Source organism: Panthera tigris, chromosome C1, assembly GCF_018350195.1.
Source record: "Panthera tigris isolate Pti1 chromosome C1, P.tigris_Pti1_mat1.1, whole genome shotgun sequence".
Classification (NCBI taxonomy): Eukaryota; Metazoa; Chordata; class Mammalia; order Carnivora; family Felidae; genus Panthera; species Panthera tigris.
The window spans coordinates 51,495,216-51,567,304 of NC_056667.1; the positions used below are offsets into that span (position 1 = coordinate 51,495,216).

Consider the following 72,089-nt stretch of genomic DNA (forward strand, 5'->3'; position numbering starts at 1 on the left):
CCGACTTCAGCCAGGTCCCGATCTCGCGGTCCGTGAGTTCGAGCCCCGCGTCAGGCTCTGGGCTGATGCCTCGGAGCCTGGGGCCTGTTTCCGATTCTGTGTCTCCCTCTCTCTCTGCCCCTCCCCCGTTCATGCTCTGTCTCTCTCTGTCCTAAAAATAAATGAAAAACGTTGGAAAAAAAAAATTTAAAAAAAAAAAAAACAAAAAAACATTTTTGTACTTAATTCTAAGACACCATACTCCTTTGATTTTCCTCCTCTGCACTGATGCTCCTTCTAGTCTCCTTTGATAGATGTGTCTCATCTCCCTAATCTCTAATATTATAGTCTCACAAAGTTCAGACCTGAGACCTCTTCTCTGTCTAGACTCCTCCTCCAGATAATGCCACACAATCTCTGGTGTTTAAATACCATCTATATATACTACTTGGACTTCTACCCTGAATTCTTATGTTCTTATACCAAGGTGCCTATTTGACAACTCAGCTTGAATGTCTAATAGGCATTCCATACTTAACACCTAACATTCATACTTAATTAAACTCCTAATAGATCCCTGCCCCAATCACCATGAACATGTTTCTCTCACAAGTCTTCCTTATCTCAGTAAATGGCAACTCTACTCTTCCAGTTGCTCAAGCCAAAACCTTGGACTAACCATTCGACTCATCTCTTTTTCTCCCATTACCAATTCTTCAACAAATCTTGTCAGCTCTATCCTAAAAATAGACCTTGGATTTTACATTACTCACTATCACCACTACTATGACCATAATCTAAGCCTCCACTTATCTGGCTGATCATAGTAGCCTTCTAAATGGTCTGCTTTTGCCTCGTATGTTTTATCCTAGAAAAGGCAGCCAAAGTCAGTCTTTTAAAATATAAGTCAGATCATATTATCCCTCTGCTCAAAACCCTCCAATGGCTTCCTATGTCATTCATGGAAAAATCCACTGTTCCTATTGAAAGAAATTAAATAAAAACTAAATAAATAGAAAGATATTCTGTGTTCATAGCCTTACTATTGTGAGGATGTCAATTCTCCCCAAACTGATCTATAGACTTAACTCAATCCCTATCAAAATTCCAGTTGGTCTTTTTATAGAAATTGGCAAGCTAATCTAAAATCCAAAAGGAAATGAAGGTTCAAGGAATTCAGAATAGTCAAAACAATCTTGAGAAGAAAAGAACAAAGTTGGAGGAATCAAATTTCCTGATTTTAAAACTTACTATAAAGCTACAGTAATCAAGCGAGGGTTGTACTGGCATAAGGATAAATATCTAAACTGATGGAATAGAATTGAGAGTCTAGAAATAAATATATGGTCAATTGACTTTTGGCGAGGATGGCAAAATAATTTAACACAGAAAGAATACTGAGGGTTGATGGGGGGTGGGAGGGAGGAGAGGGTGGGTGATGGGTATTGAGGAGGGCACCTTTTGGGATGAGCACTGGGTGTTGTATGAAAACCAATTTGACAATAAATTTCATATACTGAAGAAAAAAACCACAGAAAGAATAGTGTTTTCGATGGTGCTGGGATAACTGGATATCCACATACACAAGAATGAAGTTGGACCCTTAATCTTACACCATGTGCAGAAATGAACTCAAAATGAACCACAGACCTAATTATAAGAACAAAAACTTTTTGAATTTTTTTTAATGTTTTATTTATTTTTGAGACAGAGAGAGACAGAGCATGAACGGGGGAGGGTCAGAGAGAGAGGGAGACACAGAATCTGAAGCAGGCTCCAGGCTCTGAGCTGTCAGCACAGAGCCCGACACAGGGCTCGAACTCACGGACCGTGAGATCATGACCTGAGCCGAAGTCGGACGCTTAACCGACTGAGCCACCCAGGCGCCCCGAACAAAAACTTTTTGAAGAAAAATGAATTTTCATGACTTTGGATTAGGTACTGGTTTCTTAAATATAATGCCAAAAGTGCCAAGTGACAAAAGAAAAAATACATAATTTTAGACTTCATCAGAATTAGTTTTTTAAATTTTTAATTTTTACATTTTAATTCCAGTGTAGTCAACATGCAGTGTTACATTAGCTTCAGGTATACAATACAGTGATTCAACAATTCTACTTTTGTTTCCCTTGCTTCAGGAGACAGATCTCTTGAATGTTGCTACAGCTGATGTCAGAGAAATAATTGCCTTTGTTCTCTTCAAGAATTTTTATACTTTTAGGTCTCACATTTAGATCCTGAATCTATTTTGAGTTTATTTTTGTGTATGGTGTGAGAAAGTGGCCCAGTTTCATCATTCTTTTGCATGTAGCTATCCGGTTTTCCCAACACCATTTGTTGAAGAGACTGTCTTTTTCCCACTGCATATTCTTGCCTCCTTTTTGAAGATTAATTGACCATATAATCATGAGTTTATTTCTGGTCTCTATTCTGTACCATTGATCTATGTGTCTATTTTTGTGCCAGTACCATACTGTTTTGATTACTATAGCTTCGTAGGATATCTTGAAGTCTGAGATGGTGATACCTTTAGTTTTATTCTTCTTTTTCAAGATTGCTCTGGCTATTTGTGGTCTTTTGTGGTTCCATACAAATTTAAGAGTATTTGTTCTAGTTCTGTGAAAAATGCTGTTGGTATTTTGACAGGGATTGCATTAAGTCTGTGGATTTGGGGTAATACATACCTTAAAAAATATATTTATTTATTTTGAGAAAGAGAGAGCAAGTAAGTACAGAGGGGTAGAGAGAGAGAGCGAGAGAGAGAAAATCCCTAGCAGGCTCCAAGCTGTCAGTGCAGAGCCCAATGCAGGGCTTGAACTCACAAATTGTGAGATCATGACCTGAGCTGAAATTAGGAGTCAGATGCTTAACTAACTGAACCACCCAGGCGCCCCATGTCTTTAATTTTTTTTAAAGTTTATTTATTTATTTTGAGACAGTGCGTGCGCATGCATGCACACATACAAGTGGGAGGGAGGGCACAGAAAGAGAGAGACAGAATCTGAAGCAGGCCCCCCACTCTCAGTGCATAGCCCAATGTGAGTCTCAAAACCACAAATCATGGGGCGCCTGGGTGGCTCAGTCGGTTAAGCGTCCGACTTCGGCTCAGGTCATGATCTCACGGTCAGTGAGTTCGAGCCCCGCGTCAGGCTCTGTGCTGATGGCTCAGAGCCTGGAGCCTGTTTCAGATTCTGTGTCTCCCTCTCTCTCTGACCCTCCCCTGTTCATGCTCTGTCTCTCTCTGTCTCAAAAATAAATAAACATTAAAAAAAAATTTAAAAAAAACAAAAAAACCACAAATCATGAGATCATAACCTGAGACGAAGTCAAGAGCTGGATGCTCAACTGACTGAGGCACCCAGGCGCCCCTTGTCTTTAACTGTTTTCATTGAAACATAATTGACATACAACATATTAGTTTCAGGTGTACATGATTTGCTATTTACATATATTGCAAAAGGATCAGCACAATAAATCTCGTGGACATGTTACCATATACAGTTACAAAAAAAAATTTCTTGTGATGAGAACTTTTAAGATCTACTCCCTTACCAGCTTGCAAATATACAAAACATAATTATTAACTATAGTCACTGTTTTTATTTCTATCTTCATCACTAAGAAAGACATTGTGTCTCTTGATTTTCCCAGAGTTTAGCATAGTACCTGATACATAGTAGTAATTCAATAAATGTTAAATGAATGAAAGCACATTCATTGGTGATTATCAATAGTTTTAATATATTTTATGATGTTTTAACACTTTTAATAATGAAACATTTAGCTTTAATAAAGTATTTGGAGAATTTCCTAAAATAAGCACATAAATATCCTGTGTATACACTGAAAATCTTTTTTACAAAACTGGTAAAATAAAATGATTTTGTGCTTTATTTATGACTTACCCCACAAGCCAGTTATCAGATGGTCAAAAATTTGCCAAAGAAATTCTGAAGATCACCTCATAAGAAGAGCTGAAAAGAGAGATGTGGTTAATTCATCCTTGAGACTATTCTCATTTTGACATTCAGCGATTTATATATGCAACTCCCATTAATGCTAATGGGAATTGTGCACATAAATTCTCACAAACTGAGATGAGAACACATCCCTAAACGTGCAAACCAGGGATACATGCAGATGCTATAATTCCAAAGACTAAAAAACTAAGCCCATAATTAAAACGTGTGGATCTCTTGGTGGCAGCAGATTGAGTTGCTAGCACACTTACAGGCCAAATTCATCACAATATATCTACAGCCTTCCAACATCTACCAGTCCCGGAAAGCAGCAGATGCTGGTGAACAGCAGACTACCTTGACCAGGAGAAAGGTCAGTCTGCTCTACAAACATCATCTGGAGAAGGGGAAAAGGCAATGGCAAGGTAGAGAACTGTCTGGGGAAGTTGAAAACTTGCCAAAGATCTTTTTGTCTCCTGTTCCCACTGCCTCAAGTCCTTTCACTTGACAGTTATATCTGCTTATAAGAGGATTTCTGAGTCTAAAACCTTTGAACAAGAGCCAAATAATCTGTTCTGCAAGAGGCTATTTGAAAAGCTGGTTTACTCACAACATAACCTTTAAATATGCTCTACTGGGGAGTATTTACTCGTAGTTCTGAAAATCCAAACCAACTCTAAGGTGAATACAAATACATGATTTCACGTAATATATGATCATGATCACTAGGTCTTATAGACTCGTTAAAATTTCAACAATTTATTCTTAATACTCCTGTAATAAATTTACTTCCAATTCAACCCCACCAAAAGCATAAGAGTCTATACACACTGAGTATAGCCTAGTGAAAAGCATATTGAACTTGAAATTCAAAGATGATTCAAGTTCCACTTACTGGCACTAAACATGAAATCTCTCCAAGCCACAATTTCTTCTGTTGGAAATGGGAGGCAACAATCCTTGTCCTATCCATTTCTTAAAATATTTATGACACTCAAATTAGAAGTTTAAATGAAAGCATTTGAGAATACAAACACTGGGGTGCCTGGGTGGCTCAGTTGGCTAAGCATCTGTCTCTTGATTTCATTCAGGTCATGATCTCACGGTTCATGAGTTTAAGCCTCACATCGGGCTCTGTGCTGACAGCTCAGAGCATGGAGCCTGCTTCAGATTCTGTGTCTCCCTCTCTCTCTGCCCCTCCCCCCCCCCATACTCTGTCTCTCTCTCTCAAAAATAAATATTAAAAAATTTTTTAATAATTTTTTAAATTAAATGTTATCCCCTAAAAACTGCAGAAATGGCTTCTTTTACTGAAAAACAATGTAATGTCCGACAGAAAATATCTTTCATAATTCCACTTCCTCTCTCTTCTCCCTGAAGTCCCCAACTCTGGTCCTTACCTCTGGCCATCCACCTACCCAATGACCTAAAACCACGAAGCGTGAAACTCCAACAGTAGGGGAAGAACAATAAATCATATCGGGAGTCATGTGACTTCATTCTAGTCCCAGTTCTGCTAGCAGTACCTACTATGTGCCAAACACTGTGCTAGGAGCTAGAGATACTTCACTGAACAACATTCAGCTTCAACTTCAAGGAAGTCATCCTTGACACATCCTGTCTATCACTGCCCACATTCAAACCAACATTGAATCCTATCATTTTTACAGTGAATCCATCCACTGCCTCCATCTTCCCTGGTCCAAAATGGCATCATTTCATTTTCTCTTGCATAGACTACTACCATAACCTGCTCATTAGACTACCCACATTCTATTCTTGGCACTTGCTGTATGTAAGTTTTCAAACCCAAATCTGGTCCTGACACTCCTCATGCTTAAAACACTCCAATGACTTTTAAATTAAAAAAAAAAAAAAAAAGAATTTTTTTAAAATGGCCTACAAGAGCCCACATAATCTGGCCCTACCTACTTCTCAGATCTTATCAATCCCTTTCCTCTCTGTGCTTTAGCCACATCACTTTCTTTTAGCTTCTTTGTAAGTGCCACTGTCCTCCCTACAACCACACCCTTAACATGCTGTTCCCTCAGGCTTTTCATGTAGTTAATTCCTACTCGTCTTTACTCAGTCATCACTTCTGAAAGAAAGCCTTCCCTGTCCGCCCTTTCTTGGTTAGTTGGTCAAATCCCCCTTTGTATTTCTCATAGCACCATGAACATCTCCTCTGCACTTAGCACTCATTATTTAGCTCTTTCCTCCAATTAACCATAAGCTCCATAAGAGCAAAGCTTGTGCCTGTTTTTGCCCATCACTATTTTTTCTCAGCACCTATCACAGTACCTTGCACATAGTAGCCGCACATATTTTGGACTAAATTACTACATTAATTATCTCATTTTAGTAACAAAGCAAGTCAGCAGGAAATTATATCTCAGTATATAATGCTTTATTTCAGTATCATCTCAGTATATCTATATATATACTATATATATATATATGTACTCAGTATATAACTATATCTCTTAGTATATATAACCATATATCTCAGTATATAACTATATCTCAGCATATAATGCATTTGCAATAATGCAAATTCTGAGAGGGCAGGGATTTTTGTCTGTTTTATTCACTGATATATACTCAGGGCCCAGAATAGTGGCTGGCACATAACAGGTACTCCCTAAATTTTTCTTAAATTAATGAATTAAGAGATATACTATGGATAAGCTCAAAGAATGTTGACAGCATATAGCAATTGGCTATATTAGCTTACTACATGTTCTTTAATTTATTTCATTCATTTGATGTCTACCTTATTAGGAAAATTCAGTGAAATCCTAAACACAACCACTTCCTTGCTTAATGACCCAGAGAAGTTACATAATCTCTTTGAGATTCTGTTTCCTCATCCAAAAAATGAAGAAAATACCATGTGTTCTGCCCTCCTCACAGGATTAGTTAAGAATTAAAGGAGATCATGTAAACTATAAAGGGCTACATAAATAAGTAGACCCAAACTAGTATTTTTTGAACACCAACTATATATGATAGACACTAGGCTAGGCATTGTCCTTAAGAAATGATAGGACAGTAAGTCCCTCTGTGCTGGTCGTCATATAAACCCCCCTCATATTTTCTCCTCTCCATTTCTTTCCCATCTCTCTATTATAATCATCAATTATGATTATTCACATGATCTCTTACACTATAAAATACAGGAATGTTGAAACTATGAGGCACAGAAAGAAGTGGCTAAGGCTGGATAAAGCAGAACTTAGACCTTGAACAAAAGATTCAGCAAAATTCTAAATGTTGAGGAGGGACATGTAATGAGGCATTTCACATTATTCCCAGCTAAAGAACTGAGGACAAAACTGGTTGGGTAGGAATACCATTGAATGTTTGGTGTCAAAAATGAGTCAGTTGTCCCTTGTACAACACAGGTTTGAACAGTGTAGGTCCACTTATATGTGGATTTTTCCCTAGTAAATACAGCACAGTACAGTTAATCAACTGATTATATGATCAGTGAGGTATCCAGCAACAGTAGGCTTCCAGTAGTTAAAGTTTTGGAGAGTCAAAAGTTAAACGTGGATTTCCAACAGCATGGGGGGTGGTGCTCCTAAACACTGTGTTGCTCGAGAGTCAATTATATTGAAAGTTGATTGAACAGTATTTTTTTTTCCTGAATTAAATTACCTAGGAGACATTAATTGGTTGGGGAAAAAAAAAAAGAGCATGGATATGAGTTGTGGATAGTGGCACTACAGCTTCTGTTTCTTTATTTCACAAAACACTTTCAGGTTGTAATGATGGTGAGCCCAACAGGCTGAGAGCAATCATAACACTTCATGGTGCCCACCCCAAGGAAAGAGAAGTCCTATTCTCACCACTCCCATCACAATCCACAGGCAACTATCCATCATCTTTTCTCCCTCTCTACTAATAATTACTGTCCTCATTGGTATCCAAAGCACAGTCCCCCAGATAGCCTGTTGATACATAGCATTGTATTCAGTGTTTTCCATCCAGCAGTACATCATCTGCTGTGATGCACATATGGAATGTAGTAAGACAAGCCAAGGGGACCAGGCATGACTAAGGATGCTCTGGCTTTCATAATTTTATTCACTAGTTTAAGAGACATATATACCTTTAATTATACAAGCACAGTGAGAGGTTCTCATTCACCTAGTTTATTGACTAATGTCCTAAAAGGAAAGCATGAAAATTCTTCCCTTTGAAAATGTTTTTATTTTTTTTAACGTTTATTAATTTTTTGAGAGACAGAGTGTGAGTGGGGGAGGGGCAGAGAGAGCGGGAGACACAGAATCTTAAGCAGGCTCCAGGCTTTGAGCTCTCAGCACAGAGCCTGAGGTGGGGCTCGAACTCACAAACTGCACGATCATGACCTGAGCTGAAGTGGGACACTTACCGACTGAGCCACCCAGGCGCCCCGGAAAATGTTTTCAAAATGTTATATTCCCTTGACTCTGATAAGAAGAACTCAAGATTTATTTTGAGAGAGACAGCATGGGCAGGGGAGGAACAGAGAGAAATGGGACAGAAGATCCGAAGCGGGCTCTGCCCTGACAGCAGGGAACCCAATGTGGAGCTTGAACACACTAACCATCAGATCACGACCTGAGCTGAAGTCAGATGTTTAACTAAATGAGCCACCCAGGTGCCCCTCAAGATTTAACTTTATGGAACCTCCAAAATCATGGCAATCTTTTTTACCAAAAAACTAGAACTAAGGTAAGTTTTTCACCATATCTCTGAACCTAGTGACTTTCAGAAAGATCTCTGAAAAGAACCTCCCATGGTTTTCACAAAAACGAAGCCTATCTCCTCCTGTATTTGATGTGTATTTTTCCTAAAATATAGCTTCTCAACTATAATTATATAATATTTGCATTCTGTGAAACTAATGTTATTTAAGAAATGATTGTGCCTTTTGACTCTTTTCCCCTATTTCAAAGAGAGTGAAAAAGTGTAAGTTTTCACTTAAAAAATGAATGTCATAAGAAAGTAATACAGAGCATGGTGACCATGGTTAATAATACCGTATTACATATTTGGAAGTAGCTAGGATAGTGAATCTTGAAAGTTCTCATCACAAGAAAAAAAATTGTAACTATATATGGTGGATGTTAACTGAACCTATTGTGGTGATCATTTTGCAATATATGCAAACATCAAATCATTACACTGAACACTTGAAACTAATACAATGTCAATTATAGCTCAACAAAAATTTTATTAAATTTCAAAAATAAAGCAGTTGATTGTAAAAGCAATGGGGAAAAAGATTTGCAGAATTTCAGGTTCCTGGAAACAAGGGGGGGGGGTGATAAAGGAATTTATAATGCAGAAGTGTATTTTACTTTGAATGTGAAAATCATCATGAAGCAAATCCTAAATAGTGTACAAGACTAGATAAAAATGACTAAGATTTTAGACCCATTGTTTTCAAATGATAAATAAGGCAGAAATTTTTAATAAGTTGGTATTTTTGAAGTACAGAATCAAAATAAACAGTAGCACAGTTCATAACCACCAAAAGAGAATCACAAGAATAAGTTGTCAAATGAACAGCCAGCAACTCAAAACAAACATGCATGTGTTCCCAATGCTGTGTGAATAACCATCTTTCTCTTGCAACTGATATATAGCCAACAGCTGCATGTAATACAAATCATGTTCTCTAATTACTCTACCTCCATATATCCTACTTGTATTGTGCAAACTCTCACTGTAAGAGAAATGCCTATTCATTATACCTGCCAGTCTCTATACAAAATTCAACCAAGAAACCCATCACGCTAAAACTATAGTAACCCTTTGCCCTTTAAGAAACTGGAAATATAACGAATAGATTTAGTGGTACATTAGAATTCTGGCTCTGTCACTTGCTATGTGACCTTTAAAAATTTATTGAGTCTCCTTGAGTCTTGGTTTTCTCATCTATTCAGTGGGGATAGTAATACCCTCTTTTAGGTATTTATGGAAATTAATTGAGATGCTACTAATCTCTAAGTATAAATGCAAAAAGTTCAATGAATGGTAGCTATTAGACAAGTGATTTCAATGTGAAATGTATCAGAATACCCCATTAATAATGACTTAAGCAATAAAGAGCTTAATTATTTTATATAATTAGAAGTATGGAGGTTGGATGCTCCCGAGTTGAAAGCTGAGAGAAGTATCTCAATACTGTCATCAATAACACAGGCTCTAAACCTGTTCTTCTCAAACTATTCCAAAAAATAAGAGAAAGGAAATGGTCCAAATTCATTCTATGAGGCAGAATAACCCTCATAAGCCATATAAAGCCATACCAAAATCACATAAAGACACTACAAAAAAAAAAAGAGAGAGAGAGAGAGAGAGAGAACTACAGACCAATATCTCTGATGAACATAGATGCAAAACCCTCAACAAAATGTTAGCAAACCAAATCCAAAAATATTTTTTAAAAAAATCATTCACCACAATCAAGTGGGATTTGTTCCTGGGATACAAGGGTGGTTCAATATTCGCAAATCAATCAATGCAATACATCACATCAACAAGAGAAAGGATAAAAACCATAAGATCATTTCATTAGGTGTGCAACAAGCAACTGACAAAGTACAACATCCATTCATGATAAAAACCCTCAACAGAGTAGGTTTAACAGGAACATATCTCAACATGATAAAAGCCCTATATGAAAACCCCACAGCTAACATCATACTCAATGGGGAAAAACTGGGAGCTTTTCCCCTTACAACAGGAACAAGACAAGGATGTCCACTCTCATCACTTTTATTCAATGTAGTACTGGAAGTCCTAGCCACAGCAATCAGACAAGAAGAAAGGGGCACCTGGGTGGCTTAGTCAGTTAAGCATCTGACTCTTGGTTTTGGCTCAGGTCATGATCTCACGGTTTGTGAGTTCAAGCCCTGCAATAAGCTCTGTGCTGACAGTGCAGACCTTGCTTGGGATTCTCTCTCTGCCCCTCCCACTCTCCCGTTCTCTCTCAAAATGAATAAACTTTTTTTTAAAAAGGCATCCAAAATGGTAAGGAAGAAGTAAAACTTCACTATTTGCAGATGACATGATACTATATACAGACAACCCTAAAGACTCTACAAAAAAAAAATGACTAGAACTGTCATCTGGAGGGAGGGGCTAATCTTGCCATTAGCAACAACACAGATGGATCTAGAGAGCATAATGCTAAGCAAAATAAGTCAGTCAGAGAAAGACCAATACCATATGATTTCACTCCTATGTGGAATTTAAAAAATAAAATAAAGGAACAAAGAAACAAAAGAGACAAACCAAAAAAAAAAAAAAAAAAAGATTCTTAACTATAGAGAATAAACTGATGGTTACCAGAGGAGAGGTGGGTGCAAGGATGGGTGAAATAGGTGAAGGCGATTAAGAGTACACTTATCGCAAGGAGCACTGAGTAATGAATAGAATAGTTTAATCACTATATTGCACATCTGAAACTAATATAACACTGTATGGTAACTACACTGGAATTTTTATTTAAAAAACCCTACAGGCTCTACTTATTTGCTCCTCACTCTCTTTGGTCCTCATGCTTAGTCATATGATAGAAATGTCATGGTTCCAAACATAATATCCTCACACCACTGTTCCAAGCAGAAAAGAAAGGAATGAAAGGCCTTGTCCTCACCAAGCTCTTTTATTTAATCTAAGAAGAAAAACTTTCCCCAAAGCCCTACATCAGGCATTCCCTTACAACTCATTGGTCAAAATGAGTCTCATGGCCATTCCAAGCTGCAAGGCGACCAGAAAGTGAGAATGTGGAAAGAGGGTACAAGATAGGCAATATGCATCCTCTACTACGGTGACACTTCACAATCTCAAACAAGTGGCTTCCTTGGTCAACACATAGGAAACAAGTAGTGGGATTTCTTATATATGGAATGAGATACTTTGAAACTAAAAGTGACCTCCTCTCAAAGCTGATTTTCCAGAACTGGTTCCATAATGCTGCTTGATTACAAGGGAACTGAGAAATATAGCTACCCATGTGCCCAGAAAACAATATTGGTCAATATGGTAATGGTTATTACACCATCCATGCAGCTTTTCGTTTCTCTAAGTTCTACAATATTCTTTCTCAGAATACCTGCCTTTAAAAAAATAGACTTTATTTTTTTTAATTTTTTTAATGTTTATTTATTTTTGAGAGAGAGACAGAGCATGAGTGGGGAAGGGACAGAGAGAGAGGGAGACACAGAAACCGAAGCAGGCTCCAGGCTCTGAGGTGTCAGCACAGAGCCCGACATGGGGCTCAAACCCATAAACCGTGAGATCATGACCTGAGCCTAAGTCAGATGTTCAACCAACTGAGCCATCCAGGCACCCCGAAAAAAAAAGACTTTATTTTTTAAAGCACTTTTAGGTTCATAGCAAAATTGAGAGGAAAATAGATGGAATTTCCATACCCACTGCCCTTCCACACTCACAGTCTCTCCAAAACTATCAACATCCCTGCACCAGAGTAATATGTTTGTTACAATCCATGAACCTATACTGATACATCATGACCACCCAGAATCCATAGTTTACGTTAGGGTCACTTTTGCTGTTGCACATTCTATGTGTCTGGACAAATGTATAAAGGCATACATCCACCATTATAGTATCATACAGAATAGTTTCACTGTCCTACAAGTCCTCTTTGCTCTGCCTATTTATCCCTTCCAATCCACTAACTTCTGGCAACCACTGATTCTTTAAATGTCCCCATAGTTTTGCTTTATCAGAATGTCATATAGTTGTATGGTTTTTCAGATTCGTTTCTTTCACTTATTAAAATTTTTTTAACGTTCATTCATTTTTTTAAATTTTTTTTAACGTTTATTTATTTTTGAGACAGAGAGAGACAGAGCATGAATGGGGGAGGGTCAGAGAGAGAGGGAGACACAGAATCTGAAACAGGCTCCAGGCTCTGAGCAGTCAGCACAGAGCCCGACGTGGGGCTCGAACTCACATACCGCAAGATCGTGACCTGAGCCGAAGTCGGACGCTTAACCGACTGAGCCACCCAGGCGCCCCATAAAGTTCATTCATTTTTGAGAGACAGAGGCAGACAGAGCATGAGCGGGGAAGGGGCAGAGAGAGGGAGACACAGAATCTGAAGCAGGCTCCAGGCTCTGAACTGTCAGCACAGAGCCCAATGTGAGGCTTAAACTCATGAACCGTGAGATCATGACCTGAGCAGAAGTCGGACACTCAACCAACTGAGCTACCCAGGCGCCCTTCTTTCACTTATTAATATACATGTAAGTTTCCTTCATTTTTTTTCTAGCTTGATATCTCATTTATTTTTTTAGCACTGAGTAATACTCCATTAACTGGATGTACCACAGTTTATTTATCTATTCACCTACTGAAAGACATCCTGGTTGCTTCCAGATTTTGGAATTATGAATAAAGCAACAAAAATCCATGTGGATTTTGTGTAAACATAAGTTTTCAACTCCTTTGGGTAAATACCAAGGAGTGAGATATCTGTATCATATGGTAAGAATATGTTTAATTTTGTAAGAAACTGGTAAAGTGACTCTGCCATTTTGCCTACCTATCAGCAATCAAAAATTCTCATTATCATGTCCTTATCAGCGTTTGGTATTGTTAGTGTTTGGGATTTTGGTCATTCTAATTTTTTTTAATGTTTATTTATTTTGAGAGACAGAGAGAGAGAGAGTAGGGGAGGAGCAGAGAGAGAGGGGGACAGAGGACCTGAAGCCTGATGTCAGGCTTGAACTCACGAACCATGAGATTATGACCTGAGCCAAAGTCAGATGCTTAACCAACTGAGCCACCCAGGTGCCCCTGGATTTTGGCCATTTTAGGTGTGTAATGATATCTCATTGTTTCAATTTGCATTTCTCTGATGACATATTACGAGGAGCATCTTTTCATATGCTTATTTGCCAGCTGTATCTCTTCTTTGGTGAGGTATTGTCCACTCATTTTTTTAACTTGGCTGGTCATTTTCTTATTAAGTTTTAAGAACTCTGTATATTTTAGCAGCTATCCTTTATCAGATATGTTGTTTGAAAATATTTTCTTCCCTTCTATGTCTTATCTTCTCATTCTCTTGACAGTCTCTTTTGCAGACCAGAAGTTTTTAAATTTTAATGAAGTCCAGCTCATCAATTATTTCTTTCATGGATCATGACTCTAGTGTTGTATCTGAACAGCCACCACCATACCCAAAGTCATCTACACTGCATCCTATGTTATCTTCTAGGAGCTTTATAGTTTTGCATTCCATTTAGGTATATGATCCATTTTCAGTTAATTTTTGTGAAAGATGTAAGGTCTGTACCTAGATTCATTTTTTTCTATGTAGATCTCCAATTTTTCCAGTATTATTTGTTGAAAATAAATTGCTCGATTGCATTGCCTTTTCTCTTTTGTCAAAGACCAATTGACATATTTATGTGAATCTATTTCTGGGCTCTCTATTCTGTTTCATTGGTCTATTTCTTTATTTTTCTACCAGTACCACATTGTCCAGATTACTGTAGCTCTAGAGCAAGTCTTGATGTTGGGTAGTATTATTTCTTTGACTTTGTTCACCTTCAATATTGTGTTGGCTATTCTGGGTCTTTTGTCTGTCCATACAAACTGTAAAATCAGTTTGTCAATATCCACAAAATAACTTGCTGGGATTTTTATTGGGATCGCATTGAATCTATAGATTAAATTAGGAAGAACTGACATCTTGACAATGTTGATCGAGTCTTCCTATCCATGAACATGGAATACTGCTCCATTTATTTAGTTCTTCTTTGATTTTTTTAATCAGAGATTTCTTTTAAGAACAATAAATTACATTTTTGTGAAATATTTCAAACATATGGAAAAGTGCACAAAATAATATAACAAGCCCATGTACACTGAATATTGTTACTTGGACATATTTATATGAATTATTTTTCTTTTTCTCCATTATTTTTTTTCCTGTTTTGTTTTTACCATCTTAACCATTTTTAAGTTTACAGTTTAGTAATATTAAGCATATCCATGTTATTGTGAAACAAATCTCGAGAGTTTTTTCATCTGGTAAATCTAAAATTCCATTTCATTAAACAGTAACTCCCTTTTTCTTCCTTCTCCCAGCCCCTGATAACACCATTCTATTTTCTGTTTCTATGAATTTGACAACTTCAGATACCTCATATAAGTAGAATCATACAATATTGGTCTTTTTGTGACTGTCTTATTTCTTTTTTTTCTTATTTCTTTTTTTTTTAATGTTTATTTATTTATACTGAGAGCAAGAAAGAGAACCTGTACATGCATGCACACGGGAAGGGCAGAGAGAAATAGAGAAGCCCAATCAGGCTCCAAGGTGTCAGTGAAAAGCTGGATGTGGGGCTTGATCTCATGAACCATGAGATCATGACCTAAGCAAAACCAAGAGTCAGACACTTGATTGAATGAGCCACCTAGGCGCTGCATGACTGGCTTATTTCATTTAACATAGTGTCTTTAAGGCTCATCTATGTTGTAGCATGTGACAGGATTTCCTTCCTCTTCCTCTTTAAAACAGAATAATATTCCATTCTATCTATAGGCCACATTTTGTTTATCCATTCATCCACTGATAGACATTTAGGTTGCATCCCACCTCTTGGCTATTATGAAGATGGGTATACAAATTTCTCTTTGAGACTCTGCTTTCCTACATACCCAGAAATTGCTGGATCACATGGTAGTTCCATTTTGAACTGTTTTTAGGAAATTCCATAGTGTTTTCCATAGTGGCTGCACCATTTTACAATCCCACTAAAAGTGCAAAAGGGTTCCAATTTCTTCTCCATATCCTTGTCAGCACTTACTATTTTCTGCTGTAGTGTGTGTGTGTGTGTGTGTGTGTGTGTGTGTGTGTGTGTGTGTTTATAGTAGCCATCCTAATGAGTGTGAAGCAATATCTCATTGTAGTTTTATTTAGTATACAATACTTTTTTCTCAGCTTTATTGAGAAACAATTAACATACATCACCATATAAGTTTAAGGTGTACAACATAATTTGATTTACATATATTATGATATAATTACCACAATAGATTTAGTTAACATCCATCATCTCATATAGATACAATAAAAAGAAAAGAAAAAAATTTCTCCTTATGATGAGAACTGTTAGGATCTACTCTCTTAACAACTTTCTTATATATCATACAGCAGTGTTAAATATAGTCATCATGTTGTACATTACATCCCTAGTGAGCATTTATCCTATAACTGGAAGTTTGTAGCTTTTGGCCACCTTTCTCCAATTCCTTCTCCCACCACACCACCTCTGGTAAACAGAAGACTGATCTCTTTTAACTCAAAAAGACATCTGCACTCTCATGTTCATAGCAGCATTATTTACAATAGTTAAGACATGGGAACAACCTAAATGTCCATTGATGGATGAATGGGTAAAGAGATTACAGGGTGTGTTAGGAGTGTGGGTGTGTGGGTGTGTTTAAGTGGGTGTGTGGGTGTGTGTAAGTGTGTGTGTATAATGAAATATTATTCAGCCATTTAAAAAAAGACATCCTACCATCCTATCATTTGTGACAACATGGGTGGGCCTTCACTTCACTATGCTAAGTGAAATAAGTGAAATAAGTCAGACAGAGAAAAATATTGTGTGATATTATCTGTATGTGGAAACTACTTTTTAAAAAAATATGAAATTCATTGTAGTTTTGATTTGCATTTTTTGATGATTAGTGACAGGGGTTATCTTTTCAAATGCTAGTTGGCCATTAGTATATCTTCTTTGGAGAAATATCTCTTCAAGTCCTTTGCCCATCTTTTAATAAAGTTGTTTGATTTTTGTTGTTGAGTTGCAGAAGTCCTTTATATATTGTGGATATTAATCTCTTATCAGATATGTGATTCGCAAATATTTTATCCCATTCCATGGGTTGTCTTTTTCACTCAAATGTGTCCTTTGATGCACAAAAGATTTTAAGTTTGATGTAGTCCCATTTGTTTACATTGGTTTTTGTTGCCTGTGTTCATATCCAAGAAATCATTGCCAAGTACTATGTCATAAAGCTTTTTCCCTATGTTTTTTTTCTAGGAATTTTGTCATTTGGAGTTTTCTGTTTAGGTCTTTAATCCATTTTGAATTAATAATTGTATATGGTGTAGGACAAAAGCCCAACTTCATTCTTTTGCATGTGGATATCCAATTTTTCAGACACCATTTGTTGAAAAGACTGCTTTTCCCCATTGAGTGGTCTTACCACTCTGTTGAAGATCATTTGACCATATATGTGAGGATTTCTTTCTGAGCTCCCTATTTAATTCCATTGGTTTATCTGTCTTTATGCCAGTATGGCATTGTTTTGATTGCTGTGGCTTTGTAATATGTTTTGAAATCAGGAAATGTGAGTCCTCCAACTTTGTTCTTCTTTTACAAAATTGTTTTGGCTGTTTGGGGTCCCTTGAGATCCCAAATGAATTTTAGGATGAGTTTTTCTATATCTTCAAAAAAAAATGACATTGGTATTTTGATTGAATTGCATTGAATCTGTAGATAGCTTTGGGTGGTACAGACATCTTAAATAAGTCTCCCAATCCATGAACATGGGATGTCTTCCCATTCATTTGTCTTTAATTTCTTTCAGCAATGTTTTATAGCTTTCAGTGTACATACAAGTCTTTCACTTCCTTGGTTAGGTTTGTTCCTAAGTATTTTATTCTTTTTGATCCTCTTGTAAATGGAATTGCTTTTCTTTTTTAAGTTTATTTATTCTGAGAGAGAGAGAGAGAGAGAGACAGAGAGAGAGCTGGGAAGGGACAGGGGGTGGAGTGGGGAGAGCGAGCATGATTGAGAATCCCAAGCAGTCTCTGCATGCAGAGCGTGATGCAGGGCTCAAACTCATGAACTGCGAGATCATGACCTGAGCTGAAGTCATACACTTAACCATATGAGCCACCCAAGCACCCACCTTCTTTTATTTTTAAAATCATTTTATAAACATATTTATTTTACAACCTCTTTCAAGTTGCTCCATTATTTTGGGTTCTTAGGTTACTAATTCTGTTGACTGCATCTGCTGTCTCTTCCTCAGGAAGGCTTTTTTCTTTTTGTGGTGTGTAATGTTTTTCTATTTCATTTTCAGAGATCCATTCTATAGTAGTCGTTGGTGCCCTGGGTTGTGAAAGTATGAAAGATATATATTTTCAGGTTTGTTTCTATAAACATGTTTCTCACTATGGTATCAATGGCTCTGGACTATTTCTTGGATTATGAATCCTACATCACACAGGTAGAACAAACTTGGATATCACACATATGGATAATACAAACTTGGGATTTCAATTTCTCAGACAGATGGCAGATTTCTTTTCCACATATCTGGACCAGAGAACTTTTCTAGCCTGTGATTATAAGAACTTCTAATTTCTAGGGTCTAAACAGGGGCATCAATTCCAGCTTCACTACCTTATGTAGGCCTATTAGTCAAATCTCTTACTTCCATATAGGCATTCAGAACTCGACCTCTGCTCATAAGTCTTAAAAGCCTACACAGGACAGCCTCCTCCATACATGGGACACCCTCTCCATACAGGGGACAACCTCCTCCATACATGGGACAACCTCTCCATACACGGGACAACCACTCCATACACGGGACAACCTCTCCATACGTGGGACAACCCCTCCATACATGGGACAAACTCCTCCATACATGGGACAACCTCTCCATGCAAGCAATGGGATCCGGCCATGCAGCTGGTGCATGTGCACTGAAATCTCACTCACTGCCTTTTCATCTACTCAGAGTCACTTATGTGGCCTGATTTGAATGCTTCAGAGCAGCAACACAGCCCAAAGCATCTTCCCCAATCAGGGGCCTAAAATTCTACCACTGAAGATTAATTCCTGTGGGATAAGCATTGCCCTCTTCTCTTTACATAGACAATATTCTAAGCAGACTTATCTTGGTGACAGTACCTCTGGGAACATTTCCCAGAATGATGCTGGAACACATCTACTCAAATATATTGTCCCCATATGTACTCATTTGTTTGGTAAGATCAATAAATTCACATATCAATGTAAATGACAGAAGGAGTGAGCAGGCAGAAAGAAGAAGAGGCATTTTACATATTATCAAGACATGAGCAGTGAAAAGTGTTTTTAACAAAATTAAAATAGTCCTTGTTCCTAATAGGGATATAGATTACATTTCTTGGTTTTTGCCTATATAGCAGCCCTTCCTCTTACATTTTTTGGTTATAGAATCCTTCTTTTCTGGAGTAACCCACTCACAGAGTTTGGATAGGGATGATGCTGGAGGGGTAAAAATGATCCACGCCTAGCCAACTAGTGTGATCCATTCCACTAGCCTCCATTGGTCCATGAATGGTCTTTTCTGCTGGAGCTAATAAGGAAGATGGGTACTTTTGCTGAGGTTGATAAAGTAGGAAGATTTGAGTCTGTGGTTACCTGCAGCCATTTTTGCTCCCATATGGACAGAACTTGGTGAAGAATTATATATGAGAGACAATCAAGCCAAGAAATGGAAAGAAAATGCAATAGAGGTAACTATGTGTTTACTAAAATCTGTTCCTCTTACCTCTGGTCACAATTAGATTGTATTTCTCTTTCTCCCTTGCAGATAACTATAGCTTTGTGACTGAACTCCGGCCAGTGGCATTGATCCTCCACCATCTCCCCCACCTCCACCCTATCTGTTGGCTAGATTCAGAGTCCCACAGAAGACTCAGATGCCCTAGAAGTAGCAAGCTAGAAGATGAAATGGGCTTAAAGTCCTAAATTACCACACAGAAGGCTACCCACTGAACATGCTCAATAAACTATTATGTGTACAGAAATAAATTTCTATTGTGTCGAGCTATTGAGATTTGGGTGCTGTTTATTTAAAACAGCATTTAGCCTATCCTGATTAGTAAAGAAATACAGAGCCCCAGTGACCTTGTTTGAATCCATAGAGCCACCTAGGCTTGAGGCTAGCTACTCCTCTGGGAAATTGTTTTGCTTAAATTAGTTTGAATTGGGTTTCCATCTCTTGGAATGAAAAGATTCTGACTAACATAGGAGGAAATATGTTTTAAAAAAATCAATAATACCTTAGTGTAAACTGAGTTACAAAATTATTTTTATTTCTAAGAAGAACTAGAACAATATTAAGTCCTAAGCACCTGAGGGTGCTTCAAGTATTTCTTGACTTCTACGGGCCAGAAAATTTTTCCTCTGACTCAGATAATGATTTAAAATAATAGTTACACTGTTAGGATGCCTGGCTGGCTCAGTTGGTAGAACATGCAACTCTTGATCTCAGGGTTGTGAGTTCATATGCCACTTTGGGATAGAGTTTATTTTAAAAAGAAACAGTTACTTTGTTAGGTGACAGGGATTAAGGAGTGCACTTGTTGTGATGAGCACCAGGTGCTGTATGGAAGTGCTGAATCACTATATTGTACACCAGAATCTAATATTCGCTATAGGTTAACTAACTGGAATTAAAATAAAAACTTTTCTTTTTAAGTTTATTTATTTATTTTTAGAGAGAGAAAGTGAGTGGGGGAGGAGCAGAAAGAGAGAGAGAGAGAGAGAGAGAGAGAGAGAGAGAGAGAGAGAGAGAAAATCCCAGGCAGATTCTGCACTGTCCGTGCAGAGCCCAATGCAGGGCTCGAACTCACAAACCATGAGATCACGACCTGGGTTGAAGTTGGATGCTTAACCACTGAGTCACCCAGGATCCCCTAAAATAAAAACTTTTAAAAAATAGTTATGTTGTTAATTGTTGAAATAATATGCAATAGACTTCTTTTCTCCTCAATCATTAGTATATAATATTCCAGTCATAATTTATCATGAGGGCAGATAGGTCAATATGTGAGAATGCGAAGATAAATCAGGCCTCATGAGTTTTGCCTTCAGATCAAAAAGGAGTTAGAAATCATTTGGTCTACTCTTTCATTCTACAGATAAGAACGTTATGGTCCAGAGAGGTGAAAGTATTTCCCCAAGTTCACACAGTAAGCAGATGGCAAAACCAAAGTTAGAACTCAGATATTTAAAAAAGAGAGGAAGGGGCATTTGTACCCCAATGTTTATAGCAGCACTCTCAACAATAGCCAAATTATGGAAAGAGCCTAAATGTCCATCAACCGATGAATGGATAAAGAAATTGTGGTTTATATACACAATGGAGTACTACGTGGCAATGAGAAAGAATGAAATATGGCCCTTTGTAGCAACGTGGTTGGAACTGGAGAGTGTGATGCTAAGTGAAATAAGCCATTCAGAGAAAGACAGATACCATATGTTTTCACTCTTATGTGGATCCTGAGAAACTTAACAGAAACCCATGGCGGTGGGGTGGGGGGGGAAGGAAAAAAAAAAAAGAGGTTAGAGTGGGAGAGAGCCAAAGCATAAGAGACTCTTAAAAACTGAGAACAAACTGAGGGTTGATGGGGGGTGGGAGGGAGGGGAGGGCGGGTGATGGGTATTGAAGAGGGCACCTTTTGGGATGAACACTGGGTGTTGTATGGAAACCAATTTGACAATAAATTTCATATATTGAAAAAAAAAAAGAAAATTTTAAATCTTTAAAAAAAATAAATAAAATAAAATAAAATAAAAAAGAGAGGAAGCAAATGAAAGTACAGGAGTGAGTGGGCATCACAGATAAAGCAAGGGATGTGAGGTAGGAGGAGGAAATGAGATCTAGGGCACAAATAGAAGAATAAGACTTACACTTAAGGATGAATATCTCTTACATTTAAACTGGAAGAAAAGTGTGGGTGGGAATACATATTAGCTTTTAGGGGTCTAAGGAAGTTTCATTTACCATAAATATTGTTCACTGATTCATCACATTGTCTCCCTGTTCTCCATTAAGACGGGGACCATGAGTCCCCATGTGATGTAATGGTCTCTTGAAAGGGAGAGGGGAGGCAGGAAGAGAGGGCCACAGGAAAAATCTGAGTTGTAGACAATGAATTTTTCCAAATTCACAGCTTAGCTGAGGCCTACTCCCCAAAACAAAAAGTCCAGGAATTAAAATTAAGCCAAGAAAACTTTAAAACTATTCAAGTGGACAGACTGACCCAGCATATGACAATGGGGTTTATAGAGTAAATGTGACCCTTGGGATGAAATAGGGAGGGTACTATAAACAGAGACAAGTCCTACCAACAGCCAGACAGCTGGTAACAAAGGCCAGGCTGCACAAAGGTCTTTCTGGCTGCCCTTTTACACAGGAGTAAGAAAACCATACATCTCTGTTGGGTATGAGAGTGAGCTGGCTGCAACATCTGTCATTCCATTGATTGCCAGGCTGGCTTCATTAGTTCTGGCTGGCTAGGCTAGGGTATCCTTTCTCCCTTACCTTTCCAAATGCATCTCTTCTCAAGCTGCATGCTCTGTCAAAGAGGGCATGCTTCTCTAGTAGGGTGGATCATTCTTCAGAGAAGAGTATAATTTATTATCAGAGTATTATTATTTATTATCGGAGAATAACCCAACTTCATTCAAGAGCACCTAAATAATCTCTTAGTTCTTTTTTTTTTTCACCCTAAAAGGGTTATCTCTAGTGCCAGCAGTACCCAGAGTGACTAAGGCCTCACAGGAAAAGAGGTTCTAGCTCTGGAATGAAAGATTCAATAAGGGGAATCCAAAGACTTTCACTCTTTCATCTAGGATGAAAAGTCCAAAATATTAAGGAGGACATGGTACAAACAAATGCTATGAGGACACTGACACTGTAGGATGTCCTGACCTTTGTGCTTCCTCTGCATATGTGAGGGGGAGGCAGCATGGCATCATGAGCCTTAAAATCATTACATTGTGTCCCAGATCTTCTTGTCTTCATACTTTCCTGACTTCAGTTACCATATACGCACTAATGATTTCCTGTCTACAACTCATTCCAGAACTCTTGACCTTCACACCCATCTGCCTATAAGACTCTTCCACTTTAGTATCCCACAAACTCAAAAATATTTATTTGGCACCTACTAAATGCCAGGTAATGTCCCAATTATGTCCCAATGCCAAATAATGTCTGAATTTATTATCTTCACTTTCCTGAAAGGAAAACTGGACAAAACCATCAGGCTTATATCAGCATTTCAGTTGAACTAAAGTTGGAAGTATGCATAGAATGTCAGCTACTATCCCAAGCATTTTCACCTATGTATCTCATTTATAAATATATACATGTGCATGTATAATATACAATAAATGTTTCCAAAATAATATAAAATAAATGTTTCCAAAATTTTTAAGTTTCAAAGACATTTCAAAAAGTATTAGGAGGAATTACATAGGATTACAATTTTTTGTTTTGTTTTGTTTTTGTTTTGGTCAAATAGGAACACTGAAAAATAATATAATTTCATTAAAGATAGACTATATTACATGGAGAAAACTTAAATGCATATTACCAAGAAGCCAATCTGAAAAGAGTACATACTGTATAATCCCAACTATCTGCACATTCTGGAAAAGAAACTATGGACATAGAAAAAAGATCAGTGGTTGTAGGGAGGGGAGAAGAGAAGGGATGAACAGATGGAACACAGAGGATTTTTAGGGCAGTGAAACTACTCTGTATGATGCTAATTGTGGATATATGTCATTATACATTTGTCCAAACCACAGAATGTAAAGACCTAGAGTAAACTCTAATGTAAATTATGGACTTTGGGTGATAATGATGTATCAGTATAGATTAATCATTTGTAACAAACGTTTCACTTTGGTGAGAGATGTTGATAATCTGGCAGGCAACCCATGTTGGGGAGCAGGGAACATACCAGAAATCTTTGTACCTTCCTCTTAATTTTCCTATGAATTTAAAACTGCTATTAATGAATTTTCTTTAAAAAGAAAGATAAGTTATATATATATATATACATACATATATATATATATATATATATATACACACACACACACACATATATGTATATACAGTATGTAAAAGAACATAAACAGTCCTTTTATTCAGTAAATTTAGCTTTATGGGAAATCTGTATTGTCCTTTCTTTTCTCATATTGCTGACAACCAGTAAAAGCCTTGTCACTGACCCCAAATTTGGGAACCACTCATTTGAGTTACTTGCTCAGGGCTCCTGGATTAAGTGATAAGTAGCTATAAGGACTTCCTGGTATTTGCATAAAGAGCTGGTTACATCTCTCTTCTCCAACCATCTACCAGATGCCCTATGTTAGGCAAATTAAATTATGTTACCTTTCCTTAAAAGATGTGAAACAGAGCAGCTCAGGCTTTACCTTAGGGGAGCTTTAGCTCATTCAGTGGGGTTGCTTTATATTAAAAAAGAAAGAATGATCGTCTGTGGCCTTTCCAGAAAAAGATAACTTTTGGAATATTCCTGTTTCTTCAGAGATAGAATAATAATTTATGGAGAAAATATCATTTTGTCATAACTATATCTTATGAAGCTTATGTTTATTCACAGTATTATCAGAATAAATCAGAAATTAGTGGACCAGGGCTTAAAATTTTAGTTTCAAGTAAGGTTTCAGGGTAAACAGAGTAATAATTTTCAAACTATAGGCTAATGAAATTTTCCAATTTGTCAGAAACAATAAAAATTAGTTTTATATGTACTTTCTAATATTGAAAGAAACTGATATTTTTTAAAACTATAACTAAATTTGAAATTAAACACTACCCACTATCTCCTGATTCTGAAAAGTCCTTAAAGAAGTCAAATAATACTGCTTGCTAGACCTAGCCTATTGGACTCTAGGATCATTAACATTAAAAAATATATAATTTAGTATTTGGAGTGACAGGTATATTATGCAATTAATTTTTTGGTAATAAAATACCATTCAGTGAAGAAAGCAAGGCCAAAATCAGCAATCAAGGTGAAATAGAAAGGTAGAAGGAAAACTATAAGTAGCGACATAATTGACATAATTGGCATTGTGATTATTTTGATAATTATATTACATTTTTGGTCAAGTTAAAACACCTTAGAAAAACAATATTAGGTTGAATCAAATGAAATTTTTAAATTTTTTTGTCAAAAAAATGATCAAATATCACAATTTCATATGGTTCAAACTGATATCTCACAATCCTCAGTATATTTTAATCAGGTTTTTGGGAAACATAGTGTTCATTTTTTATGCAGGAAAATTAAGGGGTCCTGTGACTTGCCTGTATGCCAGATATCACAAAGAAATCAATAACAGAACTAGGAATATAACCTAATAGAATAACAGAATTACTAATCACGCTAACTCAATAGCACTCAGTAAGCACCTACCACATGCCAGGCAAAGTTGTGGAAGTGTGTGTATGTGTGTGGGGCAGAGTGGGGTTTGGGATTTGGGGTTTGGGGATGAGGCAGGAACAGGGTCACAGATTTGGACCTTTTGAGTTTGCCAAGCAGAGAGTTGGACTAAAGAAAGGCACAGGGATCCCTTTGCCCCTCCCCCCCAAAAAGAAAGAAAGGCAGAGGGAAAGATATAAAACTACTTCTTTTTTTGTTTTTACTTCCATTGTCAAAGTAAAGTATTTGTTTTCTGTTATCAACAGAAACTTGTTAATGAAGATGTGCTAAATTAATCAAGTTAATATATGAATTCCCCAGCAAAGCCAGGCTTAGCCAGTAGTTTCATATGCTAATATCAACAACCAAAGCACTTTCTGTCAAGGATTTCAACTGGATGAAGTTTCCTGAACTGACAATGTGGCAAAATATTAGCTTTAATAATAAATCTGCTAATTCTTCTTCCCTGCTTGTCTTGTTCAACATTACAATTCCATTCTGGCAAATAATAAACCCTCAATAAGTATTTGCTGAATGAACTAATTAGCTGATGTTTGGTCCTTGATAGAAGCATAATAATTCCTGCCAGATAAAATGAGTTTACCACATTTATTTATTATAACATAAACTTTTTAACAAATAGTCCAAGCCATCAAAATTCATCAATTCTAACATCCTCCCCCTACCAAATAACCCCATTCCTTCTCAATCATAAAATTAAATGCATGTAAAGTATTAAATTAACAAACATTAGCAAATTATTTTAAATATTTAAATATTCTTTTATTGAAACATCCCAATTTTTGTTATACTTTGTATGTATATCTTTTATACCAGAAATATAATCAGATCTACGTGTATACAAAAATTCTGTCTCCTTTTATTGCCTACAATACAGTACTATAAGGCTAATTCATAAAATTGCTGTAAGAATTAACGAATTATACAAGAGAGAAATTTTAGGTACAAGAGCTTATTCTATATGAAAATATTATTATAACAATTCTACCTCCTCATTCAACTATAATACACAAAAATCATTTTGTAAGGCTACTTCTGTATCAACTTCCAAACAGTGATTAAAAACCATTTTAATCTATATTTTAGGCAAAAAAATAAAGCCTAATTTTAACATGTTATCAAATGATTAAAAATAAAAGCACTGTCAATTTAAGTATTTCAACTGCCTGAGTTCTATAGGCCAGATAATAATTTTAAATAATAGTTACATTGTTAATTGTTGAAATAATATGTAATAGTCTTTTTTCTCCTCAATCATTAAAATCTTATATAATATTCCAATAATAATTTATCACTAAGACAGATATTTTTCTAAGTAATGTATCACCAAACCACATTTTGTTTCTGGTGTCATCTGCTGAAATCAATCCATGTTATAAAATGACACATTAGCTAAAAACTTGATAAACTTTGGAATGAAGTTCACTGACATGCTACTAAAAATAGACCCTTTTTAGTTTTTTCAACAAATTTAATATGAACATGGTGATAGAAATACATTAGGATAATAGAAATTCACCCTACATTAGTTTTTAATGAATCTTAGATATCACAATTCTTTCATATTCCAAATTTTAATTAGTCTTCAAAAATAATAACTATCTCTTGAGCAGTTATAACATGCACAATACTATGCTAAGCATTTTCTACACATTACTTCACAAAATCCTCACAACTTTATGCAGTACTGTGTATATTAATTAGCGCCCCCACATAGAAATAGAAACTGAGACTCAGGGGTTAAGAAATTTGTTGTGACTATAAGAGCCAGGATTTGAATGCCTCAGATCTACCTCACTACAAAGCCCATAGCTTTAACCAACCATCCAGTTTTAAGAAAACAAAGTCCTAAATATAGAGAAATGGAAGTCAACCAAGTTGAAATACAAAGTTAGGCTAGATGTGAAAAAAAGATATTACTAATTATTAAAGACAGAAGGAATATAAACTACACTAAGAGTCTCAATATATTTACAAAATAAGTGAGACAAATAAATTTCCATTTTTAAGAAATCCATTTCTTTTGGCAATATCTTTAAGATGACTGCAGAGACTAATCCTTCTCAGAGTTTCCTGACGAACATGTTTTTCATTCTAGACTTAAAATTCAATGTCTTTTAATCATCATGTTTTTCACACCTGTGTGGTGGTTTCATTAAACAATGTACATACTTTTTTTTAAGCATTTGTTAATACCAAGTTATCAAATATTCATGAGGAAAAGAGTATACCTTCTTAAGCTTTACACCATCATTTCTCCTCCATGAGAAATTAAGTTATTTTCACATGATCAAAAAAATTCATGACACACAATTAAAAACAAACAAGAGTCACATTTTATAAGGCAGCAATTACATTCATGCGATACCAGTGTAATTGAAAGACAGAAGACATTTCATTCGTTAGTAACACAGAATTTCTTCTAGTGGGTTTCCTAGAGCTCATTAGATATTCCCTGGCTGATTCTCCTAAGTAATTAGATTTTAACAGGATTTTCAACAGATCAGAGCAATCTCTGTGGGTGCCAATAGAAGAGTCCCCCTCTGGCCTTACCAGCAGGGCAGAGCAGATAACATCCAGACTGGGAGTTAATAGGACAATTACTGGCCTCTTTTAAATGAGTTACATTAATGCACTTAAGCTAAATGGTTCTGCATATGATTAAATATTAACATCTGCAAAATATGAAAGCATGATATGCAATCAAGTTGTGTTGTTTTAATTTCCCCAAAGAAAGACTTCCATTGTTTATATAAATGCCTTTAAACACTATGTATCAAACACTTTGAGGATACACTAATAGAAAGATGGAAACCATTCTTCTCACTTAAGAGTCCTAAAAAACACTGACTTTTAGGATGTCACTTCTGGGTATGATGGAGTGACTAAAAGAAAAAAAAAAAAGACAAATATATGAAATAATAGTTTTCAGACACTGGACAACAGGCAGTGCAAGACAATGATCCCTGAGAAAAGGGGAAATAAAAAAAGGATAAAATCAACTCCCTGAGTTCAGAGAGAGTTGAGAATTTGGGGAGGCCAAGGTGGCTAGAATACACAGGACAAGTACCAGGGAGGAGAGAGTATGAGGGAGGAGAGAGTACCAGGGTACCAAGGAAGAGAGTTCTGAAGATCTGCAGAGGGTACCCTTCAAGTCTCATGCTTAGTGTTCATCAGTATATACATAAGAGAAGACTACTCAAGGCTGAAAAAAGAACCACTGAAAAAGAGCAGGTGGAACTATTTTCAGAGCTCACACAGTGCTGGGGATCTTTCCACAGGCAGAGTTAAAAACAAAACAAAACAAAACAAAACACTTTATAATACATAAGGCAACAGATAGAGAACTCAGAAGGATATTGTCTCAGTAGTAGGGGCAAATTAGCTCTAGCTTAAAGTTGCTCTGGTGCCACTTAACAAAATTTAATGGCAAATCTCAAAAGAATCAATTTCCAAGTTATTTGAATGCCCAGAGCAATGCTCAAAAATATTTATAGGAATACAAAAGAATCAAGCACGTAAACAACATAAAATTCACAATGTCTAACACCCAAACTCACTAAGTCATGAAAGGAGCATGGAAGATATAAAAATGGCCAAAATCAAATTTCTAAAGATGAAAAATACATTGGATAGGATTAACATTGCAGACTGAAAAAAAAATAGACAATGAGTTGTGGAATAGTGAAATGTGGGACAACTTAAAGCAGCTTAATACATGAGTAGTTGCAGTCCTAGAAGAGAGGAAGAGAAGAGAAAAACTATTTGAAGAAATAACGACCAAAAATTTTCCAATTTTGATGGAAATTATACACCCAAGAAAAAAATGAAGCTATTTCATCAAAAATCAAGTAGCCTAAAATATATTAACTTAAAAAAGTTTTTTTTTAAATGTTCACTTATTTTTGAGACGGAGGGTGAGGTGCAGAGAGACAGAGGGGTACAAAGGATCCTAAGCAGGCTCTGTGCTGACAGCACCAAGTCTGATGCGGGGCTTGAGCTCATTAACTATGAGATCATGACCTGAGCTGAAGTCAGACGCTCAACCGACCGAGCCACCCAGGCACCCCTAAAATGCGCCGACTTTTATTTTTTTATTTATTTATTTTTTAACGTTTATTTATTTTGAGACAGAGAGAGACAGAGCATGAACAGGGGAGGGTCAGAGAGAGGGAGACACAGAATCTGAAACAGGCTCCAGGCTCTGAGCAGTCAGCACAGAGCCCGACACGGGGCTCGAACTCACGGACCGCGAGATCATGACCTGAGCCGAAGTCGGACGCTTAACCGACTGAGCCACCCAGGCGCCCCTAAAATGCACTGACTTTTAAATGCATTGTAGATACACTGTAAATGTCTCTAGCAGAAACCAAAATATATTGGTCCAGACCTGATCCAAAGTCAGTCACATGCTTGGTTCCTATGATAAGATTTTCTAAGAGTAATTTTCAGTCTGATGCAAATAGTCTATTTTGCCACTAAGTATCATATTTCAGATGTTTTATAATGAATTATATTCTCTACTTATTGACTTTACACAGAAATGTTTCCTTCTTTTCCTCAGCTGCCACTAAGGTGCTCGGTCTTTCTGAAGCAGCCATAGGCCACGTGGGGATGAGGCCCTCCCCTTCAACCACTTGGCCAGCACTGCACCTGTCAGCGCCTGTTTAGCACTCCCTTGCACCATGGCCTCAGTCTTGGAGCTCACCTGCATCTACTTGGTCCTCATCCTACAGGACGATGAGGTGCACCATGGCCTCAGTCTTGGAGCTCACCTGCATCTACTTGGTCCTCATCCTACAGGACGATGAGGTGATGGTCACAGAGGCTAAGATCAATGCTCCCATTAAAGCAGCAAGTATAAATGTTGAACCTTTCTAGCCAGGCTTATTTGCAAAGGCCCTGCCCAATGTGAACACCAGGAGCCTCATCTGCAATGTAGGGGCTGGTGGACCTGCACCAGCAGGAGGTTCTGCTCCCTCCACCACTGCTGCCCCAGCTGAGAAAGTGGAAGCAATGAAAAAAGAATTAGAGTCATCTGATGATGATATGGGCTTTTGTCTTTTTGACTAAACCTCTTCTGTAACCTTTTCAGTAAAAAGCTGAACTCTTAGGGGCACCTGAGTGACTCAGTCAGTTGAGCAATCAACTCATGATTGTGGCTCAGGTCATGATCCCAGTGTTCTGGAATCGGGCTGAATCGGGCTCACTGCTGAGTTTGAGCCTGGTTGAGTTTCTCTCTTTCTCTCCCTCTGCCCTCTCCCTCTCAAAACAAAACAAAACAAAACAAAACAAAACAAAAAACAAAAAAAAAAAACACCTGAATTCTTAACAAAGTAAAAATAAATACTCCAAAACATTATTATAAAATATCAAATTAGACCCCAGCAAGTACAGAGGCAGGGGCCTGAACCAGACAAATAAGTTCTGGTGAGCACTTCCTCTATCCTTTCATTGGCTTTTATTCACTTGGATAAAATAGGGAACAGGATCAGCAAGAGAATTTTGGTTGAAATGACACTTGAATTTTTTAAGCTGAGCCACAAGCTCCACACCAACTCTCAAACAGCAAAGCTCCGTGCATGTCTGCAGCCCCCAAAATGTGGTAACATTCAGATGGCCTTGAATTTTACCTCCCTGTTTCTATTTGCCCACAAATTTAGTTTCTAATTCTATTTCCCCTCGTGGAGTTTTCAAATGTCTGAGCCTTGTTTTATGTACATGAAGTATTCCAGAGATTTTAAATTGAAACAGAACTTTTTTCAATCTTAATTACACCTTACGGGCATTTGGAGAACTTGTTATCTAAAAGAATTCTTTGAGTGTATTGATCATTTTCTGAACTTTTTGTCTAAATCTGATTTTTATACATCAAATTTGCTTAACACTAGGTACTCAAAGATCTCAGAAAGATAGAGATAACAAGTCAATCCATTTTAGAAAATGTGTTGAATCAACCTGGCCAAAGAAATCATACTAGTCATACTGAGACCCACACAGAAACCAGCATTTGCAAAGACATCAAAAAAATCAAACAATTGGCCTAAATGAACTATAATGGACTCTAGTTTCCCTTTCCTTACCCCTTTTCTGAGATTTTTCAGTCCTGTTTTACACAATGAACTGGAAATGTTTTAGTGGCAAGCATATTTGTGGATGGTCCAGAGGACATTTAAGTATGTTCTACTAAAACAGATCACTGATGGAAGAAAAGACAGGGTAGGGCAGGTGCCTGGGTGGTGTCCGTCTGTCCAACTCTTGATTTTGGCTCAGGTCATGATCTCACTGTTCATGAATTTGAGCCGCACATCCAGCTCCACTCTGACAGTGCAAAGCCTGTGTGAGAGTTCTCTCTCTCCTGTTCTCTCTGCCCCTCCCCTGCTCACTCTCTCTCTCAAAATAAATAAACTTAAAAATTAAAAAAAAAAAAAGGTAATACATATGAAAGAGGACAAAGGGTAATACTCCCATGGCTAACTGCATGATTTTTGAAACACTAGAAAGCAGAACTAAAATCTATAACGTGAAGTTGCAGGAAGACAAATTACGCCCAACATAACACTATACTTTCTAACTTCCTAAACTTTCTTCTTTTTTTTTTTAAGTTTATTTATTTATTTTTGGGAGAGAGAGTGGGGGAGGGACAAAGAGACATGGAGAGAGAATACCAAGTAGTCTCTGCACTGTCAGTGTGGAGCCTGATGCAGGGTTCAAACTCACTAGTGGTGCGATCTTGACTGGAGCCAAAACCAAGAGTTGGACACTTACCCAACTGAGCCACCCAGGCGCCCCTTTCTTAAACTTTCTAAAAATCAAATATCAAGTGTCCCATTGCTCTAAGTGTGCAAATATTGACTGCCCATTTGGCAGGGATTTTGTACACAGAATTCAAGTGTTGTATAGGACATTAAATTACACAACATTTAAAGACCTAATCTTTAAGTCTTTCTAAACATTCAAATCATCTGATTCTACGATCCTAAATGCCTTGGTGTTCATATTAGGAATTTCCTTTGCCCTAAGTTCTCCATAGAATGACTGTAATACCCATCCCTTTCTTGTATGTAGGAAATATTGGACTATAAGGAGACCTAGGGTAGATCTGGTTCTATCACTAATTTGTTGGGTAACTTAAAATAAATTATTTTTTAAAATTCTTTTCTTTTTTTTAAGTTTACTTACTTATTTTGAGAGAGAGAGAGCAGAGGAGGAGCAGATAGAAAGGGAGAGAGTGAATCCCAAGCAGACTCCTCACTGTCAGTACTGAGCCCAATGTGGGGCTCAACCCCACAAACCATGAGATCATGACCTGAGCTGAGACCAACAGCTGGGTGCTCAACAGACTGAGCCACCTAGGCACCCCTACACAAATCATTTTTATTTCTTGGTTTGGGTTTTGTCATCTGCAAGTGTGGCCTGGGGGCTCTAAATACATATCTCAAGAGTTCACTCCACATTATATACTTTACTTCCCCAATTCTCTGACTCTTACCTGTGTATCAGCCAAGCACTTTGCTAGAATAACTAGCCAAAATTCTGTTTCTGGCATTCAGAAAAATGCAAAATCTCTGATATTATAATTCCATGTTGTTGATGTGGGAAATCATACAGTCAAAACTGACTTCTACCTGTTTGCTTCAACCATACCCATTCACAGTGGCCAATCATAAAGAAAGACCTTTGAAGTTTCTCTAGTCATCAGTGACCTTCACACACCAGCTCCAACATTCAACTTGCAGATTGTATTATCAAACAGTTTTACATCCTTTATAAGAATCATATTGCCCCTGCTCCCAAAGCAATTCTGTGCTATAATCCTAAAAAAGAGCAAGTAGATGAGCTCCAAGTTCAAATTAAATTTTTTGGCCATTGCAATATTTAAAAATATTAGCTGTACCATTTCATGCTGCTTCTAAAATAAATATCGAGAGGATATTACCAAAAGACATGTTAAATGTAGGGGCACTTGTACCCCAATGTTTATAGCAGCACTCTCAACAATAGCCAAATTATGGAAAGAGCCTAAATGTCCATCAACTGATGAATGGATAAAGAAATTGTGGTTTATATACACAATGGAATACTACGTGGCAATGAGAAAAAATGAAATATGGCCTTTTGTAGCAACGTGGATGGAACTGGAGAGTGTGATGCTAAGTGAAATAAGCCATACAGAGAAAGACAGATACCATATGGTTTCACTCTTAGGTGGATCCTGAGAAACTTGACAGAAACCCATGGGGGAGGGGAAGGAAAAAAAAAAAAGAGGTTAGAGTGGGAGAGAGCCAAAGCATAAGAGACTGTTAAAAACTGAGAACAAACTGAGGGTTGATGGGGGGTGGGAGGGAGGGGAGGGTGGGTGATGGGTATTGAGGAGGGCACCTTTTGGGATGAGCACTGGGTGTTGTATGGAAACCAATTTGACAATAAGCTTCATATATTGAAAAAAAATAAAAATAAATAAAAATAAAAAAATAAAAATAGGGAAAAAAAAGACATGTTAAATGAATCCCTCTGAGAAATATGCCAAATACAGGACAGAAAAATGACTAATTCTTTTCTTATAGCAACTCATCAAAATTGACTGTCCAGTCATTTGCATACCCCTAACTCTAAGCTACATTCAGAAGAATCTCATTAAAATGAAAACTCACCTACCAGCTTAATATTCTGTCCAGTGTTGACATTATGATATTCTTTTGCAGTATAGAGATGGGTCTTTATAGATTTCTTCTCTTAATCTTTCATGCATTTGATCCAAAAACTCTACTTCAAAAACAATTAAAATAAAACTGAACTCTTGTTTCCTGCCAGAGGATTGGTTGCTAGTGAAATCTAGTTGCTGAATGTTTGAAGTCATTATGGAAAAATGGCATTTCTTGTTGTGTAATGCCTGCTTCATGCTGTTATCTGCTCCCAAAAGATGTTTTCTTTTCTTTCTTTCTTTCTTTCTTTCTTTCTTTCTTTCTTTCTTTCTTTCTTTCTTTCTCTTTCTTTCTTTCTTTCTTTCTTTCTTTTCTTTCTTTTTAAGTAAGCTCTATACTCAACGTGGGGCTTGAACTCATGAACTCGAGATCAAGAGTTGCCTGCTCCACTGACTGAGCCAGCCAGGCACCCCAAAAGATGTTTCTTAAAGGGGTGAGACCAAAGACATACCTTTCCTATCTACCATCCAGGAATATGCAGGTAAGAAAAAAAGAACCACGGATGGGTAATAACAAGAAAAGCCTACCCTCAGTAACTATTAGCAGTTTAAACACGTCAATGTATTAACGCCTATGATTTTACTTGATGTACTGTTAACTTTTTAAGGTTACATAAGGCATGAACTCCCATTCACAGGAAGGGAAAATGAAACAGAAATCACTTGCCTGGTCACACAATGAACTTGCTATGGACTGAATTATGCCTCACCCCCCAATTCATATTGAAGCCCTTACCCGCAATGTGACTATATTTGGAGACAAAGACTATAAGAAAATTATTAAAGGTTAAAGTAAGTCATAAGGGTGGGTCCCAGATTTGATAGGATTAATATTCTTATGCAGAGAGTGCTGGCTTACTGTACCTGAGTGCACACAAAGAAGAGGATGTGTGAGCATACAGCAAGATGGCAGCCACCTACAAGCCAGGAAGAGTCCTTTCCAGAAACCAACTATGCTGAAATTCTTAATCTCAGATTTCTAGCCTCCTGATCTACAAAAATTAAATGTCTGTTGTTTAAGCTACTCAGTCTACAGTATTTTGTTATGGCAGTCTAAGCCAAGAGCTAATGATCATGAAACTTCTCCTAGAACCAAAGTCTTTTGACTCTGTCTTGTGTATGTATGTCGGCATAGCAGAGTAGTCAGCATTGAAGTACTAAGAATGATCATTTAAATTCCAAGCAATTTTTCCTGAACTTATAATGTGACTGCTATGTCTTTACCTTCCATCAACTAATAGAAGTACTGGGGTGACTGGGTGGCTCAGTCAGTTAAGCATCCAACTCTTACTTTAGGCTTAGGTCATAATCTCACTGTTCGTGAGTTCAAGCCCCACATCGGGCTCCATGCTATCAGTGCAGAGCCTGCTTGGGATTCTCTCTGTCCCCTCTCCTCCCCCCACCTCTCTGCTTTCCCCCATGTTCTCTCTCTCTCTCAAAATAAACAAATAAACATTTTTTTAAATAATAGAAGTATTGTTGCCATGAAGATACTCCTTACAGGGGAAAAATGGAAGCATCATCATAAATGTGCAACAAATCCTGTGGATTTCTCTCTAGCAATAAACTTTGAAACTGATTCCCTTTTTGAAAAACTACACTTGTTATTGGGGAGTGATTTTCTTATGCTTCATGTTCCCTTCCTGTGAAGAGAGCTAAGGCCTCTCTCTACCCCCATACATTCAAACCTAACTGGTAAATTTTGTAAAGAATAACTAGACATGCTCCAGTTGGCTCAATTCTTTTTTCTCTTGAGATGAACCTGTCCAGAGAAAGCACAAATTCTTTGTTCTTCCATGTTAAAAATCTTACTTCAGCAGTCCTTCCATGCAAAGAAGTCCAAGACCTAGTAGATAAGCATACCTGAAGTCAGGATATTGTTAGAAAGCCCATTTGGCTCCCACGCTAAGCCAATTTATCCTGTATCAGTAATAAAGGGGGTATTTTGGCTCCAGTGTTTACTCTTTTTTCAAGTTTCTGGAATTACTCAGAAAGAGGAAAAGCAGTGTGTTATTTAATGCAAGTCCTTTCAGAGACCACCAGCATAACTGCAGGACAAACCTTTGTATTCTATTACCCCTACCATTTGAGAGGCCAGGAGAAAACATGTACCTTAATGGAGGTGGAATTATCCTTGCAATGACTGCAGTAAATGTTTGTTGAAGGGGAAAAAAATGGAAAGAGAAGATATACCATATATACCCAGTTTTAATGGAAAGCCTATTTCTGCCATATACATTAGAGAAATTGTTCAAGAACAGTTCATCCATGTGAAAATATTAGCACTGTAATTCTGCCAAGGTCAGTAAGACCTAGTGATTTGCTGAGATATCACCTTCATTTCACCAGGTAAATAAAGGTTCCTTTTTCAGTATGTCCTATCCAAGAAGGTACTCCATAGCAACAGTTAAATTATGAATACAGCACATATGTTCCATACCATATCATTTACAGCACAATTTAGCATAGACATAATGCTTTGTAACAAACTACAATACCATTCACAAAATGCATTTAAATAGCATAATTTAGTTCATTAAATTCAGTCATTTACAGTAAATCAAAATCATCATAGGAATTGAAGAGAGTACACAGTTGTTTGTTTGAATAGTTAAGCTAGGTAAGTCAATTTCTTTTTGAAGGTCAAGGACAGAGTTGTTTCCACTTTCTGTTATAAAAAAGATACAGCTGGTGTCAAAAGATAATTTAATGTCACCTCAAAATGATCAACCCTCTTTTTTTTTTCCCCTGTCTCTCTCTCTCCTGGTTGCATATCATATCACTGCCACTCCTGAAATATATCCAACTCCTCGAAAACATTTTATATACTAGTTAACTAGAATGTGTCTGCAGACTTTACAAAATCTCAAATGTACAGATTTTTTTCAGATTTTTACCAAAATATGTATATTTGGCTCTGAGAAAGGTTCAAACACTAAATCACAGTACAGGCAGTCATCTGTTTATCTGTCTGTTTTTCATACCATATTGTAAGTCCCATGTGAGTAGGAGTCTAGTCAACCATACTTAGATTCCTACAACCTAGCACAGTGTTTGTTGATTGTAAATTCCTTGAAAGCAAGGATTGGTTCTTTGTAAGTTTTATTCCTTCTGGCCCTTACCATAATGCTTTACACATACTTAGTAAATATTTGTTGATTTAAAAATCTTTGGTGGGGGGCGCCTGGGTGGCTCAGCCAGTTAAGTGTCTGACTTCGCCTCAGGTCATGATCTCACGACTCCTAAGTTCAGACCCCACATTGGGCTCTCTGCTGTCAGCACAGAACCCACTTCTAATCCTCTGTCTCCCTCTCTCTCTGCCCCACCCTTGCTTGCTCTATTTTTCCTTCTCTCTCTCTCAAAAATAAATAAACATCAAAAACAAATCTTTTTGGGGGTGTCTGGCTGGCTCAGTAGGTAGAGTATGTGCTCTTGATCTCGGGGTCATGAATTTAAGCCCCACATTGGGCAAAAAGATTACTTAAAAAAATAAATAATAAATAAACACATTTTTGGAGGGGCTTACCTCAAGATATATTTTGTAAACACACAAATTCAGTATATTTTTATTGTCTTAGTAAAGTAGTGCCTAGAATATTAAAGACTAAGAAAAGACAGGCTTCAGAATTTAACACAAATTACTTGACCTGATCTCATTGTTTCACTATCCAGTGCATTCCGAGCAGAACCACACTCCAAGTGGACACAATTATGTCTTCACCTTACATAAATCTTTTTCTTAGCCTTTGCCTGAGATGCTTTCACCACAGACTCAGTATGAGGATTTAAGCCCTGATACAACTGCTTTAAAGCCAACACTATCCTAGGCAGCATTTACAGACTCAGCATTTATCCAGACATCCGACAATTTTATGCGTGCTTTACACTAGGCACTGTGTTAAATGCAGAAGATATGGACTCAATACCTGAATTCTGTCCTCAAGCTGCTTAGAATCTAGTCGGGTACCCCATCAACAGTGCAGTGTCTAGGGTAACCACAAAGTACTCAGAGAAAGAGCACGATATCCTGATAATAAGATACCAATTCCCTTTGCTTGGCACCTGCCCATATAAAGAACTGATTTCCATTCTCAGCACATTTTGAGAGCGCCAATGATGCACTGGAGGAAGTCTAAAAGAGAGCTGCCAGGTGGAAGGATTGCCTTCTCACATTTCCTCCCCTCAGGTTACCTCATTCCTTCCTTAAAGAGGAAGGAGAATGGGAAAGACTGTTAGAAGCTCAAGGGGAATTTTTTTTTTTTTTTTGAGAGTAACTGTTCTTGCAAGTATCTGAGTATTTCTGGGGTGAGTATTGCTGATTTGAGGAACCGCGTCCAAGTCCCTTACATGAACAGCCTGTAATTGTATTAATTCCCTATGTGGAGAGTATTAGTAGCTCCACAGAGCCCAAGCAATAAAAGTACAAACTCCTTAGACTGCATAGAAGATCTCTGTCATCTGGCTTCATTCTTGTCCCTCTTTGTAACAGAGACTGCTAATATCCTCCAATATCCATTTCCCCTCTTCTATTAGTAATAAAAATTTTAGCTGGTAAAAAGGCCACCCAGAAAAAAGACGTTTCCCAGTTTCCCTGCAGCTAGGTGTGGCCATGTGACTGAATTCATGCCAATGACATGCAAGTGGAAATGTCAGGTTTCAACTTCTGGGAACCATAAGAGACAAAGGATGCCTACTTATTTTGCTGATTGGGATATGAATATCATGACTAAAGTTCCATCCTGGACTTTGATGACAAGGGCCACGCCCTAGCGATGGTGTACCAGAAAGTTAGAAAGAACTGGGTCCTTGATGACTTTGTGGAAGAGAGCCAACCTATCAGTTCTGGATTGCCTACCTCTAGATTTTTAACTGAAAGGGAAATTATCTTCTATCTTATTTCAGCCACTAAATTCAGCCATTGTTGGCAGACTCTGTTGTTTGCAAATTCACTTTCCCCCAGTTCCTCCCCTAGTGGTCTGATATAAGCCAGGCACTGTGCCAAGTCTCCAAAAACAGTATCTTATTGAATCCTTACAAATTCTCTGTTAGATAGCTACTATTTTACTATTAGCTCCATTTTACAGATGAAGAAACAGACTTAGAAAGATGAATCTACTTGTTAAAAAGAAGTAAAGCCAGGTTTTTGAGCCCAGACAGGTTGTCCCCAGAGGCTATGCTCTTAATCTCTATGCCATATTACCTGCCTTAGACAAAACTGCTTTCCCTATTCCATGTCTTTACTCATATTCTTCCCTTGACACCTAAAATGACTTTCTGCCTTCCTGATGCCCTTTCCTTTCTAAACGCCTCCTTCCAAATGAAGATTCTAATGCAGAGGCACCTGGGTGGCTCAGCTGGTTGAGCATGGACTCTTGACCTCGGCTCAGGTCATGATCTCACGGGTCATGAGCTCAGACCCCAAGTGGGGCTCTATGCTGATAATGTGGAGCCTGCTTGGGATTCTCTCTCTCTCTCTCTCTCTCTCTCTCTCTCTCTCTCTCTCTCTGTCTCTGTCTCTCTGCCTCTCCCTCACTCTCAGTCTCTCTCAAAATAAATAAATAAATTTTTTAAAAATGATAAAAAAAAAAGAGAGAAATCCCTCCTCAAACGAGTCCATTGTACTTTGATTATGCCTCTACTACATCACTTTGCATATCCTACCCTATTAATCTCATTAGTTGTGTTATGTGCCAGTTTTCCTCCATATATTTTAAGTTCCTGGGGCACCTGAGTGGCTCAGTTGGTTAAGTGTCCAACTTCAGCTCAGGTCATGATCTCACAGTTTGTGAATTCGAGCCTCATATAGGGCCGTCTGCTGTCAACACAAAGCCTGCTTTGGATCCTCTGTCTCCCTCACTCTCTGTCCCTCCCCCATTCATGATCACTTGCTCACTCTCTCTCTCAAAAATAAATAAACATTTAAAAAAACATTAAATTTAAGATACATATATGTTTTTTAAGTTCCTTGAGGATAAGAAACATATTTTATTTTTCCTTTTATTTCCCATAGTACCTAACAGTAAAATTCAATAAGTGTTACTTGAATTGCTAAAAAAAATTCTCATTGAAAGATATGAGTTTTTGACTATCTCATAAATGAAAGACAAGTAGTGAGTTGAAGTCCTATATAACTGAAACTCTATAATAAGAGCACTGTCCAAGAGAACTTTCCATAATGATGAAAACATTCTCTATCTGTGATGCCCAATACAGTAGCCACTAGCCATATTTGGCTATGAAGCACTTGAAATATGGCTAGTAAACTGAGGAAATAAAATCTTTATTTCATTTAATTTTAATTAATTTAAGTTTAAATAGCCACATGTCAATAGTAGCTACCCTATTGGATCCCGCAGCTCTAAAGACTCTGTGTTGAAGCTTTAAAAAAACAGCTCCATCATGCTTTATATAGAACAAGTGCTCAGTAAATTTTTGCCATGGTTCTTTGAATTGAATTTAGGTGAATAACAACCTAAGTCGACATAACGTATGTAGATTTTTTTAAAAAAAAAAAGACTGAAAAAAGGAGAAACTTCAAGAAATCCAAGGACAACATGGAAAAAGATAAAGCATTGTCAACCAAAAAATACCAAAGATCAGCATTTGCAGCAAAAGACAATCCTCAACTCATTTTGCCCTTGCTCAAGCAGAGTCTGAAAGAGGTATATCAAGATGGGCAATTATATGATGTATAAACCCAGTTTAATAAAGGCTGGGCTGGCATCCATTTACAAACACCTCCAGAGGACACTGAGGTTTCTCATGCTGTCTTTAAAGAAACTGACTGTAAACTTTAAAGAAACTGGTTGGGATGGGTCACACTAAGCTGGAAAGAATAAGTCCACATCACTGTATTTAACAATGATTCATCATAAATTCCTTTTTATATGGTGGGGAAATGACAGAAACTCACCCATTCCTGGTTACACAACTCAGAACAAAAAACTTTCCAGTTACACTCTCAGGACAAAATCTAAATTTTAGGCTTCTTTGGAATTTTTCATTCTTGCTTTTACCTCACTGAGGTAGAGCACTAGAGAATGTAGTTAGAGACCTATGCTGTTAAGTGAGCTCTTCCCAGCCTGGCCATTCTGAGTGTGACCTTTCATCAGGTCCCTGGCATAAGACAGTGTAGTCTCCTGGAGCAAAACCAGAATGTAAGATGAAAAGCCACATGCGGAGGATGACGCAAGGGAAACAATCATGACTCTCATATTGAGAGCCAGAAAGAAATTTGAGGTCTTATGCACACTAGTTCCTAAGCCTGGGTGTTTTACTCAGCATAATAACTCCCTTAACATTTTATTTTATCTTTTTTTTAGGATTTCCAGCCACAGAAGAGTGAGCATATCAGTGATCAAACTTTAGGTATGCCACTCTGCACCACCCAGACAGGGGTCCACATGGTGTGGTCATAGGGTCCCATAATAACTTAAAGGGAAACTTTTACAGTGCCCAGAGCCCCTGATGTCCTACAAACGAAGGAAGAGGATATCCCTAAATTCCTTGCAGCAGGAACCTACTTAGGTGGCACCAACTCTGACTTCCAAATGGAAAGTACGTCTACAAAAGTTAAAGTGATGGCATCTACATCATAAATCTGAAGGGGACCTGGAAGAAGCTTCCACTGATGGCTTGTGCCATTGTTACCATTGAAAACCCAGTTGGTGTCAGTGTCACGTCCTCCAGGAACACCGGCCAGTGGGCTGTCCTGAATTTTGCTGGTGCCACTGTAGCCACTCCTACTGCTGGGTACTTCACTCCCACAACTTTCAATAACCAGATCCAGGCAGACTTCCAAGAACCACATCTTCCGGTGGTTACTGAGCCCAGGGCTGACCACCAGCCTCCCATGGAGGCATCTTATGTTAACCTGCCAACCACTGCTCTGTGTATCACAGACTCTCCTCCATGCTATGTGCACATCGCCATCCTGTGCAACAACAAGGAAGCTCAGTGGGGCTCGTGTGGTACATGATGGTGCGGGAAGTTCTGTGCACCTGTGCCACCATCCCTCATGCACACCCATGGGAGATCATGCCTGATCTATATCTACAGAGATTCTAAAGAGACAGAAAAGAAAGAGCAGGCCACTGCTGAAAAGGCCATGACCAAGGAGGAATTTCAGGGTGAGTGGACATCTCTAGCCCAAGCAAACTGCTTGAGTTTACTGCTATCGAGCTCAGGTTGCAGACTGGCCTGAAGGCACGCAGGTGGCCTCTGTGCCCATCCAGCAGTTCCATACTGCAGACCAGAGCCCATAGTCTGCCACTGAAGACTGGTCTGCAGCTCTCATTCTCAGACCATTGAATGGGTAAGAACAACACTGGGTGGTGTTAAGCAATTCTTCTACAGGCTCCAAAACAGAATGTGGAAATAAGGTGGATAGAAAATAAATATTAGTTTCTTTTTTTTTTTTTTAATTTTTTTTTTAATGTTTATTTATTTTTGAGACAGAGAGAGACAAAGCATGAACGGGGGAGGGGCAGAGAGAGAGGGAGACACAGAATCGGAAGCAGGCTCCAGGCTCTGGGCCATCAGCCCAGAGCCCGACGTGGGGCTCGAACTCACGGACCGCGAGATTGTGACCTGAGCTGAAGTCGGACACTCAACCGACTGAGCCACCCAGGCGACCCTAAATATTAGTTTCTTAAAAAAAAAAAAAAAAAAAAAAAACCAACTTTGGGTGTAAATGTTTTTACTGTTCAACTCAAGGGCCCATTCAGTTCAACAAATTTTTTTTTCTTTTTCAAAGATTTTATTAGAAATCTTTAGAGAGCTCAGCAAATATTTTTTTAGTTCCTACCATGTGATAGCAGCACTAAGTGCTAATAGCACAAAGAGGAACACAATGACATATAATTTTGGGACATTCTTTAACAATGCCTTATGGAGGACAAATATTTTTATTATTTTTTATTTTTTATTTTTTTATTTTTTTAAGGACAAATAATTTTTAAAATCACTGCCATGCTTTATATATGCTATTTCAGTTGCTTCAATAGTCTCTGTGAAATTGGCATTATTTTCCCTTCATTTTCAAATGAAGAGGTTGCAGCTCAAAGTGATTAAATAACCTGCCTGTTTGCACAACTGGTAACTGCCATAATCAGATCCAAATATAGATCTACCTAAATCCAAAATATGTGCCCTTCTCACCAGACTACTCTCTTCCCCCATCCTCTTCCAAACACAGCTGAAAGACTATATACTCAGAGAGTAGCCCCCAAATAATATCAAATCTCTTTAGGGCCATAACAGCTCAGTCTCCCACAAGCTGAAGTAACTATTGTTGACAATAACAGTGACTTATTGAATGTGTACTATAACCAAGCACTTACCATACTTTACCTCCAGCATCACAGTTATCTTATAAAGCAGATATTAGTAACATTATTATCCTTACTTGACAAATAAAAGAAACTGAGGCCCAGAGAAATTAATTGAGTTGGCCAAGGCCATACAATTACTAAAGGAAAGAATTAATGGATCAGAACTAGACCCAGTTAACTTTCCACTAATCATTTTGCCTTGGAAAACAAAGGCTCTGAAAGTACAGTAGTGTCCAGATTTAATACTAGTCCTAATTCTTTCTGGGGAAGGTGAGGATACATTTTTATTTGATTATCTAACAGAATGGGTGGGTTTAGAAGAGGAAACCCATTAAGACATGCCTGCCTGAGAAAGAACAAGCCAACCAGATTCCAAGGTGGAGGATGGACATCTCCATAAGCATCAGGAGAGTATTAAAGTCCTCCAATAAATAAGATATGGGCTATCACTGCTGAGAATAGTGAGAAGCACAGAGATTTGGAGCCAATAAATCTGATTTTGAATCCTGACTCTGTCATTTACTCTCAGTGTGATTTTAAGCAAGTCATTTCAATCTCTTTGGACTTCACTGTTGTTTTTGTATCTGCCAATGTGAATTACTCAACTTGCTAATGTGAAGTACTTTGCAAAAAAGAATTGACAGTTTTAAGAACATAAAATGTACCAGAACCTGAATTAGATTTGGGTGTTGTGATAAAGTATTTGGATGTTGAGAAAGTATTGGGGTGCCTGAGTGGCTCAGTCAGTTAAGTATCAGACTCTTGATTTTGGCTCAGGTCACGATCTCACTGTTTGTGAGATTGAGCCCCGTGTCAGGCTCTGCACTGACAGCACAGAGCCTGCTTGGGATTCTCTGTCTCCTCTCTCTACTCCTCCCCCACTTGTGCTCTCTGCCTCAAAATAAATAAATAAACTTAAAAAAAAAAACAGACTGAGAAAGCATTACATCTAAAATCCCCTTAACACTAACAAGAACCTTTATAAAGAGGAGGAAGTTGAGGTATGGAAAAGTGAAGTACTTTGACCAAGGTCATATGACCAATAAGTGGTAGAGCTATGACATGAAGCCAGGAGCCTGGCTGGTCTTGAGACTTCACTTTTACTCTCTGTACTGGGATGTTCTAGAAAGCCAGGGAACAGCAGCAGGAGCAGAACTGAAACAGGTAAGGCTGGAAGCTGGCACTCAAATTAAAGCTAAAACACCTGGAGAAAAACAACCAGACTAGATACTCTCCTGGGCACCTATAGGATCAGAATCCAGGGAAACACAGTTGAACCAGAATGGCAGAGCTGAAAGTTAACTTAGATCATGCCTACCCTCTACTTCCCATTGCTTTTTTTGAATGAGGAAAACAGGTCCAGAGAGAAAAGAGTGGTAAGTCTAATGTCACACAAACTCACTTCTAGGGTATAGGCAGTTAAAACAAACAACAACAACAACAGCAACAACAACAACAAAACAGGCTGGGATAGAGAAACAGGTGCCAAAGAGAACATATTTCCTGACAATCGTCATTAAGAAAAAAGTCAAAATGTAGGGCAAATGTCCCCATGCGCTTGTGAATGTGTAGAGGTAGATTTTTCTGACTTTCATCTAAACTTGATCTAGAAGGCACCATCTGCCTCCATTTCTCAGCTTTATGCTCCACCACACTTCACTGTTGTTTCAACTTCACTGGTATGCAACAAGAAGGCAATGTACCAGCCAGCAACTCATGCCTACATTCTCCCAGGTTTCAGTCCAGCAAAAGAGTGCCTCCTTCTGGTGCTCCCATATGAGTTTTGGGCATTGGAACAACTTAGGTCATGTTCTTCCTCCTCTAGACAACAATGTTATTAGGAAGAGTAACTATGTGAGGTGAGGATGTGTTAACTAACTTGATTGCCATAATCATTACACAATACATATGTCAATCAAGTCACCACTCTATACCTTTTAGATACATACAATTTCATCAATTATATCTCAATAAAACTGTAAAAAATAAAGGCATTAAAAAAAAACAAGTCAGTTATCAGGAAGAACTGATGCTCTTCATTGCCAGAACTGAGTCACCTGGCCTATTCCTAATGGAATCCCATCAACTACGTGGGAAAGAGATAGTTCTCCAAAGACATTTGGGTAGCAGAAATAATGAGCAGCAGAAAAACTAAATACTTATTAAAAGATAAAAATTTTTAAACAAACTGTTAGCAAAACATCAAATAAGGAAACAGACATTTTAATGTATTATTTTGAGTAAGTTGGCAATATCTATTTAAAATTCAAATGCACTTTTTAAAAGTTTATTTATTTGTTTTGAGAGAGAGAGAGAGAGAGAGCAAGCACAGGGCAGGGGCAGAGGGAGAGGGAGAGAAAGTTCCAAGCAGGCTCCTCGCTGTCAGTGCAGAGCCCAACATGGGGCTCGATCCCACAACCCTGGAATCATGACCTGAGCCGAAATCAAGATTTGGACACTCAACTGACTGAGCCACCCAGGCGCCCCAAATGCACTTTCTTTCTGCCCAATTGTACTTCAAGAAATTTATCCTACAGATAAATCTCACCAGCACACAAAGATGTTATTTAAAGGATGATCACTAAGAAACAAAAATAATATAAAAACAGGGAGGAGGACAAAACATAAGAGACTCTTAAATATGGAGAACAAACAGAGGGTTACTGGAGGGGTTGTGGGAGGAGGGATGGGCTAAATGGGTAAGGGGCATTAAGGAATCTACTCCTGAAATCATTGTTGCACTATATGCTAACTAATTTGGATGTAAATTTTTAAAAAATTAATTAAAACTAAAATTAAAAAAAAGATGATCACTGAAGCAAGCATTGATTGTAATGGCAAAACACTGTCCATTAACATGAAGTTGTTAACTTTTGATACATTCATAGAGATGAATATTACACAATTATTTTTTAATGAGGTAGATCTATATGTTCTGATATGGAAAGAAGTCTATGATATGTTGTTAAGGGAACAAAGCATATTGTAAGAATACAGGTAAATATGATCCTGCTTGTGTAAATACACAAAAAATATCTGGAAGAATTCTTTTTTATTTTTTACTTTATTTTTTTAAGTTGTTTTTTTTGTTGTTGGGTTTTTTGTTTTTTTGTTTTTTTTTTTTGAGAAAGATACAGAGAGCAAGCAGGGGAGAGGAGAGAGAGTATTCCAAGCAGGCTCCACGCTCAACACAGAGCCCAACTTGGGGCTGAATTCATGAACCGTGAGATCATGACCTGAGCCAAAATCAAGAGTCCAACGCTTAACTGACTAAGCCACCCAGGAGCCCCTGGAAGAGTATTTTTTTTAATATATGAAATTTATTGTCAAGTTGGTTTCCATACAACACCCAGTGCTCATCCCAAAAGATGCCTTCTTCAGTATCCATCACCCACCTTCCCCTCCCTCCCACCCTCCATCAACCCTCATGGAAGAGTATTTTTTTAATGTGTAACACTGTTTATTGTTGGGAAAGAAGTACAAGGGAGTTAGCAGTGGCAGGAAGAAAACACTTTTCAATTTATATCCTGTGGAATTTTAATTCGTTTTGCCTAGTACTCATGGTTTTCACTACTTTAAAAAGTCAAAAAAAAGTCTAAAAAACACCTGTTTATTTGACTATTAACATGACTGACAATTCACACCATTGGTTCTAAAGAACTAAAACATTCTGTTTATATGTGTTGAATAAATTTATTAAATTACTGAAAACACGGGGCACCTGAGTGGTTCAGACCTAAGTGTCTGACTTCGGCTCAGGTCACAACCTCATGGTTTGTGAGTTCGAGCCCTGCGTTGGGCTCTGTGTTGACAGCTCAGAGCCTAGAGCCTGTTTCGGATTCTGTGTCTCCTTCTCTCTCTGCCCCTTCCCTGCTCATGATCTGTCTCTTTCTGTCTCAAAAATAAATAAACATTAAAAAATTTTTAAGTTATTGAAAACACATGTAAATGGGATCTCACCATGAAATTCTACATAATTCCAAAATGTAGGCAAATCTTCTTGTTAAGAAGCAATATAATATTTTCATGCTAATCTAGCAAATTATCTGGGCTACTGAGTCAACTTGGTTCATTTATTTACTTTGTTTATCGGTCAGACCAGCCCATCACAGAATTTTGCCACTATAAATTGGCCCCTGGACTAACTCATTCAGGCAGGCAGCAACTCCATCAAATCCAATAATTAATCGGGCAGTCCTCCTCCATATGTCACTATGACTATTCATTAAAGCAATGCATATGGCTCTTACCTACATGTGCTAGCTTTTTGCTTTTATTCATGGTTCAACAAATTTATGAACCTCAGATCCAGTGGAACAAAGAAAAATTAGTATAAAAGATATTATAATTAGTCTGACAGTTTAAAATTACAAAAAATAAAAACTAAAATTGAGAAGAGATGTCATTAACAGCAGAACTCATGACATAGCAAACATCTGTTGATTGCCTTCTATGTGCAAGGAACAAGGCTACACTCTAGAAACATGAAGAAAAACATATGACCTTGTCCATGCCCACAGTATTACTTTTTATTTGAGAAGACAGCATATGTATTGAAAAGAATAAGTAATGTACAAGGTTATCACTGGCAAGTGCCATATATTTCTAATTATCAAGATTCCCTTTTAAGATGTACAAAGCATCTTAGGAGTCATGAATAAGTGAAGTATATCATACTGCATGTAGTATATATAGTATAAGAACTATCATTAAACTTAAAGCATTATTATAAATGGAATGATTGTGTTCCCCCAAAACTCATACGCTGAAATCCTAAACCCCCAATGTGATTGTATTAGGAGGAGGGGCCTTCGAGAGGTAACTGGGTCATGAGAGTAAAGTCCTCATGAGTAGGATTAGCACCCTTAGAAGAATAGACACAAGAACTTGTTCCATCTCTCTGCTCTTTCCTCCATGTCAGGTACAATGAGAAGCTGGCAGTCTGCAACCCAGAAGAGGGCCCTCGCAAGGATTTATGCCAGAACTCTAATCTTGGACTTCCAACCTCCAGACTGTGAGAAATAAATTTCTGTTGTTTACAGGCCACCCTGTCTATGGTACTTTGTTATAGTAGCCCAAAATTACTAAGACAAGTACATAGCATTAAACACACCACTGCATAAAATAAGAAATGAAGATTACCAAATTGAATTGATAATGCTTTGGTAACTTAGATATTCAGAATATAATTTCCATATTATTTCTTTAATAATATGCAAAAGAAGTACAAAACCAAAACACTGACTGAGAGGAGACCCTTAAATTGTCGTTCTGAGTGACATAAGATATGATAATCATAACTAAGATTCACCTAGTATTTACTAGGTGCCAGGTACTTTCTAAGTTATATGTAAGTACGTATTTCACCCTCACAATTCTATGATGCAGGTAATTTATTATTCCTACTTTACAGATGAGAAAACTGAAGTACTGAGAAGTTAAGTAATTTGCCCAAGGTAAGTGTCGGGGACAGACTTCCAAACCATGCGGTCTGTCTCCACAGTCTATGCCTATGTGGTGAATATCTGATATGTATTCTCTAAATTATCACTTTGTTCACATTCTTATTTTTTTTAATGTTTATTTATTTTTTGAGAGAGAGAAAGAGAACACAAGCAGGGGAGGAGCAGAGAGAGACAGAGGGACAGAGGATCTAAAGTGGTCTCTGCACTGACACCAGAGAGCCAGATGTGGATCTCACGAACCGCGAGATCATGACCTAAGTCTGAGGCTTAACTGACTGAGCCACCCAGGCATCCCATCACTTTGTTCGCATTTTTAAGGAGAAAATACAAGGCAAAGAATAGTAAAGACATTATTTCTTCTTTTATTGTGGAATCTTGCACTTCCTTGTAGCCTCAAGCCATTCCTTGTACATAACAGACGATCAACAAATAGCTGTCCTACGGATGTTTGAGCTCTAGGCTCAGAGAATAGTATTTGTGACCCATGTTATTCACTTGTCTTCACAATCATATTACTTTTCCCTAGTATTCCCTAGTATTTTATCTAGTATTCCCTAATTGCTCTCTTCCCCAAGTTCCAAGCAAGAAGCAGAGTGTCCCAAGTACAAAGTTACATAATAGAGCAGAGCACTGGTCTGAGAATCAACCCTGACACTTTTTTATTATACAACCTTGGACAAATCACTTCACTCCTCTTGGAAATGAATGTTCATATTTGTCAAATGAGAGAGTTGGATTAGATGACTGATTTTCAAAGTTCAGAAGGAAGGAAGAAGGCAAAGCATATGAACAGGTGTGACCTCTTCAGCTTCAAGGAGAATAGCTCCCCTTAAACCTGTTTTACATATTAAGTATATGAGATTTTGTTTGAATAAAGGAACTCAAGCCTTTACAAAGTTTGAAGACCAATGGATTTGATCAAATTCTTAAGTACTGTCTCATTTCAAGCATTCTATCCCTCTTGACTGCACAGGCATACTCCAATACGTCAGGCTATTTGTCCTGACCTGTTCAAGAGACATTTTAACTGAATCTTAGAATTCTTTCCATCATTACAATTCTGGATCTATCCTTTCAAAAAAAGAAATTGATTTTTTCCCCTCCACTCACATTTATCAGTCCATTTTTTGGAAGCTCTTCTTGCCACATCCTTAAATAAGTAAATAGGATAACTGTGGTAATTGCCTGACCTGCAAAGTGTATAGAACTTCAAGGTTAATGCTCTTGGCGCAAGATTTTTGCTACAAACAGCAGAATTCCTCTAACCCTTTGCTGAGGCATCGGTTCAATAATAAGAGAAAATCATGCCATGTATTGAATTACTCAAAAGAGAATTATCAGAGAATCCCCTGATGGTCTAACTATGGCTAAAATGTACTCCAAAAAGAACTGGTCTTAAAGAACTTCAGGAAAGGCCTTCACCAGAGATATAGGAGAACAGCCAAAACTTAAACAACAACAACCTATATATTCAAGAATTGGTACAATCCTACCCCAAATATTGCACTAATTCCCTATGTTTAATTTTATAATCCTGAACTTGCTTCCACATGAATGAAAAGAAGTTACTGTTAAGCCTATCCATTCTCTGAAATTCCTTTAGTCAGTTTTCATTAAGGACTGTCAAATACATACATCATTTAGGGCTTTTAAATCTAAATTTTATTGGAGATATATTACATATGGTTTAATATTTCAGTTCAGCAATGGCCATCAGCAATAAGCATTACTCCAAGAGTGGGATTAATTAAATATTCTAGCAAACACAGTGATCCAAATAGCAAAGAAAAATCCTGGGCACTGAGCCCAGATTCCCCACCCTCTCTTATGGTGTGTCTCATTTCTCTCTGAGATAAACTAGACAACCAAAAAATCTTCCATCATTATTAGTGAATGTGTAGAGGTGCAATAAAGGATCAAATTCTTCTACCAGGTCGCCTAATAAATTTTTTAAGTAGAAAAAAATTGCACAAAATCAAATTGTTTCATAAAAAGATATTTTTAAAACCAAGAAGAAATAAGTTGTCAGAAATAAAAGGTAACTCTCCTTGGTAATCAGCAGTTTTCCTCTAACCTGACTTTACCACTCCTTCCTCTAATGACAGGCTGGTACTTAGTGCCTTTCTATAATTATAAGTCTGTGTTTGTTATGTTATGAAACTTTAAAGTATTTCAATGTTGCATATTTATAGTGAATATGAATCTCAGCTCCACAAAACCAAGATATTCAGAGCAAACTCACAGCCTTGGTCCCACAAAGATTACTAGTTTTACACTCACCGGTTAAAATTGATGATACTCCAACCTTGAATCTTAGCTTTAGGTCTGAATGTCTTGGTTTTTATGATCTTAATCTATTTGAATAGTGAGGAGGTGGGGGAGCTCCAGGCAAAATATTTACAAAGGGTCTTATTCATCAACCATTCATGGTTCTGCTTCTTCCTTCTCTCTTTTAGCTCCCAGCAGCAGCTATTTGGTGACACAATAGGTGTGTCACAATCAAAAATAACCTAGGAATAGGGGCACCTGGGTGGCTTAGTTGGTTGAGCGTCCCACTTTGGCTCAGGGTCATGATCTCACAGTTCATGAGTTCTAGCCCCGTATCAGGATTCTGCTGTCAGCACATAGCAGACTTCAGATCCTCTGTCCCTCTCTCTCTCTGCTCCTACCCCACCCCCCTGCTCTCTGTCAAAAATAAATAAACATTAGAAAAAATAACCTAGCAAAAACCATTTTCTTCTATCACCAAATCTGCATTTCTGGGACACAATGTACCTTAAATCTTCTGTCAAAGAACCCTCTTGATTCAATGGGGAGATGTTTACTGATAAGTATAACTCTTTGAAGCTAGAGCAACTGACAAAAGGATCAAAAAACAAAAAGCAGTAGTAGCATCATTACATTTATGTAGCCTAAATAGTTTTTAAAGTATGATCAAGTACATTACATAATTTTATCTTTCCAATAAATTTGTAAGGCAGTTATGTTATTAGTATTAAGTCACTTATCTTGTGTGAACTTCAGAGTCCTCATCTTTAAATGGGGATATATTTCACAGGGTTGCTGTGAAGCTAAAACAAAATAACATATGTAACGTACTTGGTACAAAGTACTCAATAAATGGTAGCCTGGATTTTTTTTTTAATTATTATTATCCCTACAAATAGAGGAAACATTGCTTAGAGAAAGTAACCAGCCCAAGGGCATTCAATGGAATTGACTTCATTGAGTACCTGCATAGGGCTGTGAATATAAAAATTCATGAAATCCCATCTCTATCTCTACCTACAAACTCATACTCTCAGTAAGAAAGCAAACAAGTTCTAAACCAAATGTTCTTTTCATTCCGTTCTGGGCACCTGAGTGGCTCAGTCGGTTAAACTTCTGATTTCAGCTCAGGTCATGATCTCATGGTTCGTGAGTTTGAGCCCCACATCTGCTGTCCGTGTACAGCTCACTTTGGATCCTTTATCTCCCTCTCTCTCTCTGCACCTCCCCTGTGCTCTTGCTCTCTCTCAAAAATAAGCGTGTTTTTTTTTTAAATTTTTTTTTAACGTTTATTTATTTTTGAGACAGAGAGAGACACAGCATGGACGGGGGAGGGGCAGAGAGAGAGGGAGACACAGAACTGGAAGCAAGCTCCAGGCTCTGAGCCATCAGCCCAGAGCCCGACGCGGGGCTCGAACTCGCGGACCGCGAGATCGTGACCTGAGCTGAAGTCGGACGCTTAACCGACTGAGCCACCCAGGCGCCCAAAAAATAAGCGTGTTTTAAATTAAAAAACAAAAAACAAAAAACAAAAAACCAACAACACAACTTTCTCCTTATGCAGGTTTTTTTGACTGTGGTGAAGAGTAGTCTAACCCAATGTGCCCTCCCTAACGTGACTCCCCTCCATAATCAGGAAATCCTGAATAGTGGGAATTTCCTCCTTTGAATAGAAAACTTTTGCTTTTGTGTAACACTGTACAGTTGACTAAAAACACTTTCACCTATACTAAGTAATTTAATCTAACTAAATAACTTAATTTCCCCCAAGCCCTGTGAAGTATGAATTAGTAAAATCATTTTAGAGTAGAAGAAATTGAGACACAGCTATAGGTGTCAAAATCCAGACTAGAACTAGATCAATAGCCTCATGCTAGTTTAATTACTAGTTTAGAGCTTCCCCACTAAACTCCACTAAATCTATGTTAAAATATTTTTGCACTCTCACCTAGATTTCCTTCTATTTTCTCTGAACCTCTCTCTGTGACACACTCTAATTCTCCTAGGGGTCCAATACCGAAACTTGTATTTAAGGACTTCCCCCAGGCAATATGTTTATTCAATAATCCATGCAACATAATATAATATCACCTTTTCAAGTAAGGCTATGACTTTTACATAGGCTACATCCATAAAGAGAGATGGAGAATGATACTTTGCATTTGTTTAGCAGTCTTTCAAAGTGCTTTCATATATATTATTCAGAGAGGGAGAATGAAATTTGAATTTAAGAGTAGAAAGGATGTTAGAGATTCTCAAATCCAGTGTTTCTTAACCTTCTTTGGGTCACTTGCCAATTTGAGAATCTGACAAAAGCTACAGACCTCATGCTCAGAAAGATGTACAAATGAACATACATGGGGAAATCTGCAAAATTTCTGCAAAATTTCATGGGGATTCTTGGACTGTCCCGATTAAGAATTGCTCTAATTTACAACTCTCAATTTACAAAGGAGGAAGCTACTATTTTAATCGTGACAGCATTCTTATGAGGAGGCAGAGTAAGGATTATCATTAACATTTTCCAGATCTGGAAACTAAGGTCCAGTAAGGTTTCAAGACTTGCCCAAAGTCTTACAGCTAGTTCACAGAAAGCAGTAGCAGAACCCAGGACTCTGCAGAGTCTAGTTCTTATTCTTCTAGATCACATCACCCTCCCACTGGAACTTCTTCACCAGAAGAAAGCCTCTTTCTATAGCCAACAGTTTATCTGACACTTCATAACACACATAATTCTTGGCCTCCGGTGATAAAGTTCCAAATAAAAAAATTGTTCTCTTCTCAATAGTAACTCATTTCTTAGAGATTTCCAAAAAGTTTTAGTCACTGCTAACACATTAAATATTAGAATCTACAAATTAGAATTGTAAACAACTCTGTGATTTCTACATTGGTGGTTAAATACGAATCTGGTCAACCTCTCCGTTTAGCAGCAAACATACCTGAATGCAGGCAAAGAAGGCAAATATGTTAGCACTCCTTTTGGAAGGGTGCGGGAAAGTAGTATTAGCATGTTAGAATTCTATCTAGCACACAGAATGCTTACTAAATATTTGTTGAATGAATAAATTAATTTACGCATAAATATCATTGAGTTTTTCAATATTTTGTTTCCACTTTCAAAAATTATATATAAACTAAGAATACACTCAAATACAGTACTTTGTGGTTAAGGTCTAAGTTAAACCTTCAACAGTATATTTAATACTAAACTATACATAAAAACAAATATACTTTTTTAAATGTTTACTCGGGTTTGATCAAAACAGTCTCTTTATTAAGATAGTGTTCTGATTAATTTTATTATAATTTGTTCATTCATTCTTTCATAACAAAAAACATATGTAAAATATTTATTGGGAAGAAAATATCTCAGATACATATAAAATATTTAGATATGCCAAAGATACTATAACATTTATGATGAATGTTAAATTTTTGCAAGAATGTAGTTATTGTTAACATTTAATTTAACTTCACTTAATAGCAGGCTATCTTGCTACTCTCAAGATTTCCATATGTGAAGAGTAGTCTTTATTTGTAAAGCCAAAAGCTTCCAGAATATGTGCTAGGGTGCTGAGCATTTTGGTATTTAAGAAGAATGAAAGAAGCTGTGTTTTAGCTTTGCTTACTTGTGCTAGCTTTAGTAGACTTTGAGTCCGAATTTTAATGTTTCATCAGCATAGTTTTTGTGATAACTGGATAGGTTAAAATTTTTCTACAAAACAAATGCTTAATAAGGCAATAAACCTGTTGAAAGAATAAATTAGCAGGCAGGTTATGCTTTTAGGATATCTATACTACAGAAAAGGTATTGTACCCACTCTACCTAGTGATTAGGTTTATATTGCAATGTGACTCATAAGACTCACTGTACTGAATAAAAATTTAGGCAATTAGTGATCTTATTTCTTAGGAAGAACTGCTTGCTATCGTATATTAACACAGATCTCGCTCAATTAAAAATGCTCACAGTCAGCAAAAATAATTTCTGCACTGTAATGAAATAATGAAATAATTATATGCAAGGGAGGACTTGTGATCTTTTTAATTATTCTATTCTTCATTTTTAAAAGGGCTATTTGAAAACGTACTCTTATAATTGATTGCTATAAATCAGTCAAACGCATTCTAAGGATCATAAATATTCTAACTTTTAAAAGACAAAGAAATGCTAAATATTCAATGGAATACTTCAATATTCAGAAAATTTAATCTGGGGGGAAAGGATAGACTGCTCTTTGGAAAATAAAAAAGTAAATTTGTTGTCCCGTGAAAAATGAAATATCTTGAATGTCAGTAACAGAAATGGAATTAACAAGAGATCTTTTTATTGTTTTTTAAGGTCATTAGGCTGTGAATTCTATAATTATGGAAATTGTCAGTCCAGTTCTGTAAGAATGTTTGCTCCCATCCATAAGGTAGTGGAATGTTCAATCAGTCTCTCTCGTGGGAAAGTTAGGTCATAACTGTAAGTGTACCAGCAAAATTGAATTAAGCAAAGAGATTTCATTAGTATTTATAGCCAGAAGGCATCTGTAAAAGTACAGGGCAAAGAAGTTATGTGGAAGTCAAAGGAGAAAAAAAAATGGGTTTCCAGTGACAAAGGCGAATCTGAAAGAGATATAAGTGTATAATGAATAAGAGCTATTGAACGCTACTGCAAAGAGGGAGTTGCAAAGATGTCAAATATTGATTTTCTTGTGTATGCCTTTGGACTACATATGTAATTGTTTGGATTTGCTGTCTTCATGGTACAACAATATTTGTTGTCGAAGGTTAAAAAGCATGATGTGAAATAAACTAAAAACTAAGAAACATGTTGGAGAATTATAATAATCCTCCACCCAGTATCTCATTGAAAGGTTTCTATATTTTCTTGCAAAAGAACATTTTTAATGAAGAAAAATGTTCTATAGTTTTCAAACAGAACACAAGATCCTTATTATTAATTATGTTAATTGATAATTATTTGATTGACTTTCAGCATCATTTTAAATTGAACCAGGTTATCTGCTTCCTTATTTTATTGAATGGATATTCTTAAAACATCTATCTAATTTTGAAAGTAGTTAAACCATACTTTATTTATGCAGTATATTACAATTAATCCAGTTAAAGCTAAATTGATAATAAAAATCTCATGTCACCACTTTAAAAGAAATACTTTCTATAGTGTTTTCCTTTTCATTACGGAAACTCCAGAAAGAGAACTTCTGCATTTTAAAGTCTACATAAGCATATATATTTTAATAACAAATTGCAAACTCAAATGAAGAATCGAGTTCATACAGTCGCTAGATAAACAAATACTACTTTCTATCATTTTCAGGGGTTATTTTCTGTCTAATTATTCATGTCTGAACAAAGAATTTTAACAATCATAATGCTCTTTTTAAATACAGACAAACTTGTTTCTTTTATCTTATTTTATTATTGTTAGGACCTTGAGTAATATTTACCAATATTACCTTGTTGTCTTTCCTACCTCAGGAAGTTAAAACAGCAAAACTCTCCAGGTGGATTTTATTGCACTTAAAACCACAATGACCACAAACTGAAAAGAAAAAGAAAAAGAAAAAGTATGAGATGTTTTAAGCATTAGAGGCGACAGGGTACAAATAAAGGCACAGTATAATATATGGCAGAAGCCTATCATTTTACCAGTGTAGAAAATATTAGAAAGGAAAAAACCTGCAGAGAAGACAATTTCTGCAGCACAAACAAGTTTCACATTTTATTTTCAATGTCTCACTTTTAACGTTACTAAATATTTAATAGCCAAGTAAAACAGAGTGAGAGCATTTAGTCTAGGTGAAATCCAAAATATTTTTTTCCCAGAGCTTTGGAAGCATGTAGGACGCGAAGGAGGTAATCTGGCAGTAATGGCAGCTTCTCTCCGAGGTAAATACTTGTCAGGAACAAAACATAATTCAGTTTCACTCTTCTTTTCTGTAAAGGTTGCTTGTGGAATATCCATCATAAAGTCATTTCTATTTCTTAAGAGCTATTAGTGCCTGGCCCCTTGGCTTCATTAAGACACTCTTTTTCAATATATTCTTTTATTTTAGACTTCATCCCAGTTTTCAGCTACACAGTGCACATTGCAATTTCCCGGCCACCAAGGGAGCTGTCAGCCACGCCCCCCAATGACTGACATGCAAGGACAAGGTAGCAACGGAGAGGAAGGCGGATTTGTTGGCACTAAGTCCGAAACATTTCTTAAACCCTAGAGGTTAAAAGGGAGTTTGGCCAAGCCTCTGAGCCAGAGTGCTATATCATTTAGCTGACACTAACATTACCATACTTCCCATTAGGAGGGCATCAGTCTCCCGGCCCGTTAATCTCACCCAATGTTCTGGTGGAGCTAAAGAAGCTAGAAGTTTTGAGAGTCCCTGCCACCAGACCTCAATGTTGCCTAAGCAAGCATTAAGAGATTATGGTAATAATAGGTGTGCTTACACCAAATAAAAGGTTTCATTAATCAAGCCATATTGAGATAAACCTGTCACTGGACGAAGGAGACCAGAAATCAAATACTGTGAAAGTTCTGACAGATTGTTAAATAGAAACCCTTTAAAATAGAATTTAATTTACTGTGATATTATAGATATTTATGCATCAATAGGCAAGTGCAGATTGAGTTCAGAGGTCGGCTCTGGTATTTGAAAAATAAAAGCACAGGATGAAACAAAAGGTGACAGTTACCTTTGTCTGAAATTAGGGTTCATTAGACTAAATGGGAAGATTCTAACTGATTCATGTAGGGAACTGAAGCACAGCATGCGATGTGGTGTGCAATATTGGATAACAGGCAAATCCAATTAAGGGATCTCCATTCTGTTAAAGACTTGTCTACAAACTTAAAAAAAAAAAATCCCAAAGCCAGCCATGGAGCAGTCCAGGTGACCCTCTCTCACACCACAGTAGATGAATATTATTTCCTTCCCAGCATTATGGTTAGGAGTGCTAGATTTGGGAGTCAGACAGACCCGAGTTGAAATCACAGCTATGCTACTTACTACTTACTTACTGGTATGACTCTTGCAAATGACCTTCTTTTGGCCTTAATATCCTAATCAGTGAAACAGGTACGTACTACCAGTAACTACCTGATAGGGCTGTTGTGAGGACTGAGATCAGTTCTGCAAAGTACTTAGTACAGTGGCTAGCAGTGCACAACAAACCATAGTTATTAATTCTTTTTCCTTCTCCTTTCTTTCTCTCCCTCTTCACTTCTTCTACTCTCCTTCATTTTATCTTTTGCCCCCCTCATCCCTTCTTCTTTTACCCCATCTATCCCACAGCACCAGCAGCAAGCGCCTCCAGGCACTGTGCAGCCTCTCTGGATCGAAGAGCCCTCTGACTTGTGGTTTGCAGGCAGAGTTCAAAATGAAGATATGAAAGGCCTGTTCATTCATACTGCCTCATTCATGAAACAATGTTGGAAGTTCCTTTGGCTCTCTAATGTCTGAAATTTGCTTGCTCATACTGACAGAAGTTCCAGATTCCACCAAATTGATCCACAGGTGCAATCTTTCCTTTAAAGCCAAATCAGGACTTTGACACAAATTTCTTACTGACTGGTGGCTAAAAATATGTATGACAAATAGCTAAGAAGATTTGTTTAACAAAATTTTTTAAAGAATCCTACACCCTGTATGTTTTCTAAGAATACAGGTTGACATTGTATGTTTCAATCTAATTCATATTTACAACACTTCTCTTTACTGGGTTTTGTTTTGCATTTTAAGGTTTCTTTTTCTTAATGTCTCTATCCTGTTCCATTTAGTCTGGTTGAAAGAAAAAGGAAGTCCTTTAAAAAAAAAAGTTTGAATAATATATCAATGAATAATGGTCTCCGTAGAAAAACAGAGAGCACCTTACCCATATGTGAAAGTTAATGGGCAGGCAGCATACAATCTTGTTACTATACCGCCCAGGTGTCTAGAAAACAGCCAAGACAGATTCAAAATGCTACAAAAAATAGCTGTTCCCCTTTGAGAAAGTCTTTGTCTTCCCTGAACTCCCAAGCTGGGTTAAGTGCACTCCTCCAAATCTACCTGTTCCCTGTGAATCCTGCATCAGAACTCTTCCGCACTATTGCATTATATTCCCCACCACTAACCTATAAGCTATTCATAAGCACAGATATCTTATTTATTTTTGTATCTCCTGACCAGCAGTGGTGTTCTTGACAAATGTTTGCTGAATTGATAATATGTGTGTGTGTATATATATATATATATATAAGAACCATATATATATATATATTTTTAAATATATATATATTTAAAATGTATATATATTTAAAAGAACCATAGTTCAGGTGCCTAGGTGGCTCAGTCAGTTAAGTATCTGACTTGATTTCAGCTCACATCATGCATGATCTCACAGTTCATGAGATTGAGCCCAGAATCATGTTCTGCCCTAACAAGGCTGAGCCTGCTAGGGATTCCCTCTCTCTCTCTCTCTCTCTGCCCCTCCTCCACCCATACTAGCTGTCTTTCTCAAAATCAATAAATAAACTTAAAAAAAATTAGAAAAAAATAGAACCATAGTTCAAAGAGAAGTAGAAAAAAATTTTTTAAAGTATGTTTCAATTTTTAGCTACCACCACTCCCTCCAATATAAATCATTTGACTTTTCTATTCCTGTTACCAGTTTAATAAAATGAAAATACTGATACAGGCCAAGTATAGATACTGCATTTATTTCTAAGGGTCAAACATCTATATTTATTGTTATTATAATTGCTTTTAAATTGAGAATGTTCAACTTTTGTCTTGTGAATTGTATTAGCTATCTACTGCTGTGTAACATATGATCCCTAAAATAAAACAACTTAAAATAGCAAGTATTTATTATTTACACAGTTTGGGGGGTCAGGAATCTGAGTATGACTAAGCTAAGCGGCTCTGGTGCAGGATCTGTCATGCACTCCAACAATCAGCTAGTACTGAAGTTATCTGAAACTTTGACCAGAGTTAGAGGATCCACTCCCAAGATGGCTCACTCACATGGCTATTAGCAGAAAGCTGGTTTTCCTCACCAGCTGTTGAGTAGAAGGTCTCAGTTCCTTGCCATGTGGACCTTTCACAGAGCTATATGAGTGTCTTCATGAGCTGGCACCTGTCTCCCCCAGAGTGAAGGAATGAAGACAGTACAAGGCAGAAGGAAGCCACAATGTCTTCCATGAGGTAACCTCAGAAGTGACATATCATTATTTCTATCATATTCTATTGGTCACACAGACCAATGCTGATACAATGTTGGGAGGGGACTATACAAGGCCGTGATTACCAGTAGGCAAGAGATCATTGGGGGCCATCTTGGAGCCTGGCTACCACACCAATAAAAATTAATATCCACATCAATGGAGCAGAGAAGAAATGATTCTTAGTTGATTAGGGGGTGGAAAGCCACAGTCAAAATGACTTCCAGAACTGAGATTCAAGTGTACTAAGCCACCTCAAATAACAATTAATTAAGTAGATGAACTTGGAGTTCTGACTCCTTGTTCCTATGGTTTTTATATCCAGAACTCTTCTTTGTATCACTTATTCCCTGAAATGACCAAAAGCAAATTTATCTTCTCCAACTTTACCTATAACTACAACACTTGGGGTTAGGGAAAAATCATATTTCTCCTAAGCAATAAAGAACATCAATAGCCAAGACATAAAATACACCCACATCTATGGATACAGGAGCTAAAAGACACAGACTGAATATTCATAGGGGGCATTTTATTATACTAGTTCTTTTCAGCATCTCAGGTGGTTGTACAGGATCATATGCAACTAGATTCTCTGATTCTCAGCTGAACAGTATGAAAGTCTGAATCCCAGTGGGTTTGACAAATACTTTTCCATTAAATGATAACTCGCCACCAAAAGGTAATTTTCCCTATATCCTACTTCCTATATCCTGCCAGGTGAAAAGAAAAATGGGAATTGAGGGGCACCTGACTGGCTCAGTTGGTAGAGCATGCGACTCTTGATCTTGGTGTTGTATGTCCGAGCTCCATGTTGGGTGTGGAGATTACTTAAAATTAAAATCATTAGAGGCACCTGGGTGGCTGAGTTGGTTAAGCACCCGACTTCTGTTCAGGTCGTGATTTCATGATTCATAAGTTTGAGTACCACATCGGGCTTTCTCCTGTCAGTGCAGAACCTGCCTCGGATCCTCTGTCTCCCTCTCTCTCTCTGCCCCATCAACCCCTCTCTCTCAAAAATAAACATTTAAAATAAAATAAAATAAAATAAAATAAAATAAAATAAAATAAAATAAAATAAATCTTTAAGGGGCACCTGGGTGGCTCAGTCAGTTAAGCGTCCGACTCTTGATTTCAGCCCAAGTCATGATCTAACATGATCCATGCACAGCATGGAGCCTACTTAAGATTCTCTCTCTCCCTCTCCCTCTGCCTCTCTCTCTCTCTCTCAAAAAATCAAATTAAATCTAATCTAATCTAAAAGAAAAAAAAAGAAAAATGGGAATTGAGATATGAGTTCTAGCCCCAGCTCTCATTAATTGTATGATTTCTAACATATCACATTTCTGCTCTTCAACTTAAAAATTTTTTTTAATTTTTTAAACATTTATTTATTTATTGAGAGAGAGAGTGACAGAGTGTGAGCAGAGGAGGGGCAGAGAGAGAGAGAGAGACAGAATCCAAAGCAGGCTCCAGGCTCTGAGCTGTCAGCACAAAGCCTGACGCAGGGCTCGAACTCAAGAACTGTGAGATCATGACCTGAGCCGATACCAAGAGTTGAAGTCTTAACCAACTGAGCCACCCAGGTGCCCCTCTACTTTTCAACTTTAAAGAGCCAAAAGGATCAAAAGAACTCCTCTAAGACAATTTTAATCCCATAATTCTAATTCATCTGTGCTTTCAGATAAACCCAGCTTGCTTATCCTTATCTACTGTCATTTGTGACCCTGATTACATTGATTTCTTACTACATTGTGTCAGAAAGCAATAGGACAATGGCCATATCTGAATTTATATTAGGCTTTTGTCTATCACCACCCCTCTTTCCCAAAAATACTGCTGGAAAATACCCTGTAATCATCACTGAGGAAAGTTCAGCAGAAATGAAAATACTCAGCCAGCAAGGTAAAACTATTCTGCGACCAATGGAACCAAATTGGAGATAAATTTAGGTACATAGATATAAAAACCAATTTTTTAAAAATGGTTTTAACAAAAAATGATTGCTTGTAGACAGAGACAGGAAGATGTCTTTCCCCAAAGGATTCACTCTTCACAAAGTTTGGCAGCATGATGAAAGGCAGAGGAGTATGATTCCATGGCAGTAGAGGAAATGATACTCTCATCAGCTGGCAACCAATTTTCCTCAGAGGAGATACAGACACAGCTAAGTCAGGCCAAAAGTTATGAATGTCCCTGAATTCCCACGGGAAAAGACTATAGTGCAAAGAAAGGAGTTTCATCTATTGAGCCTAGACAAGCTTGAACAAAAACGGAAAGCCCTTTAGCAATTTCCTGATAAAGAAAGAAAGAAAAGCAAGAAAATGAGGGAAAGAAATAAAGGTAAGGAAGAGAAAGAGTACAGAAAGAAAACAGTAGGAAAATACAAGAATGAAAGAAAAGAGAAGGAAAAAGTTGTCCAGAACTAGAAACTCATCAAGGAAGCCCGTATTGTCTTGTTCAATAAGGTACCCCTACCACCTACCACAGTGCCTGGTATAAAACAAGTGTTTGGTGTATTAATTTAAAAATGGAGATAAAGAAATAACCAAAAAGTTTTGAAAAAGGCAGGAAATTCATTTACTTCCAGCTGAGTAATTTCAACTGCAGACAAAAATCTCACAACTGAACTATAGATGTGACTGAAGGAGAGGAAGTAGATGGATCATTACAAATCTATTACCCCTCTAGAAAAAAAGGAACAAAAATACATGTCCTACTGCTACATATCTTATCACTTTTTCAAATTTTCTGCTATATATTAATAATCTGTATCAGTTACACACCTCATAAATATTTTAGGATCATTTTTTTAAAAAGAAAGCCAATAACATTTTTTACATACCAGTTCAAAAAATTGTTGATGTTTCTAAAAAAAGGAAAATAGCCCTTTATTTGAACATAGAAACCACATAGTCATCTATGTCATTTCTTAGAGTTCTACCAATATTTCAGTATTAAAATAAAATTGTCAAGAAAAAGCAGTTACGTAAAAAAACAGCATTTAAAGGATTTCTAGGATTTTAATCCTTCTGAAGAATAAGTTATTTGTTTATAAATTTGGTTGTTCAGGTTAAACAGTGACACAAGATCAAACTGTATTACAGTTCACTCAGCTCGTACAGCTCAGTTCATTCCCCTTCTACAGATTATTTTAGATCTTGGTCTAACACAACTATCCCTTTAGGACCAGTCAGATTGCCATAGTAATTGCTCAGTGACCACAGTTGTTGCAACTTTGACACAGGAATGACCATGGTTCTAGGTCAGCTTTCATTTCACGGAGAAATGAAGACACATTAACAAAAGTGGGACTACACACGCACACACACACACACACACAGACTGAATCACAAACACAATGTCTGTTACAAAGAGGAAGCAAAAAGAATGGCAGCACCTTCAATTTCACATAAAAACTCAGATCAAAAATACTATTTTTTACCTCCATCATGCCACTTTTTTGAGAACATAAAAGAGATCGCTTCTACACAGCATTTTAATCAGATATGCCTTGTTTAAATGAATTATATTCCTAAGTGGAAATAATAGAACCAGATAGCCTGCTAATAATCCATGCAATGTTTTTCAAAGTTCATGTCTGCTGGTAAATAAATATTTTAGAGCAAGACTGAGAGATTGATTTTTTCTTAATAAAATGAATTTCAAGTTATCTAATTTTATGTACATTATAAAGAATTGAATTGAAATTTATCTGTAAAATGAAAAAAAGGCACATTTCAATTGAATTGGGCATCAAATATCTGTAAATACTGTTCCATGCCCACCCACATTCTAAGCAGAGTAGGATCAAAGTAACATAAGACACTCAAAGAATTAAAATACAAGATAGTAGATACTCAAATGGTAAATTTTGTATATCTTCACATTTTATCAAAAAAGGAGCTAAGTTTTAGATGGGCCAATATTACATTCTAAAAGGAGGCCAAAATATTAATTTTTAAATTCATTTTAGTAATTTTCTTTATGCAGATTTGGATTCTTATCTAGAGCTTGTCAATCAGAATTAATTATTAATTGTTACTGGAGTGGCTGGCTGGCTCAGTCAGTACAGCATGCAAATCTTGATCTGGGGGTAGTGAGTTCAAGCCCCAACACTGAACATAGAGCTTACTTAAAAAAAATATTATTATAACTAACATTTATTGAGCACTTACGTATCAGGTACTATGCTAAGTACTTTTATTACATTTTCTCAACTAATCCTAAAAATTGTATGAGGTAAATAAATTACTTTCCTCTATTACTGGCAAGGAAACTGGGACTTTTGACAATACAATGGTCTAAGATAACAAAAACAAACTGCCCACTACAGACCTAGAAATGCTGGAAGAAATAAAATAAACATTATTTTAAACATATGACAGGGGCACCTGGGTGGCTCAGTCGGTTAAGCGTCTGACTTCGGCTCAGGGCATGATCTCACCGTTAGTGAGTTTGCGCCCCGCGTCAGGCTCTGTGTGACAGCTCAGAGCCTGCAGCCTGCTTCGGATTCTGTGTCTCCCTCTCTTTCTGCCCCTCCCATGCTCATGCTCTGTTTCTCTCTGCCTCTCAACAGTAAATAAATGTTAAAAAAAAAAATTTTTTTTTAACATATGACAAAGAAAAATAAACAAATAAAAGTATAAGTGAGGAAGAACACGCAACTCTTGATCTCAGGGTTGGGAGTTTGAGCCCCACGCTGGGTGTAGAGATTACGTAAAATAAATAAATAAATAAATCTTTAAAAAACATAAAAATAAATAAAAGTATGACTAAGAAAAAAAGCAGGAAGAAAGGAAATCAGTCAATCCTAAGTGCCAAAAATGAAAAGATCACTGAACCATAAGGTAGAATGGATCCTCAATTGGCTTGAGGAAGAATTGGTCCCAGTAACCTAAAGACTTAAGTTTTAATATTCACATAAAAAACCATAAGGCTTTGGGTGTGTATGAGGAACTAAGAATCCTTGGATAAAGCCAAGACTCCCAAATGTCTACTCTTTCTGAGAAGAGATAAAGTAAAAAAGAAACATTTTACCAGGACAAGATGACAAAGAAACTTATCTGTCTCTTTTGGGATTTAAGTTGGAGGGGGGAAAAAACTTCCCCCAAATTCACAACCTCAAGCCTGTGCCACCCATAAATTTGGGGCTAAAGTGAATATAATACGCATGGTTTAGGAGGCCTCAAATTGAGAAGTTAACACAACAAGCTATGGTTGGTGAACTCTCTGAAACAACTGGTGGAAGCAAAAGCTAAAAAGCCTCAATAAAGATAATTTCACAACAAAACATATGAGGAAACAATCCACAATGATCAAGAGTCTGTGTGTAAGAGCTTTAAATAAAAGAACACTCTGCAAAGCAATACTGAGAAAGGAATGAAGCCATAAAAAGGGGGGGTACTATGATAAAAATAAATTGATTATGGAGAAAAAGATAATATAAAATTTTAAAAAATTCAGCACTTTCAGCAGTAAAATATTAAACTCTTGAGGGGCACCTGAGTGGCTTAGTCAGTTAAGCATCTGACTCTTGATTTCAGCTCAGGTCATGAGCTCACAGTCGTGAGATCAAGCCCTTCATCAGGCTCTGTGCAGGGTATGGAGCCTGCTTAAGACTTTCTTTCTCCCTCTCCCTCTACCTTCCTCTTCCCTCTACCCTGTCCCCAGATCACAAGCTCAAGCATGTACTGTCTCTCTCTCTCTCTGTGTCTCTCTGTGTCTCTGTCTCTGTCTCTCTCTCTCTGTCTTCCCAAAAAGAAAAAAGAAAAAAAAGTTAAACTCTTGAAATTTAAAACTCTGGGTGCCTGGCTGGCTCAGTTGGTAGAGCATATAACTCTTTTCTTTTTTTTAATTTTCTTTTTTAATTTACATCTAAATTAGTTAGCATATAGTACAACAATGATTTCAGGAGTAGATTCCTTAATGCCCCTTACCTATTTAGCCCATCCCCCTCCCACAACCCCTCCAGTAACCCTCTGTTTGTTCTCCATATTTGAGAGTCTCTTATGTTTTGTCCCCGTCCCTGTGTTTATATTATTTTTGCTTCGCTTCCCTTATGTTCATCTGTTTTGTCTCTTAAAGTCCTCATATGAGTGAACTCGTATGATATTTGTCTTTCTCTGACTGACTAATTTCACTTAGCATAATACACTCCAGTTCCATCCACATAGTTGCAAATGGCAAGACTTCATTCTTTTTGATTGCCGAGTAATACTCCACTGCATATATACATCTTCTTTATCCATTCATCCATCGATTGACATTTGGGCTCTTTCCATATTTTGGCTATTGTTGATAGTGCTGCCATAAACATTGGGGTGCATGTGTCCCTTCAAAACAGCACACCTGTATCCCTTGGATAAATACCTAGTAGTGCAATTGCTGAGTCGTAGGGTAGTTCTACTTTTAATTTTTTTTTTAATGTTTATTTATTTTTGAGACAGAGAGAGACAGAGCATGAATGGGGGAGGGTCAGAGAGAGGGAGACACAGACTCTGAAACAGGCTCCAGGCTCTGAGCTGTCAACACAGAGCCCGACGCGGGGCTTGAACTCACAGACCGCGAGATCATGACCTGAGCCGAAGTCGGCCGCTTAACCGACTGAGCCACCCAGGCGCCCCTCTACTTTTAATTTTTTGAGGAACCTCCATACTGTTTCCCAGAGTGGTAAATATATAACTCTTGACCTTCAGGTCATGAATTCCAGCCCCATGTTGGGTGTAGAAATTATAAAAAAAAAAAAAAATTAAGGGGCACCTGGGTGGCTCAGTCAGTTGAGAATCCAACTCTTGATTTCAGCTCAGGTCATGATTCCAGGGTCATGGAATTGAGCCCTGTGTCAGGCTCCACTCTCAGTTTAAGATTCTCTCTCTCTCGACCCATAAATACAGAGAACAAACTGAGGGTTGATGGGTGGGTGGGGGAAAGGGGAAAGTGGGTGATGGGCACTGAGTAGGGCACTTGTTGGGATAAGCACTGGGTGTTGTATGAAAGCCAATTTGACAATAAATTATATTTAATTTTTTTTAATGTTTACTTATTGAGAGACAGACACAGAGCGTGAGCAGGGGAGGGGTAGAGAGAGGGGGAGACACAGAATCCGAAGCAGGCTGCAGGCTCTGAGCTGTCAGCACAGAGCCCAGCGTGGTACTCGAACTCACCAACCATGAGATCATGACCTGAGCCAAAGTCAGTTGCTTAACCAACTGAGCCACCCTGGCGCCCCAATAAATTATTTTTTTTTTTAATTTTTTTTCAACGTTTTTTATTTATTTTTGGGACAGAGAGAGACAGAGCATGAACGGGGGAGGCGCAGAGAGAGAGGGAGACACAGAATCGGAAACAGGCTCCAGGCTCCGAGCCATCGGCCCAGAGCCCGACGCGGGGCTCGAACTCACGGACCGCGAGATCGTGACCTGGCTGAAGTCGGACGCTTAACCGACTGCGCCCCCCAGGCGCCCCCCAATAAATTATATTTAAAAAAAAAGATTCTCTCTCTCCCTCTGCCCCTCTCCTCCACTCACACTCTCTCTCTTTCTCTAAAATTAAAAAAAAAAAAGTTAAAACTCAAGGAATGGGTTGAATAGAAGATTAAGCACAGCTGGAAAAAAATTAATGAACTGAAACATAGATCTGAGGAATGACACACCAAGAGCCAAAAAAAATGGGAAATTTTAAAGAGAAGTAAAGAGACATGGAGGATAGAATCAAAAACTCCACCTTATCTCTGATAAGAAAAGAATGGGTAGATTAGGGGAAATGCAATATTGAAGAAATAATAGCTACAGAAATTGTATAGCCACTTTGGGAAACAGTTTGGCAGTTCTTCAGAATGTTGAACATAGTTACCGTATGACTCAGTGATATATTCTAAGTATATGTATAAGAGAATTGAAAATACATTTCCACACAAAATATTATACATGGATATTAATAGCAGCATTAGTCATTATAGTCAAAAAGCAGAAAACAACTGAAATGCCTATCAACTGAGAAATGAACAAAATATGGTATATCCATACATAGGAATATTATTTGTCCACAAAAAAGTGAAGTTCTGATACATGTTACAACATGGGTGAACTCTGAGAACATTAAAGTAAAAGAAGTCAAACACAAAATGCTACTTATTTATGTTTAAGGGTATGCCAGAATGAGGAGAAAATCAATCAACCAAAACCAACCTAGAACTAACATAGATGTTAGGATTATTAGATAAGAACATTAAAAGAATTATTACAGGGGTGCCTGGGTGGCTCACTTGGTTAAGCAGCCATCTCTTGATTTCAGCTTAGGTCATGATGTCATAGTTCACGGGATCAAGCCCCATGTTCATTCATATTGAAAGTCTAGAACATGGAAATCTATAGAGACAGAAAGTAATGTAATGCTTTCTTAGGGTTTGTGGATAAGAGACAGGGGACAGGGAGTGATAGCTAAGTAATATGAGGTTTCTTCCTTGAGTGATGAAAATATTCTAAAATTAACTATGGTAATAGTTGCACATAACTGTGAACATACTAAAAACTGTTAAATTGTACACCTTAACTAAGTGAATTGTATTGATGTGAATTATAACTTAATAAAGCTGTTTTTTAAAAATGAAGATGAAATAAAGACTTTTTCAAACATACAAAAGCTGAAAGAATTCATCATCAGAAAACTTGTACTACTAGACCTATTTTTTTATTAATGTTTATTTTTGAGAGAGAGAAAGACAGAGTGCAAGCAGAGAAGGGGCAGAGAGAGAGGAAGAGGGACAGAATCTGAAGCAGACTCCAGGCACTGAGCTGTCAGCACAGAGCTGAATGCAAGGCTCAAACCCATGAACCGTGAGATCAGGACCTGAGCCAAAGTCGGATGCTTAACTGACTGAGCCACCCAGATACCCTTCTATTTTCCTTTATAGAATTTATTTTTTTAAGTAATCTCCCCACCCAACATGGGGCTCAAACCCACAACCCCAAGATCAAGAGCCACATACTCCACTGACAGAGCCAGCCAGGTGCCTAGTGCTCTACAAAAAGTATTAAGGAATGTCTTTTTGGGAGAAGGAAAATGACACCAGATAAAAATATGGGCCTATTCAAAAAAGTAAAGTGCACTAGAAATGGTAACTATGTGAGTAAACACATGAATTTTTGTCTTAATATCATTAAAATGTAAACAAAAATAACAACAGTGTGGTATGGGATGTATATTTTGTAAAAGTAAAATGTATGACAATAACACAAAGGCTGAGAAGAGAGAAATAGAAATATACTACTATAAGGTGCTTATACCGTATATGTAATACAATATCACTTGAATATGAACTGTGATAAAGATGAATACTATAAATTCTACATCAAACACTAAAATAATAATAAGAGTTATAACTAAAAGGCAAATAAAGCAGATATGATAAAATCATAAAAATATTCAATCCAAAAGAAGGCAGAAAAGGGGAAAAGGGAGAACAAAGAAAGATTACACAAATGACAAATAGCAAATTTAAACCTAATGATTATCAATAATCACATTAAATGTAAATGGAGTAATAACGCCCCAATTAAAAGGCAGAGGTTATCAAATTGGGTAAAGAAGCAAGACCCAACTATATGCTACTTATAAGAAACCCACTATGAATACAAAGGTACACATAGATTAAAACTAGAAGGATGGGAAAAGTTATACTATGCTAATAATATACTATGCTAATAATCAAAAGAAAGCTGGAGGGGTTATATAAATACCAAAGCAAATTTCAGAACAAAGACCATTACCAGGGATAAAGATGGTCATTTCTTAAAAATAAAGGAGTCAATTCATCAGGAGAGCATAACAATCCTAAACACTAATAAACCTAATAACTATAGGTTTAAAACACATAAAGAAAAACCTGACTGAACTGCAAGAAGTAAATACATCCACAATTAGATTCAGAGATTTCAATATTCCTGTATTAAAATTGATAGAATAACTAGACAGAAAGTCAGCAAATATACATAAGAATTTAAAAACACTGTCCACTGGGGAGCCTGGCTGTCTCAGTTGGAAGAGCATGCAACTTGATGTTGAGGTCATGAGTGGTCATGTTGGGTGTAGAGATTACTTAAATAAATAAATAAATACTTAAAAAAAGAAAGCACAATCAATCTGACCTAATTGATATCTATAAAACACTCTAACCAACAATAGCAGAAAACACATTGCTTTCAAGTGTACACAGAACATTTACTATGATAAACCATATTCTGAGCAGTAAAATAAGTCTCAGTATATTGAAAAGTATTCAAGTCACACCAAGTGACAATGGAATTAAATTAGAAATCAGTAACAAAAGGGCATATAGAAAATCCCCAAGTATTAGGGAACTGAACTTCTAAATAACCCATGGGTCAAAGGAGAAATCAAAAGAAAAATTAGGTGGGGCATGTGGGTGGTTCAGTCGGTTAAGCTATCTGACTCTTGGTTTCAGCTCAGATGGTGATCTCATGGTTCATGAGTTCCAGCCCCATATGGGGCTCTGCACTGGTGGTGGGGAGCCTGCTTGGGATTCTCTCTCTCTCCATCTCTCTCTGCCCCTCCTCTGCTCATGCTCACCTCTCTCTCTCTCTCTCAAAGTAAATTTAAAAACTTAACAAAAGAGAAATTAGGAGGTATTTTTAACCTATATAAAAATGATAATACAACATATCAAAATTTGTGTGATGCTGCTAAACCCATATTCAGAGGGAAATTTATAGCAGCAAAAACATCTATACTAGAAAAGAAAAAAGATTTCAAAGCAATGACCTCAGCTGTCCAAAGGTAGTGAGTTATCTCAATTGACTGTTCATAGTCAGATGCACATCAAATTCGTTCCACCCTTCCCTCTTCTTACCACTGCACTGACTGGTCTTAAAAAAAAAGAAGAAAAGCATATTAAACCCCAAATAAGTAAAAATGAAGTAATAAAGACCAGAGCAAAAATGAACTACGTGGAAAATATGACAGAAAATTAATGAAACCAAAAGATGGTTTTTGAGAAGATCAGGAAAATTGATAAAATTCTAGCCAAATTGATCAAGAAATTTTAGGAGTATAAAATGAATGAATTAAAAGTGTATATATCAACAGACAAATCTTAGAAATAAATCTCATAATAGAGGGAAGAAAAAGCAAGTTGCAAAAGAATACAGACTATATGATTCTACTAAAGTTCAAAAACATGTAAAATGTGTGTGTGTATGTATGTAATATTCATAATAAAAGTATAAAGAAGAGCAAGGGAAATATGATTTTTAAAATTCAGGGTTATAATTATCTCTGGTAAGAATGGTAAGAAATGGTTCACTGAAGGCTTCAATCGAGTTGGTGACATTATTTTTAAGTTGTGGGTTGGTTAGACAAGTGTTCACTCTATTATTTTTTATACTTATGTGTACATTATACATGTTATTTTGTCCAGATAAAATATTTCATTAATTTTTATTTTTTTAATGTTTACTTATTTTTGAGAGAGAGACAGACAGAGCACAAGTAGGGGAGGGACAGAGAGTGAGGGAGACACAGAATCCTAAGCAGGCTCCAGGCTCTGAGCTGTCAGCACAGAGCCCAACGTGGGGTTCGAGCCCACCAACCATGAGATCATGACCTGAGCTGAAGTCAGACGCTCATCCAACTGAGCCACCCAGGTGCCCCCCATATAAAATATTTCATAATAAAAATTTCAATAAAATATATAGGTAACCACTAAAAGGACAGAATCAAATGTATAATTTCCAAAGCAATAGTAAAGGAAAGAAGAAAGGAATACAGAAAACTTAATGAATAGAATACAGGAAAAGATTAAGGCAAGGAGAAGGAACAAAGAAAAGCTT

The 72,089-nt window shown here is 37.2% G+C and overlaps 1 protein-coding gene and 1 pseudogene across 1 annotated transcript; both read left to right on the forward strand.

The window, feature by feature from the left end:
- Positions 1 to 30,006: 30,006 nt before the first annotated feature.
- On the forward strand, positions 30,007 to 30,327 carry LOC102963783 (60S acidic ribosomal protein P1-like). Its single transcript, XM_007089857.1, has 2 exons — positions 30,007 to 30,081; positions 30,154 to 30,327. The coding sequence occupies exons 1-2, from the start codon at positions 30,007 to 30,009 to the stop codon at positions 30,325 to 30,327; spliced, it is 249 nt and encodes an 82-aa protein (XP_007089919.1).
- Positions 30,328 to 40,512: 10,185 nt separating this feature from the next.
- On the forward strand, positions 40,513 to 57,256 carry LOC122240775 (annotated as a pseudogene).
- Positions 57,257 to 72,089: the final 14,833 nt, after the last annotated feature.

What these genes read in the sequence shown, in the direction of transcription:
- LOC102963783 (XM_007089857.1), top strand. Translation starts at nt 30,007, where the DNA reads ATGGCCTCAGTCTTGGAGCTCACCTGCATCTACTTGGTCCTCATCCTA. An exon ending in ATGAGGTGATGGTCACAGAG is followed by an intron (nt 30,082 to 30,153) that starts GCTAAGATCAAT and finishes TTATTTGCAAAG; the next exon opens with GCCCTGCCCAATGTGAACAC.